At 45.5% G+C, this 72,089-nt stretch overlaps 1 protein-coding gene and 1 pseudogene across 2 annotated transcripts; both read right to left on the bottom strand.

Annotated features, from left to right (window-relative positions):
* Positions 1-46,356: 46,356 nt before the first annotated feature.
* On the bottom strand, positions 46,357-49,458 carry LOC308172818 (kelch-like protein 33; annotated as a pseudogene). Its single transcript has 4 exons — positions 48,623-49,458; positions 47,535-48,486; positions 47,118-47,288; positions 46,357-46,876 (listed from the first exon to the last, which is right to left on the bottom strand). The product of its transcript is annotated as a kelch-like protein 33 (transcript).
* A 3,409-nt stretch (positions 49,459-52,867) lies between these two features.
* On the bottom strand, positions 52,868-64,628 carry LOC308172817 (protein mono-ADP-ribosyltransferase PARP14-like; the record flags this gene model as incomplete). The annotated part of the gene is made up of 14 exons (XM_080547766.1): positions 52,868-53,154; positions 53,282-53,453; positions 53,715-53,848; positions 54,359-55,075; positions 55,197-55,249; positions 55,424-55,562; positions 56,161-56,331; positions 57,441-57,500; positions 57,586-57,732; positions 58,111-58,177; positions 58,571-58,795; positions 59,970-60,109; positions 60,530-60,644; positions 64,560-64,628. The coding sequence occupies 14 exons, from the start codon at positions 64,626-64,628 to the stop codon at positions 52,868-52,870; spliced, it is 2,496 nt and encodes an 831-aa protein (XP_080403892.1).
* Between the last annotated feature and the right edge of the window lie 7,461 nt (positions 64,629-72,089).

The raw sequence follows: 72,089 nt of genomic DNA, 5'->3' as shown, positions 1-72,089 counted from the left end.
GGTGCCGCGGATACGACCTGTAACTTAACGTTGGAACGAGAAAACCTGTGGCGTACCTAGTAAACCTACATAGATGCGAGCAAAAGCAACAACGGCGCCTGCTGTAAGGCTCAATGATGTCAGCACCCAGCACGTCTTTTGATTGGATACGCACTATTGATACGCACTATTGATACGCACTATTGATATTCACTATTGAGATGCGTAACTATGCCGGTAGATGTGAAACTTTTGAAAGTGCGCAGGGAAACGGAGCTCAACAACGAAAGCTTTCGTTGACTGATCGATAATACTGATCGATTGTGTCCTGTTTTTGGGTAAACAATAACTTTCATTTAGGGGACACGATAAAAGCGCCGAGTCCACAAACAGAGGAAACTACGTTGAGCTTCTTTCTTTTCTGGCTGAAAACAACCCAGATTTACATTACCACCTGTCCACAAACAAAGTGTTTACTGGGACGTCAGGCAAAATACAAAACGACCTGATTTTTGCTATTGCTAAAGTGATGGGAGAAGAGATCAAAATGGAGATTAAAAAGGCACCCTTTGTCGCTATTATGGTGGACGAGACGACAGACGTGGGTAATGTAGCGATCTTAAAGATGTTAGTTTAACACTCTTCATTGTAAATGCGGATTTATTGATTAAAAATGCTTCGGAAATATTAATATAACTCTGTTGTACTTGTCTGACTATGTTAAGGTGATGCAACGCCAAAATCCACTGTGCCCGCCACAACTTAAGTAGACTAAGTAGAACTTCAGTGTTCAGAGCTGATAATGTCCCCGAGGACGAATGGAATCTGCTGTATGTGGCGGTGACGCGGGCCAAGAGCTCTCTGATCATCACCAAGTCCATCACCAACCTGCTCACACTGGCCGGGGAGTACTTCCTGAGGTCAGAGGTGACCGATGACCTGCTGACGGAAGGCCAGCCGCCCCTCTGCTCCGTGCGGGGGTGTAAGAACTCCATCATGGCCGACTCGGCCATCGTCATGCGCAAGCTGCCCATCCGATACATGGAGAGTGCAGACTCTGGGGGTCCAGTGTGTGAGAGCTGTGTGTGGCAGCGCATTGGCCCCACCGCATGTCTTCTGGCCCCACCAGAGAAGCTCCAGACTTTGCCCCAAACACAGGAGCGCCTGGAACCGCCCGCCCACTTTGCCATCATCTATGCTATCTTCCTTGATATCTCTGCCAACGAGGCTATGTTTTAGGAGTGCCTTGACCCACCCTTCTAAACCCTGTCAGTCAGACTGATCAACCGTGCTGATTGGATGTTGGGATAGAAATGAAATCATTCTTATATGTGCAATATGTATGTTTTTAAAATAAAAACATTACTGTGAACTTAAAAAAAAAGAAAAAAAAGAAGAGTGCTGGTATCTTCCTACATTTGGCGTCTACCACCCACAGAAACCCAATCAAATCAGGGTGGTCTTCGATTCCAGTGCCCAGTACTTTGGTGTTTCCCTCAACGATGTGCTCCTCAATGGGCCTGACCTCAATAATACCCTCCTCGGGGTCCTGCTACGTTTCCGGAAAGAGAAGGTCGCAATCCGGGCAGACATCCAGCAGATGTTCCATTGCTTCCTGGTGAATGAAGATCATCGCAACTACCTGCGTTTTTTGTGGTACAAGGACAACGACATCAACAAAGAAGTTATTGAGTATCGGAAAAACTGAAGTGGATGAAGCTGAGGTCAGCGACACTGAAGTCAGCGACATAGAGGTCAACACAAGCTGCACAGAAATATGCGGTCCAGGACAGTGGGGCCGTTCATGCTCAAAGATTTGCTTAGCAAGGATCTATCCCAAAGGATCAAAGGATAAAGCTATAAAAGCTTATGTAATGATGGACGACCAGAGCAACCGCTCTTTAGCCAGACCAGAGCTCTTCGAACTTTTCGGCATGGAGAGTGAAACCTTCCCATACCGTCTCAGAACATGCTCTGGCATCATAGAAACATCAGGAAAGAAGGCAGAAGGACTTCAGATGGAGTCACTGGATGGAAAAGTCCACATCTCTCTCCCAACACTCACTGAGTGTCCTGACATTCCAAACAATCGGAGTGAGATTCCGACCCCAAACACAGTTCAGCACCAGCCTCATCTCCGTCATCTTACTCAACAAATTCCAGAACTGGACCCCAAAGCGGAGATACTCATCTTACTCGGCAGAGATGTTCTTCGTTTTCACAAGGTCAGGCAGCAAGTGAACGGACCACATGACTCTCCCTTTGCCCAACGTCTAGACTTAGGGTGGGTGGTAATCAGAGAGGTCTGCCTAGGGAGCATGCATAAACCTACAGTCAATGCATACAAGACACATGTGCTTGACAGCGGACGGCCTTCAATCTTCGAGCCCTGCCCAAGCTTCATGCACATCAAGGACACACATCAAGGCTTTAATAAGCCTGACAAAACTCCTGAGAGGATGCTGGGACAGACAGTGTTCAACCGAACTGAGCACGACAACAAGCCTGCTCCTTCAGTGGAAGACACCATCTTCTTAGAAATCATGGACAGACACGTCTTCAGAGACAACGAGAACAGTTGGGTTTAAACCGCCACACCCCCTCCAGATCCCTCAGATCAGCAGACCAGCTGCTGCTGGTGGTGCCCAGAACCAGGCTGAAAACCAGGGGGAACAGAGCCTTTTCGGCTGCTGCACCTAAACTCTGGAACAGCCTCCCCCTCCACGTACGGGCCGCTCAGACCCTGGAGATTTTTAAATCCCTCACCCCCTCCCAAACCTTCCCTCCCTCCGTCGTCTCCGCCAACCTTGGCCCCCGCTGCCACCCCAGTGTCACGCGGCCCTGTGTGCCGTGCCCTGCCTACCCCGGACCTCACTGTGATGAGGAGGGCAGGGGCCACCACCTACAGCCGGGGCACCATGAGCGCAGGCAAGATGGGCACTGCCATCGACTCCTGCGAGGCGGAGTCGATGCATTCAGTCTCCAAGCTCTTTGCCTCAAAATGCCTGAGTGCCAAGAGGAGGAGCAGGGTGGCAGAAACCCAGGGCGTACGCAAGAAACTGCACCTCAGCATCGGCAGTCCAGAGAAGAGGCTCAGCTGGCAGGGGCTCAGCTTGGCGGGGGGCTCAGCTAAGACCCCCAGGAAGAGACAGGCCATCCCCAGGAGGGTGCAGAGAGCTACGACCCCCTCCCGAAGGAAAGACTCCTCCAAAGCCATCAGGGAATCTGCTCTGACGGTGCTGACGGAGGAGTCTGAGAACCCACCCCTGGAAAAATTGGAAAATCGTATAACCGAGGATTTACGAGGGGTTGGTATGAGAAGAAAACATGGCTAGCGGGATGTGAAGTAACAAATGCGTTGTTCTGCTTTCCCTGCATGTTATTCCATCCGAGTGCGGACGCATGGACAAGTACAGGTGTCACAACGACCGGTAAAAGACCACGACACACCCATGTACTAGTAACCCTAACCCTGCTAGCTGTCAGTCTATGCTATGCTAGCACTAACGGTAGTATTTCAATGTTTATTCATTAATTCAAGTGGCTAACTGTTAATATGTTATCCAGCTGTACAGATCAAACTGAGAACACAATGACTTCTACGAGGGCAAAGAAAATCGTGCTGAGGAGCACTTCAGCAGTGTCCCTCAACGACCGGTAAAAGACCACGACACACCCATGTACTAGTAACCTGATACCCATGTACTAGTAAGTGGAGGCACTTTATTATTTTACTTAAGTTAAATTAGATATACAATCTTTCTTATTCTGCTAGAATTGGGCTTCATTGGTAATACCATAATGGCATATTTACAGTACATGGACAGTGGATTGAAGCATTTGAAATGTCTGTTTTGTATAGTATAGTTGGACATGTTTTTTTTTCCACGTGAGAGAGTAATGTCAAAATGACATTATCTGACTGCATTGCCCACAGCAATCCAAAATTCAATTATAATTATGTTATAAATTGATATGGATCAATTTATACCTCTTATTAGATTATAAATACTCTGGTTGTTATGTTTGCCTTTTGGTTGACAGCAAAATAGGGAGAGAGGAGGATAGAGAGGGAGAGAAGGAGAGAGAGCAGGATGGTAACGGCACACCAGAGAGAGAGAGACAGCAAGAACCAGGTGAGAAAGTGGACAGGTAGTCAAGACCACATAAGTAAGTAGCCTTGAGAACCGATGGTTTTTAAAGTTTAAATTTAATTTAAATTTAGTTTCATTCAGAGCTGTCTGAGTTCCTCTCAGAGGATGTTTGGCTAATGAGGTCAGTGGGGTTTTATTTTAGATGTCAGAAGTGTGAAACACGGCTAGTTAAAGAACCTACAGTGTCACGCAGAGAACCTACAGTGTCACACAGAGAGCAGAGCAGAGAACCTACAGTGAATTAAAACCTTAATTCTTTTATATAAAGAATATATTCTTTTATTTTTTTACTTTAAAAAAATTGCACTGAAAAATTGCACATACTGTAATGCTTGTTTGTTTTTACTTGGAGTTCGGTTGCTCCAGACTGCTGTTGCAAATTAAAAAGTTTTCTTAGATCCGGCTTGGCTTTGGTCTGTTATTTCGGCTCTGGAAAAACGCAGCTCAGTGCTGTAATATGACATTGGAACATTCGACATCCTTCCTTACATATATCCATATAAGACCAGGGTAGATGTCTCTACCCAATGTCTAATCAACCAGAAATCAGCTGAAAATGACTCGGGCTTCCTACTGAATCCAAACATTGAGGGTTGTGAAAGGGAAAGTGGGTGGCATTGTACAGCAGCATATGTATACAAGGCAGGCTATAGCTACGACAGTCTCCCATTAACACAGAAAACCTTTTTGTCTTCACATAAATAAGAGTATTGTACGTTGTTTATCAATAAAATCGATTGCAAAAAAGAGAACCCGACCAGGGTGTCATGATTGCATAACCGGAAGCATAGATTCCTTAGTTTTGAAATCTCCTGTTTCCGTAGCGTGAGGCGGCTTAATGTACAATTTAGTACACCCCCTGGACATGACGCTGGTATGTAGCACCAGCCGCCACTGGTGAACAGTGCCCCAAACAGCCTGCACTGACAGAGACAAGGCAGAGTTCCAGTTCTGGTCTGTGGAGCTAGCTAGCTACCACTATTATTGGAGGCTAGGCAGGACAGATGAGCTCATCTATCCTCTCTCCAATCCATTATCCATTATTATTTTTACTTTTTAAAGAAACACTTTTAATTTCATTTATTATTTTGAGCAAGACAAGCTGTATCGCTTTTATCTTTGCTTTCTGCTGAACATTTCTGCTGAAAATTCTAATAAATTCCATGACACCTGTAATTAAAGTGACAACAATCTCGACAATCTCCTTCTTCACGGTTCTAATAGGATGCTCTATCAAGACAAAGCAATAGTTCCCTAATAATGGGTATAGTCCATTCAGTGGCTATGTAGTGGATGGTTATCTTGGTATATTATGGTGATCTTGACCAAAAAATAAACCAGGTTGGTGCAACTGTCGTATATTTTCTACTTAAACACACACACATACCTTGGATTTGTATGATAAGGCTTTGTAACAGTTACATTTACATTTATGGCATTTAGCAGACGCCTTGTTCCAAAGCGGAGCCTTTGGGCCTACAGGCAAGCTCTCTGAGGGGGTCAGGTTACGACAGACCACATAGTCGAGCACACACACACACACACACACACACACACACACACACACACACACACTGATCATTAACAGATGGCCCCTGGACCAGCTATCAGAGACCTCTGGGGGTTGGGCAAACACACACATACACTCTGGCCCCTCCCCGCTTGAACGAAACGGGGAGAGGAGAGAGAGAGCGTCCTCTTTTCCAGCCCAGGCCACGGATCAACACATGTAATGTATATATATCTGTTTGTAACTCTGATTAAATCGTCTTAAACTCAATAACTGTTCTTTGATTCATAACCAATAAGAGAAATACACAACACTAATGGCGAGCCTAGCCCCGGAGATAAATATAGCTTAATTTACAGTATTTTGCAAACTCTTCAATCCAACGAAGAAGGTAGGTTTTCTGCAGAGACCCCTCTCTAGTCGATTGGTGTGTTCAAAATAGACTGTAAATCTCAGATAAGGTATAGTCAAAAGAATCTTGTGTAACGTTAATCTTGTTGGAATAGAAACAAACTTTTCATAATCTTTAATAAGTGGGGTTGGTGAGAGCCGGACTTTGAAGCCCGTTTTTTGTAAAATATAGTGTTTGATGGTAAGGTATGTGATTTGTTTGTATGGTATTGGAATATCGTGTGTGTCTGTGTAAAATTCGGTAAAATTGTGTTTATTTGATAAAGTGTAAGTAGACTGTGAAGTCTGTTTTGTAAGCTTCAGAACTGTAGCCAGAAGTGTGTCTTAGACGCCATTGTCCGGAGAAAAAACACGCGCAGAGACGCGGACACAAAGAAGCCTAGATATCTCTGTGAAGAGACTGTGTGGAAAACGTGAATGCATTGTAGAATATTTGAATGAGATAAATAATAGTATAAAGTTAAATCCATTCATATAAAGATTGTAGTAATTTAGAGATAGAAGGAAAGTGAATTGACCAGTGGGATAGAGTGGTTTAGAGACATTTCATTGACAGGTCTGGTGAAGGAGCTGGCGCATGCGCGTTAGCCGGAGCACAGCTCCGCCTGCTGGACAAAATACGACAAGACATTTTAAAACACTAATCCTCAGTGACATACATCTGAGGTCGATGAAACAGTCCGATACATTAATAAATGGATGGTTATAAATGATTGTAATATATTACATTACTTTAATTAATTTAATTAATTACAAATTGATTGAATTAATTATTCAGATCATTTTATTTTTCTGTTTTCACAAAACTTTGATCAATTGTTTTGTGACAATCTAATGATAACCATTCCTTTGTTTGATATGTTGATAATAGCTAATTGACTTCACAGGTTTACATCAATGAAGTGTCAATGAATAATTCTAACTAATCATTCATTCCTTTCACTAACAAGTTGATTTCTTTACAGATTGTAATTAATAATTAATCATTTTCCAAATAACAAGTCGATTTCTTTACAGGTTATAATTAATATTTGTAATTTACATCTTTTATTTCAAGTTAGGTCATGTCCACAGCTTTTGATTAGGAATAGCAGAATAGTTTGTATTGATAATTAAGCAGTAAAAGGGTTTTTGTAAATCAGTGAATACTTAGGTGTTGACCAGCCTTTGTGATTTGATAATTGTGTTGACCAGAACTGTAATTAGTATTGAATGAGTAATTAAGTGACACATATTCATAAACAATTAGGAAACACATTTAAGTATAAAGTACATACACAGATATTAGATTTAAGTTAATACTGCACTGACATACACAAGAGGCAAATCTGTTGTTCTGGGTTGTAGTGGTTTTGTGTGGACGGTTAATACAGTTAAATTGGACTAGCATTTGTTTAGCAAATAAGGCAAAATAAGGTGGGTTGTAAGAAGCGTACACCTTATCTAATATAGAATATTGTCAGCATATTGAGCAAGTAGAATGGGGTCAAATTCAACGAAGCTGTTAAAAGATATTAGTGAACATCGTGGAATGTTGGCTACGTTATCCCCTATGGCTGTAGTGGAAAAAATGAATCCTCTTGTTAGGGAAATTAGCAAAATGTCTACGAAATGGAATAGCCGTTGGGCATACATTGAACAGCCGTGGCCGAAAGAGGGCAGCCTTAATTTACAAATAATTGCAACATTGGAAATACTTATCAATGGGCACAAAGCACATCAAAGAGGAAAGATTAGATCAGAGAAACGCAAGTTAGAGTTAGCTATTTTAGATCTATTTAAGGTAGAGGGACAGAAAATAGCTCAGATGGAACCGGAAAAGAAAAAAGAATTGGCCAGAACACTGGAACAGAAATTGAACATTCCATCCCCAGACATGTGTCCTGTCTCCAGTCCCCCTCCATATGCTAAGGCACTGGAGGACCATTCCCAGAAGAAGAAGAAGGAGCCAAGGGGAAAAGGGGACGACAGGAGTGACGAGGAAGATGACAGCGAAGATGGCAGTGAAGACTCAAGTGATGACGACAATGCAGATGGAGGCTACAACGCGCAGGACAGGAAGATGATAGCCACAGCCCCAATCTCTGTCCATTTTCCTGCACATGAGTTTCATTCCTGGTTAAAGAAAACAAACTACCCTGCAAATTGTTGATGCGTCCGTTTGGATACATACAGCTGTTATTCGGGGTAACAAGATGGAATATCATCCGTGGCATCATACAGATCTGTCTGAAGTGATAGAGAAGCTCCCCGTTCTTCAAGATGGTGGATACCCGTGGACTACTGAGATGGACGTGAGACTGACAGGAACGCAGGCCGCAATGGGAGACCTGAAAAGACTCTTAGCTTTTATTGCAGGATTGGATACAATGCAGGAAATATTGATGAAGGCAGGACTTCATAGATATATCAATACATCAGTTTATGATCCAGAGCTCTTCGCAGCAAACAGAGGCAAACTGTGGAAAGCAATCAGGGAGATCTACCCTACTCACATTCACCCAGACAATATCATTGTGAAGCCACTGGGGGGAGATGAGAATCCCAGGGGTTTTGTTGCCCGTGTGCACTCTCAATGGAGAAGTGTGACAGGGAAAGACGCTGAAGATAACCCCTTAGAAAAATCCATAATCAGGGAAAAAATACAAGAAGGGCTTCCTACCCCAGTTAAGGATAAGCTAGCAGAAGTGGTGGGGCTACGACACATGAACAAAGCTGTTTATATAGACCACGTAGCTCATCAAGTTGAGTTATATCGAAAGAATATTCAGATACAGAAGGCACGAGACGAAGAATCACTCAGAATATTGACTCATGTGCAATTGACTGAAAGCGAGAGGAACATAGAGGGAGTGCAGGCTTTAGCCCCACAGCAACAGCCACCTGGAGTGCAGACTGCTACTTACCAGTCCTACTCACAGGGGCCACAAGGGGGGTATCCTGCTACTTACCAGTCCTACTCACAGGGGCCACAAGGGGGGTATCCTGCTACTTACCAGTCCTACCCACAGGGGCCACAAGGGGGGTATCCATACCCAGAAGGGCCACCAGGGGTGCAAGCGGTTCCATACCAGATGTACAACCAGCCTGGCCAAGGACCACCACCAGGGGGATGGACAGCAGCAGGGAAGAAGATGCTAGAACCGTGTTACCAATGCGACCAGAATGGACATCTAGCCTGTACCTGCTACAACAGGCCCCAGGGGGGCGCAGGGGGGAGCCAAGGAGGAGGATATTGGCCTCCTACTACACCTGCTCCAGGAGTGATGAACCCTTACGGAGGCCCAGCAGCTGGCCTATAGGGGTGCCCGGAAGATCCGAGTGGGAGGTGCCAGCTGGTGGTGACAAAGAAGCCTGAAGGCGCCACGCACCTTCCTATGTCTAGAGAATATGTGAAGACAATCGGATTTGAGGGAATTAAACAGCTGATTCCTACAACTGAGCTTGTAGACTTAGAGTACAAGGGACAGAGAGCAACTCTGTCAACACTTGTGTCAGAACACACGCCAACAGGGCTGCTAGGGAGAGATGCTCTATGCCAATTGAACTGTACAGTAAAATGCACACCTGACGGCTGTCAGGTGACGGTGCCATCCGATGTTCAGATTCCATCGACAGCCAGAGTGATTAAGCATAGAACAGACCTACAAGCTTTGCCTTTAAAGGGAGCTGATATAGAATATTGGGTTGATGGGTCTTGTTACCGGGTAGGAGAAACTTTGTGCGCTGGGTATTCCTTAGTTAAAGCACAGAATTCAAAGTTTATTGTAGAACAGGCTGAGGCAGTTCCTCAGCCCTGCTCAGCTCAGTTGGCTGAATTGATTGCCCTCACAGAAGCATGCAACTTGGGAACCGGACGGAGAGTGACAGTGTACACCGACTCTGCCTATGCACATAATGTTTGTCATTTTAATGGAGCTGTATGGAGGGGGCGGGGTTTTAAGAGAACTGATGGTACGCCTATACAGCATCACGCACAGATCATGAAGCTGTTACAAGCCATGATGAAGCCAAAGGAATTAGCCATAGTGAAGTGTGCCGCACACAGGTCTGACTCATCACATGTCACACAAGGTAACAGGGCTGCAGAAGATGCAGCCAAAGCCATTACAGGAGCAGACAAGGCAGGTAAAGGTCTTCTGGTCACACATGAAAAGCAATTACAGGGCATGGTCACACTTGAGGATTTATTGATGTTACAGAGTAGAGTAACTACGTTAGACAAGAACGTTTGGCTAGCAAGGGGGGCAAGTCAGGATGACACAGGTCTATGGAGGAATCATGAGGGGTTGGTTGTAGCACCCTCAGATTTAATAGGCATGTTAATACGGGAAGCTCATGGATTAGCACATGTGGCTAGGGGGGAGGTAAGACGCAAGATCACCAAGGAATATGGGTTTTGGAGTCCATATTTGATGGAACAGATTGACCATGCTTTAGGTCAATGTGGGGTCTGTTGGAGAAACAACATCAGAGTGGGTACACCAGTGGTGTCTGGGCATATCCCTACCCCAATAGGGCCACGGGTGGTGGACAGGGGGGTGGATGTACAGAGTAGGCAGGATGTTGTGCCAACAGGTGCCGAGGTCCCCAGAGGACCTGAGAAGGAGGAGCTACGACGAGATGCTGTGGTGTTGCCTGAGCCAGTGACAATGCCAGTGTTACAGCCAGTGACATTACCGGCAGTGCCTGAAACCGAGGGGACAGTGGAAAGCTGTCCAGATGCCAATGAACCAGAAACCAACGAAGCAGAGAGTGTTGACAGTCTGGAGGTCCAGCCTGGGGGTGTCCAAAGCCTGGACACCTGTGCTACTGGGGATGCTGGCGAGTGCCTGCATCATGCTTCAGATGATGCTGAGGGCGACTCCCCAGACCTTGATCAGCGTGGGAGGGGACCAGGCGGCTGCCTGAACCTCAATGACACTGACGGACGACGACCAGTTAGGAAAAGATTAAAGACTATGAATAGGGTAGTGAAGCAGCAGATCAAAGGGAACGACGGGAATGGACAGCAGATGATAGCATGGCTGGAAACGGTCTTAGGGGCATGGGAAACTTATTTTGCTAAGATAGGAGCACCTATTATAGCAGACATGATTTTTGACTTTCTTAGGAGACAGGGCCTCATTGACTGTTTTTGGAAAATCAGTCACTCAGTCCACGTTAATGAACTTTTCAGAAGACTAGTCCTCATCTGAGGTGAAGATCTATGCATTAATGCATTCCCTTTGTCCTGTGCTTACTGTTGGGGAATTATGTGTTATGATAACTGAATGTCATTATTTGTGTATTGTTTGTGTATTTGTGTGATTGATGTCAGTTGAGAAGTGATGTGGTGGTTATGCAAAGATAGGAAAGAGGTTCTGTTCCTAGCGCAACGAAAATGGAAGCTCCTGACTATGAAAGTGTTATCAATCTGAGACAGCGGTAAAGGCTGTTCTCCAACTGGGTTCACGTGCTAGCAACCTCTGACCCTGACGCTTCAAGGACAAAGAAAACATCGGTCGTTGGAAGTTTCTGTATTGATTTGTGCATGATGAACTGTGTTTAGTTTAATTGTGATTGTTATTTTCAAGATTCTTTTTATTATTGGTTGTTTTCTATTTTTTGTTTATGATATCTTTGGGTCCTAATACTGGTCCTGGGTTGGTCTGTGTTATTGTGCTTCTTGTGTTGTGTGTTGGTGTAGTTTTTCTGTTTGTTGTTGTTTATTTAAAAAACAAAAAAAAAACAAAATTTTTTTTTTTTTTTCTCTTTGGTTTCTTAGCTGCAGTATGTGGGGTTTTGTGTTTTTGTTTTTGTTTTGTGGTCGTTTAGTTTCGGAACACCCTCTGGGTGGTCCGAGGGGGGATGTGTCGTATATTTTCTACTTAAACACACACACATACCTTGGATTTGTATGATAAGGCTTTGTAACAGTTACATTTACATTTATGGCATTTAGCAGACGCCTTGTTCCAAAGCGGAGCCTTTGGGCCTACAGGCAAGCTCTCTGAGGGGGTCAGGTTACGACAGACCACATAGTCGAGCACACACACACACACACACACACACACACACACACTGATCATTAACAGATGGCCCCTGGACCAGCTATCAGAGACCTCTGGGGGTTGGGCAAACACACACATACACTCTGGCCCCTCCCCGCTTGAACGAAACGGGGAGAGGAGAGAGAGAGAGCGTCCTCTTTTCCAGCCCAGGCCACGGATCAACACATGTAATGTATATATATCTGTTTGTAACTCTGATTAAATCGTCTTAAACTCAATAACTGTTCTTTGATTCATAACCAATAAGAGAAATACACAACACAACCCAGCCTAAATTAGTTTGGTCTTTACTCTAGCTAAATCTAATGACAACTGAACAAAAAAAGAGAAGCAGAGCAAATATTAGTAAGAAGACACACCCCCTTCCACTCACTGTCCCACAGTTGGTGAACTTTTACGCTAGTGACTAGATTGTACGCTAATCAGGAGGACAATGTGATATACTTCCAGTAACTAACGTTTACGTTAGTAACTACAGGCACCTAGTGACTAGATTTTACGCTAATCAGGAGGACAATGTGATATACTTCCAACTACAGGCACCTAGTGACTAGATTTTACGCTAATCAGGAGGACAATTTGATATACTGCCAGTGTCTAACGTTTACGTTAGTAACTGTGCTTCAATCCACACATTTCTTTTTCTAATTATTGTTCATTTGCTCATTGTTTGTTTCTTTGTTGGTCTTGGTAGGTTTCATTGTTAATTCTTGTAATATATAAATTATTTTGTGCAAATTCTGGTTGTGCGCCGACCATCAAGTGTAATTTTTGTTGATGATGAATAGGGGGCAGGTAATTATAAGATTTTTCTTCTTCCTGCTCCTTTTTTGCCCATGTGGAAATTAATTAATTGTATAGGGCACATAAAAATGTATGACAATCTCATGTGCAAAAATAAATAAATGAAATGAAATGAAAACATAAGGAGACACCACACATCCACTCTGAGCAAATCACACACACTCCAGTTAGTGCGGCAGCTTAGCAAAATGAGGTCGACACGCCGGACAAAAGCACCAAATATTTTCTATGTGCTCTACATCACCATAGCTTTACATGACTTTTATGTTCAGTGAGGTGGGAGTCTTGGCTGGGATACTGGGTCCACAGGCAGCTACACTCACCAACTAAAGTGCTCATGCACACCGCTGAACAAGTGAAGTGGTCTCTGGTCCACTCAAGGTAACTTTATGTCTTATCATGTGTTAATCATGTGAACCTTTTCAGAACAAGACTCAGCTGGCCATATTGTCAGAGCTGTCCTCAAAATATGAAGAGTTTGGGACCCTCATACCAACCATAAGCAAGCTGGCTGCCATTGCCCTGACGGTCCCAGCCAGCAGTGTAAACTGTGAAAGGGACTTCTCCACCTTGAACAGGGTAAGACATATCTCACATAATGGCATTTACTGTTTTAAGATATATTTTTAAGCCATCACATTTAAAATGTGTAAATGTATTTGCAGGTCAAGACAAAACAGGGGGAACATCTGTATGCGGATATCAATAAATAAATGGGCCAGAGGTCTCTGACTTCACCATACCAGGAGGCACTAGAAATGTTCTTCCAGAAACCCAGAAAAATTCACTGCAGCAATGCATGTGCATTATGTAGGTAAAGGAGTTGGTCTTATCTGATCATAATAATAATAATAATAATAATAATAATAATAATAATAATAATAATAATAATAATAATAATGGGTATAGTCCATTCAGTGGCTATGTAGTGGATGGTTATCTGGTGATCTTGGTAGATCAGATAGTTTGGTAGATGTCGGGCAAGCATCTCCCAGTGCCACCCCAAAACCTTTTGATGTCAGTAAGCATATTTCTTTGGTGCCTCCTTTTAAAGAGACTGAGGTGGATTCCTATTTTATTGCGTTTGAACGCACCGCTGCCGCATTACACTGGCCCCAAACTGTTTGGGCATTACTGCTACAGTGCAAGTTGCAGGAAAAGCTCGGGAGGCAGTAACTGCGCTTCCCGTTGCTGATAGTTTAGATTACTCTCAGGTTAAACCGCCATTTTTCGCGCCTATGAGTTGGTTCCTGAGGCATATAGACAGAAGTTCAGAAATCTTAAAAAGACCCCCACCCAAACGTTTGCGGAGTTCGCTAGGGAGAAGGGGATTTTATTTGATAAATGGAGCAAAGCGTGTAAAGCAAATTATTACCAAACCTTGAGAGAGTTAATTCTTCTAGAAGAATTTAAGCAAAATGTGCCTGATCGCATTGTTGTGTATTTAAATGAACAAAAGATAGATTCCCTCTCCCTTGCTGCTGTGCGCGCAGACGAGTATCTGCTCACGCACAAAACACATTTCCCACTAAATTGGACCTTTTTTGATACACGCTTTCAGAGTCCAGGTCATGGATGTCAGGTCATGGAGGTTTGTGACAGTGAATGTGCACAGGAGGTGTGTAGTCTACCTGTGTTGTCATCAGTGATGCCGGTAACTCGTTACTAAGTAACGCGTTACTCTAATCTGAATACTTTTTTCTGTAACGAGTATTCTAACGCAATACTATTTCCAAATCAGTAATCGGATTAAAGTTACTTATTCAAGTGACTGTGCGTTACTATTGCGTTACTACCTCATAACTTAGGCTAAATGCAGTATTTCTTTGTAATGTTCGATAGTAAACAAACATTTGTTCGCTCAGAATCGCTCACGTGTATCACCACGCTGATTGCACAGTGTAAACAGTTCTATATCGTGGAGCTCCGCCCCATAGGGGAGCTCTGCTCCTATTGGTTTACCCGCTACCTAAAGTAGCCAATGACTGAATTTTTCAATGCCTGCGCCCGCCTGGGGTGCTATATAAAGGGGCGTACTTCGCTCCATCATTCTCCCAAAAAAGTTCAGCACGGGTTTATATCTGAAGACTGAGAAGGACGACTACTAAGACTGGAGGACCCGCCAGACTTTTCCCTTCAAGATGGATCGTCCGCCGCCTATGGAGAAGTTCCTCCGGGACGCCTGCCGCTGCGACTTCCAAGCAGCGGAGGACACTTTTCAGCGGAGGAGACTTTTCCCTTCAGCGATGGATCGTCCGCCGCCGACCACGAAGAAGTTCCTCCGGGACACCTGCCGCTGCGATTTTCTAGCAGCGGAGGACAAGCAAGAACGGCGTTCTGGGCAGGCACCTCCCCAAGTAGGGATGGTCCCGCCCGCTCAGCCGGCCCTGACATCACGCCGCCCTCACCCAGCTGAGTGGTCGGTGCCAGTGTCAGAATCAGAAAGCTCTGATGAGAGCGGGCGGCAGGTAGAGCACGTGCTCCCCGCCCTCGCCCCCCCCATCACTCCACCACGACTTCCAGGGCCTCCTGGAAGCTGCGGCAGGCGTGTTGGCAATTCCCCGTCCCGCCTCCCCTCCCCCAACGGAGTCCTTCTGGGAGAAGGACATGTTTTACGGGAAAAGGGCGAAGCGACAGGACCAACCTCCTAACGCTGTCCTCCCGGGCTTAGATAAGTTCGTGGAGGACAAGTGGGGAGAACCACTCACAGGCAGGGCGCCGGTGAAGGCGTTCTTGCCCTTTACCAGAGTGGAGGGGCTCGCGGAGGGGATGACCAACGGCTCCCCGCCGCTCGAACCAGCGCTAGCCGCCTACTTGGTACCGGGGTCCAGCGCCTGGTCGGTGCCTAAAAAAACTATGCCGCCCAACCAGCGTGACAGGTTTAACGCCACCCTGGTAGACAAGAGCTACGCTCTCGGTGCGCAGGCGGCGGCAGCGGCGAATAACATCGCCGGGTTTAACGCCGCCATTGCGAAAATCACCACAGACCGACCCAACGGTTTGTCTGCAGCGGAGGCGGTGCTTCTGAGCAAGCTCAGTGCCGCGACGATGTACCTGGCCCAGGGCGTCGCGGTTTGTGGGGGTCGCCTGATGGCAAACGCGGTGGTGCAGCAGCGACAGATGTGGCTGTCTCTCACCACCATGACCGGGGCGGACCGGATGGCCCTACTGAATACTCCAATAGAGAGACAAGGGCTATTTGGTCCCGCCATGGACACCTTGACGGTGCGCCTGGCCGCGATGGAGGAGGCTAAGAGGCACCTTGCCAGCCACCTCCCCCTCCAGCGACCCTCCACCTCTTCTTCTTCCGCCGTGGTGACGACTAGGCCGTCAACGGCTGCGAAACGGAGTTTTTGGCGTGATGCGGCACTGGCTCCACCTCTACCGACGGAGCAATGCCCCACTCGGCATCCCCAGCCCCCGCCGCTGACCACTGGGAGGGCCCGCTACGGCCCCCCATGGCAGCGTGACCCGGTTTCACTGGCGGAGGGGTCGGTAATGACCCCACCACCGGTTTCCTCTTCATGGCTGCTACCTCATAAAGAGGCAAAAGAACGCCCAGGAGATGACCTACCACAAAAAGGACATCTCCTGCCCCAAGGTGAAGAAAGACCTGAGGAGGGTGAAGAAGGCCATCTCTTTCATGGCAGAGCGCTTCTCTGGAGACATGCAGAATGACGCCCATGAGTTCCTGAGCCAGTGTCTGGACCAGCTGAAGGAGGACGTGGAGAAGGTCAACGAGACGGACACCTCCCGCATCTACACCTGCCCCGTGGTGGTCAACATGGAGTTTGAGCTGCAGCACACCATCACCTGCAAAGGCTGTGGGGAGGTGGTCACCAAGCGGGAACAGTTCAACGACCTGTCCATCGACCTGCTTCGCTGGAGGCGAGGCAGGTCCAGGGACCTCTTCTTCAGGATGGAGGAGATCGAGTACTCGTGTGAGAAGTGCAGTGGGAAAGCGGCGATGATGACGAACAAATTCAGTCGACTGCCCAGAGTCCTGATCCTCCACCTGAAGCGTTACCGTTTCAACACCAAGCTGTCCCTCAACAGCAAGCTGGATCAGCAGGTGGTGATCCCCCGCCAGTGATGCCGGTAACTCGTTACTAAGTAACGCGTTACTCTAATCTGAATACTTTTTTCTGTAACGAGTATTCTAACGCGATACTATTTCCAAATCAGTAATCGGATTAAAGTTACTTATTCAAGTGACTGTGCGTTACTATTGCGTTACTACCTCATAACTTAGGCTAAATGCAGTATTTCTTTGTAATGTTCGATAGTAAACAAACATTTGTTCGCTCAGAATCGCTCACGTGTATCACCACGCTGATTGCACAGTGTAAACAGTTCTATATCGTGGAGCTCCGCCCCATAGGGGAGCTCTGCTCCTATTGGTTTACCCGCTACCTAAAGTAGCCAATGACTGAATTTTTCAATGCCTGCGCCCGCCTGGGGTGCTATATAAAGGGGCGTACTTCGCTCCATCATTCTCCCAAAAAAGTTCAGCACGGGTTTATATCTGAAGACTGAGAAGGACGACTACTAAGACTGGAGGACCCGCCAGACTTTTCCCTTCAAGATGGATCGTCCGCCGCCTATGGAGAAGTTCCTCCGGGACGCCTGCCGCTGCGACTTCCAAGCAGCGGAGGACACTTTTCAGCGGAGGAGACTTTTCCCTTCAGCGATGGATCGTCCGCCGCCGACCACGAAGAAGTTCCTCCGGGACACCTGCCGCTGCGATTTTCTAGCAGCGGAGGACAAGCAAGAACGGCGTTCTGGGCAGGCACCTCCCCAAGTAGGGATGGTCCCGCCCGCTCAGCCGGCCCTGACATCACGCCGCCCTCACCCAGCTGAGTGGTCGGTGCCAGTGTCAGAATCAGAAAGCTCTGATGAGAGCGGGCGGCAGGTAGAGCACGTGCTCCCCGCCCTCGCCCCCCCCATCACTCCACCACGACTTCCAGGGCCTCCTGGAAGCTGCGGCAGGCGTGTTGGCAATTCCCCGTCCCGCCTCCCCTCCCCCAACGGAGTCCTTCTGGGAGAAGGACCTGTTTTACGGGAAAAGGGCGAAGCGACAGGACCAACCTCCTAACGCTGTCCTCCCGGGCTTAGATAAGTTCGTGGAGGACAAGTGGGGAGAACCACTCACAAGCAGGGTGCCGGTGAAGGCGTTCTTGCCCTTTACCAGAATGGAGGGGCTCGCGGAGGGGATGACCAACGGCTCCCCGCCGCTCGAACCAGCGCTAGCCGCCTACTTGGTACCGGGGTCCAGCGCCTGGTCGGTGCCTAAAAAAACTATGCCGCCCAACCAGCGTGACAGGTTTAACGCCACCCTGGTAGACAAGAGCTACGCTCTCGGTGCGCAGGCGGCGGCAGCGGCGAATAACATCGCCGGGTTTAACGCCGCCATTGCGAAAATCACCACAGACCGACCCAACGGTTTGTCTGCAGCGGAGGCGGTGCTTCTGAGCAAGCTCAGTGCCGCGACGATGTACCTGGCCCAGGGCGTCGCGGTTTGTGGGGGTCGCCTGATGGCAAACGCGGTGGTGCAGCAGCGACAGATGTGGCTGTCTCTCACCACCATGACCGGGGCGGACCGGATGGCCCTACTGAATACTCCAATAGAGAGACAAGGGCTATTCGGTCCCGCCATGGACACCTTGACGGTGCGCCTGGCCGCGATGGAGGAGGCTAAGAGGCACCTTGCCAGCCACCTCCCCCTCCAGCGACCCTCCACCTCTTCTTCTTCCGCCGTGGTGACGACTAGGCCGTCAACGGCTGCGAAACTGAGTTTTTGGCGTGATGCGGCACTGGCTCCACCTCTACCGACGGAGCCATGCCCCACTCGGCATCCCCAGCCCCCGCCGCTGACCACTGGGAGGGTCCGCTACGGCCCCCCACGGCAGCGTGACCCGGTTTCACTGGCGGAGGGGTCGGTAATGACCCCACTACCGGTTTCCTCTTCATGGCTGCTACCTCATAAAGAGGCAAAAGAACGCCCAGGAGATGACCTACCACAAAAAGGACATCTCCTGCCCCAAGGTGAAGAAAGACCTGAGGAGGGTGAAGAAGGCCATCTCTTCCATGGCAGAGCGCTTCTCTGGAGACATGCAGAATGACGCCCATGAGTTCCTGAGCCAGTGTCTGGACCAGCTGAAGGAGGACGTGGAGAAGGTCAACGAGACGGACACCTCCCGCATCTACACCTGCCCCGTGGTGGTCAACATGGAGTTTGAGCTGCAGCACACCATCACCTGCAAAGGCTGTGGGGAGGTGGTCACCAAGCGGGAACAGTTCAACGACCTGTCCATCGACCTGCCTCGCTGGAGGCGAGGCAGGTCCAGGGAGTCCATCCAGGACTCCCTGGACCTCTTCTTCAGGATGGAGGAGATCGAGTACTCGTGTGAGAAGTGCAGTGGGAAAGCGGCGATGATGACGAACAAATTCAGTCGACTGCCCAGAGGCCTGATCCTCCACCTGAAGCGTTACCGTTTCAACACCAAGCTGTCCCTCAACAGCAAGCTGGATCAGCAGGTGGTGATCCCCCGCCAGTGATGCCGGTAACTCGTTACTAAGTAACGCGTTACTCTAATCTGAATACTTTTTTCTGTAACGAGTATTCTAACGCGATACTATTTCCAAATCAGTAATCGGATTAAAGTTACTTATTCAAGTGACTGTGCGTTACTATTGCGTTACTACCTCATAACTTAGGCTAAATGCAGTATTTCTTTGTAATGTTCGATAGTAAACAAACATTTGTTCGCTCAGAATCGCTCACGTGTATCACCACGCTGATTGCACAGTGTAAACAGTTCTATATCGTGGAGCTCCGCCCCATAGGGGAGCTCTGCTCCTATTGGTTTACCCGCTACCTAAAGTAGCCAATGACTGAATTTTTCAATGCCTGCGCCCGCCTGGGGTGCTATATAAAGGGGCGTACTTCGCTCCATCATTCTCCCAAAAAAGTTCAGCACGGGTTTATATCTGAAGACTGAGAAGGACGACTACTAAGACTGGAGGACCCGCCAGACTTTTCCCTTCAAGATGGATCGTCCGCCGCCTATGGAGAAGTTCCTCCGGGACGCCTGCCGCTGCGACTTCCAAGCAGCGGAGGACACTTTTCAGCGGAGGAGACTTTTCCCTTCAGCGATGGATCGTCCGCCGCCGACCACGAAGAAGTTCCTCCGGGACACCTGCCGCTGCGATTTTCTAGCAGCGGAGGACAAGCAAGAACGGCGTTCTGGGCAGGCACCTCCCCAAGTAGGGATGGTCCCGCCCGCTCAGCCGGCCCTGACATCACGCCGCCCTCACCCAGCTGAGTGGTCGGTGCCAGTGTCAGAATCAGAAAGCTCTGATGAGAGCGGGCGGCAGGTAGAGCACGTGCTCCCCGCCCTCGCCCCCCCCATCACTCCACCACGACTTCCAGGGCCTCCTGGAAGCTGCGGCAGGCGTGTTGGCAGTTCCCCGTCCCGCCTCCCCTCCCCCAACGGAGTCCTTCTGGGAGAAGGACCTGTTTTACGGGAAAAGGGCGAAGCGACAGGACCAACCTCCTAACGCTGTCCTCCCGGGCTTAGATAAGTTCGCGGAGGACAAGTGGGGAGAACCACTCACAAGCAGGGCGCCGGTGAAGGCGTTCTTGCCCTTTACCAGAATGGAGGGGCTCGCGGAGGGGATGACCAACGGCTCCCCGCCGCTCGAACCAGCGCTAGCCGCCTACTTGGTACCGGGGTCCAGCGCCTGGTCGGTGCCTAAAAAAACTATGCCGCCCAACCAGCGTGACAGGTTTAACGCCACCCTGATAGACAAGAGCTACGCTCTCGGTGCGCAGGCGGCGGCAGCGGCGAATAACATCGCCGGGTTTAACGCCGCCATTGCGAAAATCACCACAGACCGACCCAACGGTTTGTCTGCAGCGGAGGCGGTGCTTCTGAGCAAGCTCAGTGCCGCGACGATGTACCTGGCCCAGGGCGTCGCGGTTTGTGGGGGTCGCCTGATGGCAAACGCGGTGGTGCAGCAGCGACAGATGTGGCTGTCTCTCACCACCATGACCGGGGCGGACCGGATGGCCCTACTGAATACTCCAATAGAGAGACAAGGGCTATTCGGCCCCGCCATGGACACCTTGACGGTGCGCCTGGCCGCGATGGAGGAGGCTAAGAGGCACCTTGCCAGCCACCTCCCCCTCCAGCGACCCTCCACCTCTTCTTCTTCCGCCGTGGTGACGACTAGGCCGTCAACGGCTGCGAAACGGAGTTTTTGGCGTGATGCGGCACTGGCTCCACCTCTACCGACGGAGCCATGCCCCACTCGGCATCCCCAGCCCCCGCCGCTGACCACTGGGAGGGCCCGCTACGGCCCCCCACGGCAGCGTGACCCGGTTTCACTGGCGGAGGGGTCGGTAATGACCCCACTACCGGTTTCCTCTTCATGGCTGCTACCTCATAAAGAGGCAAAAGAACGCCCAGGAGATGACCTACCACAAAAAGGACATCTCCTGCCCCAAGGTGAAGAAAGACCTGAGGAGGGTGAAGAAGGCCATCTCTTCCATGGCAGAGCGCTTCTCTGGAGACATGCAGAATGACGCCCATGAGTTCCTGAGCCAGTGTCTGGACCAGCTGAAGGAGGACGTGGAGAAGGTCAACGAGACGGACACCTCCCGCATCTACACCTGCCCCGTGGTGGTCAACATGGAGTTTGAGCTGCAGCACACCATCACCTGCAAAGGCTGTGGGGAGGTGGTCACCAAGCGGGAACAGTTCAACGACCTGTCCATCGACCTGCCTCTTCAGGATGGAGGAGATCGAGTACTCGTGTGAGAAGTGCAGTGGGAAAGCGGCGATGATGACGAACAAATTCAGTCGACTGCCCAGAGGCCTGATCCTCCACCTGAAGCGTTACCGTTTCAACACCAAGCTGTCCCTCAACAGCAAGCTGGATCAGCAGGTGGTGATCCCCCGCCAGTGATGCCGGTAACTCGTTACTAAGTAACGCGTTACTCTAATCTGAATACTTTTTTCTGTAACGAGTATTCTAACGCGATACTATTTCCAAATCAGTAATCGGATTAAAGTTACTTATTCAAGTGACTGTGCGTTACTATTGCGTTACTACCTCATAACTTAGGCTAAATGCAGTATTTCTTTGTAATGTTCGATAGTAAACAAACATTTGTTCGCTCAGAATCGCTCACGTGTATCACCACGCTGATTGCACAGTGTAAACAGTTCTATATCGTGGAGCTCCGCCCCATAGGGGAGCTCTGCTCCTATTGGTTTACCCGCTACCTAAAGTAGCCAATGACTGAATTTTTCAATGCCTGCGCCCGCCTGGGGTGCTATATAAAGGGGCGTACTTCGCTCCATCATTCTCCCAAAAAAGTTCAGCACGGGTTTATATCTGAAGACTGAGAAGGACGACTACTAAGACTGGAGGACCCGCCAGACTTTTCCCTTCAAGATGGATCGTCCGCCGCCTATGGAGAAGTTCCTCCGGGACGCCTGCCGCTGCGACTTCCAAGCAGCGGAGGACACTTTTCAGCGGAGGAGACTTTTCCCTTCAGCGATGGATCGTCCGCCGCCGACCACGAAGAAGTTCCTCCGGGACACCTGCCGCTGCGATTTTCTAGCAGCGGAGGACAAGCAAGAACGGCGTTCTGGGCAGGCACCTCCCCAAGTAGGGATGGTCCCGCCCGCTCAGCCGGCCCTGACATCACGCCGCCCTCACCCAGCTGAGTGGTCGGTGCCAGTGTCAGAATCAGAAAGCTCTGATGAGAGCGGGCGGCAGGTAGAGCACGTGCTCCCCGCCCTCGCCCCCCCCATCACTCCACCACGACTTCCAGGGCCTCCTGGAAGCTGCGGCAGGCGTGTTGGCAGTTCCCCGTCCCGCCTCCCCTCCCCCAACGGAGTCCTTCTGGGAGAAGGACCTGTTTTACGGGAAAAGGGCGAAGCGACAGGACCAACCTCCTAACGCTGTCCTCCCGGGCTTAGATAAGTTCGCGGAGGACAAGTGGGGAGAACCACTCACAAGCAGGGCGCCGGTGAAGGCGTTCTTGCCCTTTACCAGAATGGAGGGGCTCGCGGAGGGGATGACCAACGGCTCCCCGCCGCTCGAACCAGCGCTAGCCGCCTACTTGGTACCGGGGTCCAGCGCCTGGTCGGTGCCTAAAAAAACTATGCCGCCCAACCAGCGTGACAGGTTTAACGCCACCCTGATAGACAAGAGCTACGCTCTCGGTGCGCAGGCGGCGGCAGCGGCGAATAACATCGCCGGGTTTAACGCCGCCATTGCGAAAATCACCACAGACCGACCCAACGGTTTGTCTGCAGCGGAGGCGGTGCTTCTGAGCAAGCTCAGTGCCGCGACGATGTACCTGGCCCAGGGCGTCGCGGTTTGTGGGGGTCGCCTGATGGCAAACGCGGTGGTGCAGCAGCGACAGATGTGGCTGTCTCTCACCACCATGACCGGGGCGGACCGGATGGCCCTACTGAATACTCCAATAGAGAGACAAGGGCTATTCGGCCCCGCCATGGACACCTTGACGGTGCGCCTGGCCGCGATGGAGGAGGCTAAGAGGCACCTTGCCAGCCACCTCCCCCTCCAGCGACCCTCCACCTCTTCTTCTTCCGCCGTGGTGACGACTAGGCCGTCAACGGCTGCGAAACTGAGTTTTTGGCGTGATGCGGCACTGGCTCCACCTCTACCGACGGAGCCATGCCCCACTCGGCATCCCCAGCCCCCGCCGCTGACCACTGGGAGGGCCCGCTACGGCCCCCCACGGCAGCGTGACCCGGTTTCACTGGCGGAGGGGTCGGTAATGACCCCACTACCGGTTTCCTCTTCATGGCTGCTACCTCATAAAGAGGCAAAAGAACGCCCAGGAGATGACCTACCACAAAAAGGACATCTCCTGCCCCAAGGTGAAGAAAGACCTGAGGAGGGTGAAGAAGGCCATCTCTTCCATGGCAGAGCGCTTCTCTGGAGACATGCAGAATGACGCCCATGAGTTCCTGAGCCAGTGTCTGGACCAGCTGAAGGAGGACGTGGAGAAGGTCAACGAGACGGACACCTCCCGCATCTACACCTGCCCCGTGGTGGTCAACATGGAGTTTGAGCTGCAGCACACCATCACCTGCAAAGGCTGTGGGGAGGTGGTCACCAAGCGGGAACAGTTCAACGACCTGTCCATCGACCTGCCTCGCTGGAGGGAAAGCGGCGATGATGACGAACAAATTCAGTCGACTGCCCAGAGTCCTGATCCTCCACCTGAAGCGTTACCGTTTCAACACCAAGCTGTCCCTCAACAGCAAGCTGGATCAGCAGGTGGTGATCCCCCGCCAGTGATGCCGGTAACTCGTTACTAAGTAACGCGTTACTCTAATCTGAATACTTTTTTCTGTAACGAGTATTCTAACGCGATACTATTTCCAAATCAGTAATCGGATTAAAGTTACTTATTCAAGTGACTGTGCGTTACTATTGCGTTACTACCTCATAACTTAGGCTAAATGCAGTATTTCTTTGTAATGTTCGATAGTAAACAAACATTTGTTCGCTCAGAATCGCTCACGTGTATCACCACGCTGATTGCACAGTGTAAACAGTTCTATATCGTGGAGCTCCGCCCCATAGGGGAGCTCTGCTCCTATTGGTTTACCCGCTACCTAAAGTAGCCAATGACTGAATTTTTCAATGCCTGCGCCCGCCTGGGGTGCTATATAAAGGGGCGTACTTCGCTCCATCATTCTCCCAAAAAAGTTCAGCACGGGTTTATATCTGAAGACTGAGAAGGACGACTACTAAGACTGGAGGACCCGCCAGACTTTTCCCTTCAAGATGGATCGTCCGCCGCCTATGGAGAAGTTCCTCCGGGACGCCTGCCGCTGCGACTTCCAAGCAGCGGAGGACACTTTTCAGCGGAGGAGACTTTTCCCTTCAGCGATGGATCGTCCGCCGCCGACCACGAAGAAGTTCCTCCGGGACACCTGCCGCTGCGATTTTCTAGCAGCGGAGGACAAGCAAGAACGGCGTTCTGGGCAGGCACCTCCCCAAGTAGGGATGGTCCCGCCCGCTCAGCCGGCCCTGACATCACGCCGCCCTCACCCAGCTGAGTGGTCGGTGCCAGTGTCAGAATCAGAAAGCTCTGATGAGAGCGGGCGGCAGGTAGAGCACGTGCTCCCCGCCCTCGCCCCCCCCATCACTCCACCACGACTTCCAGGGCCTCCTGGAAGCTGCGGCAGGCGTGTTGGCAATTCCCCGTCCCGCCTCCCCTCCCCCAACGGAGTCCTTCTGGGAGAAGGACCTGTTTTACGGGAAAAGGGCGAAGCGACAGGACCAACCTCCTAACGCTGTCCTCCCGGGCTTAGATAAGTTCGTGGAGGACAAGTGGGGAGAACCACTCACAAGCAGGGTGCCGGTGAAGGCGTTCTTGCCCTTTACCAGAATGGAGGGGCTCGCGGAGGGGATGACCAACGGCTCCCCGCCGCTCGAACCAGCGCTAGCCGCCTACTTGGTACCGGGGTCCAGCGCCTGGTCGGTGCCTAAAAAAACTATGCCGCCCAACCAGCGTGACAGGTTTAACGCCACCCTGGTAGACAAGAGCTACGCTCTCGGTGCGCAGGCGGCGGCAGCGGCGAATAACATCGCCGGGTTTAACGCCGCCATTGCGAAAATCACCACAGACCGACCCAACGGTTTGTCTGCAGCGGAGGCGGTGCTTCTGAGCAAGCTCAGTGCCGCGACGATGTACCTGGCCCAGGGCGTCGCGGTTTGTGGGGGTCGCCTGATGGCAAACGCGGTGGTGCAGCAGCGACAGATGTGGCTGTCTCTCACCACCATGACCGGGGCGGACCGGATGGCCCTACTGAATACTCCAATAGAGAGACAAGGGCTATTCGGTCCCGCCATGGACACCTTGACGGTGCGCCTGGCCGCGATGGAGGAGGCTAAGAGGCACCTTGCCAGCCACCTCCCCCTCCAGCGACCCTCCACCTCTTCTTCTTCCGCCGTGGTGACGACTAGGCCGTCAACGGCTGCGAAACGGAGTTTTTGGCGTGATGCGGCACTGGCTCCACCTCTACCGACGGAGCCATGCCCCACTCGGCATCCCCAGCCCCCGCCGCTGACCACTGGGAGGGTCCGCTACGGCCCCCCACGGCAGCGTGACCCGGTTTCACTGGCGGAGGGGTCGGTAATGACCCCACTACCGGTTTCCTCTTCATGGCTGCTACCTCATAAAGAGGCAAAAGAACGCCCAGGAGATGACCTACCACAAAAAGGACATCTCCTGCCCCAAGGTGAAGAAAGACCTGAGGAGGGTGAAGAAGGCCATCTCTTCCATGGCAGAGCGCTTCTCTGGAGACATGCAGAATGACGCCCATGAGTTCCTGAGCCAGTGTCTGGACCAGCTGAAGGAGGACGTGGAGAAGGTCAACGAGACGGACACCTCCCGCATCTACACCTGCCCCGTGGTGGTCAACATGGAGTTTGAGCTGCAGCACACCATCACCTGCAAAGGCTGTGGGGAGGTGGTCACCAAGCGGGAACAGTTCAACGACCTGTCCATCGACCTGCCTCGCTGGAGGCGAGGCAGGTCCAGGGAGTCCATCCAGGACTCCCTGGACCTCTTCTTCAGGATGGAGGAGATCGAGTACTCGTGTGAGAAGTGCAGTGGGAAAGCGGCGATGATGACGAACAAATTCAGTCGACTGCCCAGAGGCCTGATCCTCCACCTGAAGCGTTACCGTTTCAACACCAAGCTGTCCCTCAACAGCAAGCTGGATCAGCAGGTGGTGATCCCCCGCCAGTGATGCCGGTAACTCGTTACTAAGTAACGCGTTACTCTAATCTGAATACTTTTTTCTGTAACGAGTATTCTAACGCGATACTATTTCCAAATCAGTAATCGGATTAAAGTTACTTATTCAAGTGACTGTGCGTTACTATTGCGTTACTACCTCATAACTTAGGCTAAATGCAGTATTTCTTTGTAATGTTCGATAGTAAACAAACATTTGTTCGCTCAGAATCGCTCACGTGTATCACCACGCTGATTGCACAGTGTAAACAGTTCTATATCGTGGAGCTCCGCCCCATAGGGGAGCTCTGCTCCTATTGGTTTACCCGCTACCTAAAGTAGCCAATGACTGAATTTTTCAATGCCTGCGCCCGCCTGGGGTGCTATATAAAGGGGCGTACTTCGCTCCATCATTCTCCCAAAAAAGTTCAGCACGGGTTTATATCTGAAGACTGAGAAGGACGACTACTAAGACTGGAGGACCCGCCAGACTTTTCCCTTCAAGATGGATCGTCCGCCGCCTATGGAGAAGTTCCTCCGGGACGCCTGCCGCTGCGACTTCCAAGCAGCGGAGGACACTTTTCAGCGGAGGAGACTTTTCCCTTCAGCGATGGATCGTCCGCCGCCGACCACGAAGAAGTTCCTCCGGGACACCTGCCGCTGCGATTTTCTAGCAGCGGAGGACAAGCAAGAACGGCGTTCTGGGCAGGCACCTCCCCAAGTAGGGATGGTCCCGCCCGCTCAGCCGGCCCTGACATCACGCCGCCCTCACCCAGCTGAGTGGTCGGTGCCAGTGTCAGAATCAGAAAGCTCTGATGAGAGCGGGCGGCAGGTAGAGCACGTGCTCCCCGCCCTCGCCCCCCCCATCACTCCACCACGACTTCCAGGGCCTCCTGGAAGCTGCGGCAGGCGTGTTGGCAGTTCCCCGTCCCGCCTCCCCTCCCCCAACGGAGTCCTTCTGGGAGAAGGACCTGTTTTACGGGAAAAGGGCGAAGCGACAGGACCAACCTCCTAACGCTGTCCTCCCGGGCTTAGATAAGTTCGCGGAGGACAAGTGGGGAGAACCACTCACAAGCAGGGCGCCGGTGAAGGCGTTCTTGCCCTTTACCAGAATGGAGGGGCTCGCGGAGGGGATGACCAACGGCTCCCCGCCGCTCGAACCAGCGCTAGCCGCCTACTTGGTACCGGGGTCCAGCGCCTGGTCGGTGCCTAAAAAAACTATGCCGCCCAACCAGCGTGACAGGTTTAACGCCACCCTGATAGACAAGAGCTACGCTCTCGGTGCGCAGGCGGCGGCAGCGGCGAATAACATCGCCGGGTTTAACGCCGCCATTGCGAAAATCACCACAGACCGACCCAACGGTTTGTCTGCAGCGGAGGCGGTGCTTCTGAGCAAGCTCAGTGCCGCGACGATGTACCTGGCCCAGGGCGTCGCGGTTTGTGGGGGTCGCCTGATGGCAAACGCGGTGGTGCAGCAGCGACAGATGTGGCTGTCTCTCACCACCATGACCGGGGCGGACCGGATGGCCCTACTGAATACTCCAATAGAGAGACAAGGGCTATTCGGCCCCGCCATGGACACCTTGACGGTGCGCCTGGCCGCGATGGAGGAGGCTAAGAGGCACCTTGCCAGCCACCTCCCCCTCCAGCGACCCTCCACCTCTTCTTCTTCCGCCGTGGTGACGACTAGGCCGTCAACGGCTGCGAAACGGAGTTTTTGGCGTGATGCGGCACTGGCTCCACCTCTACCGACGGAGCCATGCCCCACTCGGCATCCCCAGCCCCCGCCGCTGACCACTGGGAGGGCCCGCTACGGCCCCCCACGGCAGCGTGACCCGGTTTCACTGGCGGAGGGGTCGGTAATGACCCCACTACCGGTTTCCTCTTCATGGCTGCTACCTCATAAAGAGGCAAAAGAACGCCCAGGAGATGACCTACCACAAAAAGGACATCTCCTGCCCCAAGGTGAAGAAAGACCTGAGGAGGGTGAAGAAGGCCATCTCTTCCATGGCAGAGCGCTTCTCTGGAGACATGCAGAATGACGCCCATGAGTTCCTGAGCCAGTGTCTGGACCAGCTGAAGGAGGACGTGGAGAAGGTCAACGAGACGGACACCTCCCGCATCTACACCTGCCCCGTGGTGGTCAACATGGAGTTTGAGCTGCAGCACACCATCACCTGCAAAGGCTGTGGGGAGGTGGTCACCAAGCGGGAACAGTTCAACGACCTGTCCATCGACCTGCCTCGCTGGAGGGAAAGCGGCGATGATGACGAACAAATTCAGTCGACTGCCCAGAGTCCTGATCCTCCACCTGAAGCGTTACCGTTTCAACACCAAGCTGTCCCTCAACAGCAAGCTGGATCAGCAGGTGGTGATCCCCCGCCAGTGATGCCGGTAACTCGTTACTAAGTAACGCGTTACTCTAATCTGAATACTTTTTTCTGTAACGAGTATTCTAACGCGATACTATTTCCAAATCAGTAATCGGATTAAAGTTACTTATTCAAGTGACTGTGCGTTACTATTGCGTTACTACCTCATAACTTAGGCTAAATGCAGTATTTCTTTGTAATGTTCGATAGTAAACAAACATTTGTTCGCTCAGAATCGCTCACGTGTATCACCACGCTGATTGCACAGTGTAAACAGTTCTATATCGTGGAGCTCCGCCCCATAGGGGAGCTCTGCTCCTATTGGTTTACCCGCTACCTAAAGTAGCCAATGACTGAATTTTTCAATGCCTGCGCCCGCCTGGGGTGCTATATAAAGGGGCGTACTTCGCTCCATCATTCTCCCAAAAAAGTATGTAGCACCAGCCGCCACTGGTGAACAGTGCCCCAAACAGCCTGCACTGACAGAGACAAGGCAGAGTTCCAGTTCTGGTCTGTGGAGCTAGCTAGCTACCACTATTATTGGAGGCTAGGCAGGACAGATGAGCTCATCTATCCTCTCTCCAATCCATTATCCATTATTATTTTTACTTTTTAAAGAAACACTTTTAATTTCATTTATTATTTTGAGCAAGACAAGCTGTATCGCTTTTATCTTTGCTTTCTGCTGAACATTTCTGCTGAAAATTCTAATAAATTCCATGACACCTGTAATTAAAGTGACAACAATCTCGACAATCTCCTTCTTCACGGTTCTAATAGGATGCTCTATCAAGACAAAGCAATAGTTCCCTAATAATGGGTATAGCCCATTCAGTGGCTATGTAGTGGATTGTTATCTTGGTATATTATGGTGATCTTGACCAAAAAATAAACCAGGTTGGTGCAACCCAGCCTAAATTAGTTTGGTCTTTACTCTAGCTAAATCTAATGACAACTGAGCAAAAAAAGAGAAGCAGAGCAAATATAAGTATGAAGACACACCCCCTTCCACGCACTGTCCCACAGTTGGTGAACTTTTACGCTAGTGACTAGATTGTACGCTAATCAGGAGGACAATGTGATATACTTCCAGTAACTAACGTTTACGTTAGTAACTACAGGCACCTAGTGACTAGATTTTACGCTAATCAGGAGGACAATGTGATATACTGCCAGTGTCTAACGTTTACGTTAGTAACTGTGCTTCAATCCACACATTTTTTAAAAAAAAAATGTGTTCATTTGCTCATTGTTTGTTTCTATGTTGGTCTTGGTAGGTTTCATTGTTAATTCTTGTAATATATAAATTATTTTGTGCAAATTCTGGTTGTGCGCCGACCATCAAGTGTAATTTTTGTTGATGATGAATAGGGGGCAGGTAATTATAAGATTTTCTTCTTCCTGCTCCTTTTTTGCCCATGGGGAAATTAATTAATTGTATAGGGCACATAAACATGTATGACAATCTCATGTGCAAAAATAAATAAATGAAATGAAATGAAAACATAAGGAGACACCACACATCCAATCTGCTCGTTACGGAAACAGTCAGTTACGTGTTCTCCGCCTTCGGAACAATCCCAAGTGAAAAGGTGGCGACGGAGGGTGGACACAGCCAGGGCCAGGGCCACGGCTCCGGGCTCTTCTCCTCCCCTGAGGCGGTGGCCACCATGGCCGTGGCTGACATGAACATGAGCCGCTGTTTGTGGGCCTGCGCAAGCTCTGGAGAGAGCCATGGTTAAACGGGTTAGGTCTAAGATCACCTCCACCTGCAGGGATTTATCAGAGACCCAGGTGCGGGGCCCCAGCCTCCGCTGCCTACTGCCTCACCATGGCGTCTCAGCCTGACCCTTCTCTGAGCAACATCGTCTTTGTTGAGAACGGAGACAAGTCTATCGACAGCAACGCTCTCTACCGCACCTTCTCTGCCTTTGGGAACGTTCCTATCAATAAATAAATGGGCCAGAGGTCTCTGACTTCACCATACCAGGAGGCACTAGAAATGTTCTTCTAGAAACCCAGAAAAATTCACTGCAGCAACAAAAGTTGCACACTATGTGGGTAAAGGAGTTGGTCTTATCTGATCATTATAATAATAATAATAATAATAATAATAATAATAATAATAATAATGGGTATAGTCCATTCAGTGGCTATGTAGTGGATGGTTATCTGGTGATCTTGACCAAAAAATAAACCAGGTTGGTGCAACCCAGCCTAAATTAGTTTGGTCTTTACTCTAGCTAAATCTAATGACAACTGAACAAAAAAAGAGAAGCAGAGCAAATATAAGTAAGAAGACACACCCCCTTCCACTCACTGTCCCACAGTTGGTGAACTTTTACGCTAGTGACTAGATTTTACGCTAATCAGGAGGACAATGTGATATACTGCCAGTGTCTAACGTTTACGTTAGTAACTGTGCTTCAATCCACACATTATTTTTTCAAATTGTTCATTTGCTAATTGTTTTGTTTCTTTGTTGGTCTTGGTAGGTTTCATTGTTAATTCTTGTAATATATAAATTATTTTGTGCAAATTCTGGTTGTGCACCGACCATCAAGTGTAATTTTTGTTGATGATGAATAGGGGGCAGGTAATTATAAGATTTTCTTCTTCCTGCTCCTTTTTTGCCCATGGGGAAATTAATTAATTGTATAGGGCACATACAAATGTATGACAATCTCATGTGCAAAAATAAATAAATGAAATGAAATGAAAACATAAGGAGACACCACACATCCACTCTGAGCAAATCACACACACTCCAGTTAGTGCGGCAGCTTAGCAAAATGAGGTCGACACGCCGGACAAAAGCACCAAATATTTTCTATGTGCTCTACATCACCATAGCTTTACATGAATTTTATGTTCAGTGAGGTGGGAGTCTTGGCTGGGATACTGGGTCCACAGGCAGCTACACTCACCAACTAACGTGCTCATGCACACCGCTGAACAAGTGAAGTGGTCTCTGGTCCACTCAAGGTAACTTTATGTCTTATCATGTGACATTATCATGTGTTAATCATGTGAACCTTTTCAGAACAAGACTCAGCTGGCCATATTGTCAGAGCTGTCCTCAAAATATGAAGAGTTTGGGACCCTCATACCAACCATAAGCAAGCTGGCTGCCATTGCCCTGACGGTCCCAGCCAGCAGTGTAAACTGTGAAAGGGACTTCTCCACCTTGAACAGGGTAAGACATATCTCACATAATGGCATTTACTGTTTTAAGATATATTTTTAAGCCATCACATTTAAAATGTGTAAATGTATTTGCAGGTCAAGACAAAACAGGGGGAACATCTGTATGCGGATATCAATAAATAAATGGGCCAGAGGTCTCTGACTTCACCATACCAGGAGGCACTAGAAATTTTCTTCCAGAAACCCAGAAAAATTCACTGCAGCAATGCATGTGCATTATGTAGGTAAAGGAGTTGGTCTTATCTGATAATAATAATAATAATAATAATAATAATAATAATAATAATAATAATAATAATAATGGGTATAGTCCATTCAGTGGCTATGTAGTGGATTGTTATCTTGGTATATTATGGTGATCTTGACCAAAAAATAAACCAGGTTGGTGCAACCCAGCCTAAATTAGTTTGGTCTTTACTCTAGCTAAATCTAATGACAACTGAACAAAAAAAGAGAAGCAGAGCAAATATAAGTAAGAAGACACACCCCCTTCCACTCACTGTCCCACAGTTGGTGAACTTTTACGCTAGTGACTAGATTTTACGCTAATCAGGAGGACAATGTGATATACTTCCAGTAACTAACGTTTACGTTAGTAACTACAGGCACCTAGTGACTAGATTTTACGCTAATCAGGAGGACAATGTGATATACTGCCAGTGTCTAACGTTTACGTTAGTAACTGTGCTTCAATCCACACATTTTTTTTTCAAATGATTGTTCATTTGCTCATTGTTTGTTTCTTTGTTGGTCTTGGTAGGTTTCATTGTTAATTCTTGTAATATATAAATTATGTTGTGCAAATTATGGTTGTGCGCCGACCATCAAGTGTAATTTTTGTTGATGATGAATAGGGGGCAGGTAATTATAAGATTTTCTTCTTCCTGCTCCTTTTTTGCCCATGGGGAAATTAATTAATTGTATAGGGCACATACAAATGTATGACATGTATGACAATCTCATGTGCAAAAATAAATAAATGAAATGAAATGAAAACATAAGGAGACACCACACATCCATTCTTCAGGATTCTTCTTGGATTCTAGTGACAACCAATCATTTGAAAAGAAGTTGAAATATTGCACGTTACTGCATGCTGCTGCTACCGCCATTTCAGCTGTGTGAGCCGACTCAGTCGAGCAAAGTCAGTGCTTTTTGTAGTAACGTTAGGCCAGCCTAGATCTTGGATTTAACAGCCTTGTTCGTATTGTGTGTGGTGTGCTCCGATATTCCCATTTCAGCACCCCACATACATAAAGATTATCATTACGACAGTCTTTAGTTTCATCAACGAAAACAGTTGTTCACACACGTATGTGCTGCCAAACATAGACGGCGTGCGAGCAACTTGGGTGCGCAGCTCAGGCATTGTGTCGGGGATGAAACGAGCAAACTCAGCAGCGCCACGGACGCCATTATTTTGCCTTCAGTGTGTCATTACAGCTCCATTTGGAGATTTGCTGATGCACTTTCCACGTCAACTGCAAATGGATTGCTGAGCAGTTGAAGCCTGCTTTTTTGGGCTTCAAAGTCGGAAAATCTCCGCCTGAATTCGGCGGTTTGTCAGCAAACTGTGTACTCGGGAACACTGTGACTGCTGCTGCTGCTCATGACGAGTACTGAAGTGAAGAGAAGACGCGGGGTCGCGCGCACTCGCTCGCGGGCACTCGGTACGCGCCAATGCACTCGCAGTGCATCTTGGGACTTGTAGTATTATGGTGCTGCGGGCACATAATACTGCGGGCCGGTTTTAATAGTAATTAAATATCATCCCGCGGGCGAGAGAGTAAGTAAGTAAAGCTTTATTTATATAGCACCTTTCATACAAGAAATGCAGCTCAAAGTGCTTTACAACAGGAATAAGAAAATAAAGTGAATATAAAAACATATATAAAAACATATACATGCATAGAATGAATATAAAAGCAGGGGAAAACACTAAAAAGAGTGTTTGCGCTCTCTAGCGCAACCTTCTCCACCTCGGAGAGACTGATTGTTTCCCATCTTCACACCAACTTAAATCCTTTGCCTATGAAAATATTTACTACCACTTGCCTAATGGCAAGACTGGGCTTTATTTTATTTCCACACCAATTTAAGTCTTTCGCCTATGAAAATATTTACTACCACTTGCCGAATGGCAAGACTGGGCTTTATTGTATTTCCACACCAACTTAAATATTTGCCTATGAAAATATTTACTACCACTTGCCTAATGGCAAGACTGGGCTTTATTTTATTTCCACACCAATTTAAGTCTTTCGCCTATGAAAATATTTACTACCACTTGCCTAATGGCAAGACTGGGCTTTATTTTATTTCCACACCAATTTAAGTCTTTCGCCTATGAAAATATTTACTACCACTTGCCGAATGGCAAGACTGGGCTTTATTTTATTTCCACACCAACTTAAATCTTTGCCTATGAAAATATTTACTACCACTTGCCTAATGGCAAGACTGGGCTTTATTTTATTTCCACACCAATTTAAGTCTTTCGCCTGTGAAAATATTTACTACCACTTGCCTAATGGCAAGACTGGGCTTTATTTTATTTCCACACCAACTTAAATCCTTTGCCTATGAAAATATTTACTACCACTTGTTGTTATTACCAAGTCCAGGGTGTTGCCATGTTGATGCGTAGCATGGTGTATGTGTTGTGTAAGTCCAAAACTGTCCAGTAGGTTCAAGAGCTCTATGCTTTTGTGGTCATCCTTCTTATTAATATGAATGTTCAAATCTCCATTCAAGATTAATCTATCAAATCTAGTGACGACAATTGAGATAAGTTCTGAAAATTCTTGCAGGAATACTGATAATGAGCATCTTGGTGGTCGATATACTGTAATGATAAGGACTGGTATTTCTGCTTTGAGCTCAAGAGCATAATATTCGAATGATGTGACTTCACCCAGGTCAATGTCCTTGAAAACAAGATTAGCTGAATAAATAGCTGCAATGCCTCCTCCTTTCTTGTTTTGTCTAATTGACTGCTGATAATTATAGTTTGGGGGGCACGTTTCTACAGTGGTGTGCCGTCAGGGCCAGCAAGGCCTTCTCTGCTGGCCTAAACATCATCAGAATATACATTTTATTTTAATATATTTTTTCCACAAATATGTATTAATGATTCCCCATAGTCTATTCTCTTCATTTCATAGCTTTCCTCTTGGTTGCGCTGCTTCCAGTCTCCGATTGAGATTTGGAGGGCTGGCCTTTATGTTAGAGCTTTTATCCAATCAAAATGTGTTGCCAGGGGGCTCCAAAATCTGCCCGCCTGCACATTAAACCGTGCCGCGGATACGACCTGTAACTTAACGTTGAACGAGAACACCTGTGGCGTTCCTAGTGGAAACCTACGTAGATTTCGAGTTGGTGAGCAATAGCAACAACGGCGCCTGCTGTAAGGCTCAATGATGTCAGCACCCAGCATGTCTTTTGATTGGATACGCACTATTGATATTCACTATTGAGATGCGTAACTATGCCGGTAGATGTGGGATTTTTGAACACCTTTGGGGACACGCGAGTGGATTTACAGCTCAACGAACAAGTGTCACCCTTTCGTTGACTGATCGATAATACTGATCGATTGTGTCCTGTTTTTGGGTAAACAATAACTTTCATTTAGGGGACAGGATGAAAGCGCAGAGTCCACAAACAGAGGAAACTACGTTGAGCTTTTCTTGCTGAAAACAACCCAGATTTACATTACCACCTGTCCACAAACAAAGTGTTTACTGGGACGTCAGGCAAAATACAAAACGACCTGATTTTTGCTATTGCTGAAGTGATGGGAGAAGAGATCAAAATGGAGATTAAAAAGGCACCCTTTGTCGCTATTATGGTGGACGAGACGACAGACGTGGGTAATGTAGCGATCTTAAATATGTTAGTTTAACACTCTTCATTGTAAATGCGGATTTATTGATTAAAAATGCTTCGGAAATATTAATATAACTCTGTTGTACTTGTCTGACTATGTTAAGGTGATGCAACGCCCGGTTATACTGTGTTTCTGTCTAGTTTCTAGAGCCATGGCGTCATAACGATGGTATTAAGAGGTAGAATAATTCAGGTAGGAATGTGTCGGACATCACTGAAGGCCTAGGTGTGAAATGCACCGCCCGCCACTGCGTTTCTATTATGGTCCCTAAACCTTCGGTATTGGTTAACCATGTCTCGACTAAGAATATACAATCTAGCTTATTCTTGGTTATCAGGTCATTAATCAAGAATTATTTCTTTTTCAAAGCCCTGACATTAAAAAGAGCTAATTTCAGCTGGATGAACTTTGCATCACAGTTTGGATACACAGTTGTCTCACGGGTAACAGTTATTAGCCTTGATTTACGTACAGGATGTCCATTCAGTGGCTATGTAGTGGATGGTTATCTGGTGATCTTGACCAAAAAATAAACCAGGTTGATGCAACCCAGCCTAAATTAGTTTGGTCTTTACTCTAGCTAAATCTAATGACAACTGAACAAAAAAAGAGAAGCAGAGCAAATATAAGTAAGAAGACACACCCCCTTCCACTCACTGTCCCACAGTTGGTGAACTTTTACGCTAGTGACTAGATTTTACGCTAATCAGGAGGACAATGTGATATACTGCCAGTGTCTAACGTTTACGTTAGTAACTACAGGCACCTAGTGACTAGATTTTACGCTAATCAGGAGGACAATGTGATATACTTCCAGTAACTAACGTTTACGTTAGTAACTAAAGGCACCTAGTGACTAGATTTTACGCTAATCAGGAGGACAATGTGATATACTGCCAGTGTCTAACGTTTACGTTAGTAACTGTGCTTCAATCCACACATTTTTTTTTAAAATTATTGTTCATTTGCTCATTGTTTGTTTCTTTGTTGGTCTTGGTAGGTTTCATTGTTAATTCTTGTAATATATAAATTATTTTGTGCAAATTCTGGTTGTGCGCCGACCATCAAATTTTGGTTGATGATGAAGGTAATTATAAGATTTTCTTCTTCCTGCTCCTTTTTTGCCCATGGGGAAATTAATTAATTGTATAGGGCACATAAAAATGTATGACAATCTCATGTGCAAAAATAAATAAATGAAATGAAATGAAAACATAAGGAGACACCACACATCCACTCTGCTCGTTACGGAAACAGTCAGTTACGTGTTCTCCGCCTTCGGAACAATCCCAAGTGCAAAGGTGGCGACAGCCAGGGCCAGGGCCACGGCTCCGGGCTCTTCTCCTCCCCTGAGGCGGTGGCCACCAAGGCCGTGGCTGACATGAACATGAGCCGCTGTTTGTGGGCCTGCGCAAGCTCTGGAGAGAGCCATGGTTAAACGGGTTAAATAAAAAATAAAAAAGATTGTAGGTCACCTATTTTGGATTCAAAACTTCGAATTTCGCCGAAAGGTGAGCGATTATCATGCCTGTTGACAGCAAACCAGCCAGCCAGCAAACCAGCCAACCCCTCAGCTTGACAGCAAGCCAGCTAGCCAGCCCAACAGCAAACCAGACAGACACCCCTACTATGTCGATGGAAGGCGAGCCAGCTAGCCACCTTCAGCTGTCCTCACGCGCCCCTCATCAGTGAAGCAGAAGAGAGGCTCAATAGGTTCAAAGGATGAGGAGGATATGGAGGTCTTGCAGGCTAAAGCCTGGTACACACATACGGATTTTCTAAATCTTAACCAATGTTTTTATCTGAGAGAGACCCCACACATGAAGATAACAAATCTTGGATTTAACAGCCTTGATCGTATTGTGTGTGGTGTGCTCCGATATTCCCATTTCAGCACCCCACATACATAAAGATTATCGTTACGACAGTCTATGCTCTACAGGGTCTACAGTAAATCAGAGTACCTTCTACAGACATAGTTGAAACGTTGGGTAAGCCTCTCTATACTGATTCTATGATCATTCTATCATGATCATAGAATGAGAACAATGAGAAAAACTAATTTGTGGGGGGAAAAAATGTTCTTTTTTTTCCACTTTCTTTTTTTCCCCTTAGAATGATAATAATATATCATATTATACTATAATGTTAGAATGATCATAGAATGATAAAAATAATGAAAAATAATAAAATGAAAAACAATGAACAGAATTTCTATTTTCTTTTTTTTCCCCACTGTATTTATTTTTTCCTTAGAATGATAATAATATATCATATTACACTATAGAATTATAGAATGATAAAAATGATTAAAAATAATAATAAAGTGATTTATTTAGTGATTTTCTTTTTTTCCCCTCTCATGGTAAATTGCTTCCATGTTCTAAAAATGTTGCATCCATTCTAAATATTCCATTTGATGTCATAATGCACTCAAGCAGACATTATACATTGCAGTTAATGGAAGTTCTAGATTGCACAGTAACATTCTAGAATGATTTGCAGAAATATTGTGGTTCCACATCTAAAAATGAAGTTTGCTGTCTATAGAAACACTGTAGAAAGTTTCTTAGTTTTTAACAATGAGCACATTTGCTTGTTAACTATTGATTTGGGATGGACTTTAACACAGGACTGTTAGATGGAATCAACTCTCTTGAGTGTGGAGATGGGTGGCTCTTAAAAGAGCCTTTGGATTCAGATGTGGTGGTTGGGGTTCCGAAGGTTTAACCGTCGAAGCCGTACAGGGTGCGTCCCTGGCGCTTCAGAGCGTAGACAACATGGCGGTGACGGTCTTCCTCTTGGCGTGCTCGGTGTAGGTGGATCACGGATCACAGATCACGTTTTCCAGGAACACCGCGGGTCTCTTCGTAGATCAGGCCAGAGATGCGCTTCACACCCCCACGACGAGCCAGGCGGCGGATAGCGGGCTTGGAGATTCCCTGGATGTTATCACGGAGAACTTTGCGATGGCGCTTGGCGCTTCCTTTGCCGAGTCCCTTTCCACCTTTTCCTCTGCCGGACATGATCACAGATCATGAGTACAAGTTAATGTGTGACTTGTTAGACAAGCGTGGAGCTCATTTATCTCCGCTGTGAGGACGTGATTGAGACCACCCTCCACACAGGAAAGCGTGTTGTAGAGGGCGGAGCTTCTGCTAATAGTCTAGCAGCAAGTCCTCAAAAAAGGCTTTAGTTTTCGAGATACCCCTACCCGAGGTAGAACAAATGACAACAATGATTTTTCTTATCTTTAGGGTCTCCCATTAATGAAATTGATTGTTGTCACATTTTATTTTTGGGGAAAATGTGTTTTTTTTGGTTGTTCTTTAGAGCTACCCCAATCCCTGAAAAAGAGCCAAATTAGAATAAACTATCTAACTGGCCAAGTGGTAGACAACTACCAGACATCAAATACAAATAAGACTAAAGTGACACAAACATAAGATTAACAAACACAACCTACAAAGCTACACAATACAAAACTACAGCTGTACTAACTAAACCAACACAAAACAACTCTCAAGTTGTAGTCTGGCCCACTGGCACCAAGTGTGTGTGAGTGTCTCTCCCAGGCTTTTCTCCTCCCCCCACCCTTGATTGAGGATTGAGCACAGGTGTGCCCAATCAGGCCGTCACCATGATGGTTCACGGCAGGATTTGTTTGAAAGCAGTGAGTGAGGTGAGGGCGGTGAGTTTGAGGGTGTTCTGTAACTAACGAAATATAACAATTTAGCTACAGTATAATTGTGTGTGCTAAATTAATTTATGAACCAGCATTTCTAAGGACAGTTCCAAGCTCGACTTCAGTCAACCCATTTTGAATTGTTCTTTTGGGTTTTACTGTCCGGTTTGTCATCTATTATCAGTCGTCTAGTCGTATGTTTGTCAGAGTCCATTTCTGAATTTGACTCTCTAAAACCTCGCTGACTGGTGGACTTCGGTAAAGGTGAGATAGATTATGTTATTAACACATTGCTGATTTATAGATGTATGGTACAGTATAAACTGCAAAAACGGAGAGTTCGCTAACGCACTGACTCAATGTATTTCAACGTTTGCCACGTGGATGCATGGAGCTGAGAGTGACGCAGTAGAAGGAGAAACGCAGAACGCAGATATACTTTTATATATACCTGATATAGCTATATATATTGATATACTTTGTTGAAAACTATCAGCGTAACCATAACCAATGTCAGTTTGGATGCACATTCCAAACAATAGTATTTGAATGCTGCTGCATGAATGCCAGTGATCGTTTTAGGATAAAAGTACGTGTTGTATTTGATCCTAGGCCTAGCTTGCTAGCATAGCTCTTTCATTTGATGTCTTTTTTCTTTTTTCAACTAACGAATTCATCACTAATTTCTGCTCATTTCATTTTCTTCTCTTATTGGGAGCGGGCTGGTGATAGAAGCTGAATTTGGCGAGGCCGAGGCCACAAAAGAAAGGCATAGCTAACAGAATGGCCTTCACATCAACTTGCACTCCCACGAAGACCACTGCTGCGAACGGGGAGCTGCAACGCTTCGAAGACACTGGTAGGCTAAACACGAGCTTTAAGAAACCATTGTGAAATATTCCTGCACTCATCTCTTGAAAGTCCTTAAGATCTTACAGTGTGAAAAAATTAGGACACTACATCAATATTTGATCTTTCAAACAATATCTATAGATAAAGGTGATGTAATTTAACCAAAAACAATGAAAATGTAACTTATCATGTATAACAAACTATGAACAAAGATGCCAATTCCTATACTGAGGAAAAAGTTAGGACACCCTATGTAGGGTGTCCACACAAATCATTTTGCTTTCACTTTAGATAAAAAATAAATATGTCCATCACATAGAGAATTGCATGAGAAAATCATGTATGGTTCAAAAGTTATCAAGGTTTACCTCTTTACATATACATGCTAATTACTGGAATTTATATCAATAGAATCTAGAACTAACAAGGTGTCACTGCTATGCAGAAATGGAACACACATGATGAAATTCAACTTTATCTTTTAAACTATTCATTTTTATTACATAAAACTATAGCCTATCTGAATTTTAAGACTGAAGATTTTTCAAGTTTTATTTGTTTAGTTATATTGCCACCATCTCTCAATATTGTTAAAATTAAAATCAAATGTCCATATGTTAAAATATTGAAAAAGACAGATTTTCTTAGGATGTCCTTCCTATCTTTTTCACATATTCCTATCTTATATACTATATGTATATTTAAAAAGAACCACACTTTACCCAACGTTTGAATTGAGTGATGTTGATTTCTCATTCACATTTCTCTTACCATTGCTCATAGAAATAACAGATGCCAGTGACCCAAACAAACTCCTTCAGTGTCCATATGACAAGAACCACCAGATCCGTGGCAGCCGCTTCCCATACCATCTGATCAAGTGCAGTAAGGTAAGAACTGTAGTGCTTGTCGTGGAATAACTGTTGTAGGAGTAGTCTGCCGTTGCAGACATTGAAATCTCAAATGAGATGTTCTCAAATATGCTCTTTTTCGTAAAGCATCTTTTTCGTCTTTTTAGAATCACCCAGAACTGGCCAATACATTGGAAACCTGCCCTTTCAATGCCCGCCACCTGATGCCCAAAAATGAGCTATCACACCACATCATGAACTGTGAGGACAGGAGATCTGTGAATAGCGAAGACCGTAAGATTTAAATGTTGTTGTATCTTCAATGATACTATCTTTGTCAATAAAACCCATTTGCTCCTTGTAGTGAGTAACCAGGTTCTTTGGTTAACAGTGGACAGTGCTGAGGTGAAGAGCAAGTGGCACGTCCCTGTCAGCACCTGGACAGTACCAAACACCAATTGTGAGGAGGACTGGGATGCAGGTCGGTACTCTAGTGAGCTGGGCCTGTGATTAATTCAAGCCCAAAGATGCTTTTATGACTTTAAATGTGAGTGACTAAATATCCCAGTGTGAAGTTGATGCACACTTGAGCCAATGCAAATTTCAGATGTACAGATGCCGTGCTAATTAAGTGACATACTGATCATTTCTATGCATAACTGAATGCATTGGGGAGCTGTCCCTAATTCGGGCAACCATTTAATTTTCAAAGCATGCCCAGCAGGGTGTGGAACAAGGAAAGTTTATTGTATGATGTTGTAATAATAATGCTGTTTCTGTTGTTGCAGAGGCAGATGACGTTGCGTCTCCTTTCGTGTGGGGCGTGTCCACACACCTGATCAATCAGAACAGGTGTGTAACTCATCTTTAATTTTCCACCACACAATACAATGTCTTATTCTCCTCCACAGGATGCTTACTTCATAGGGTATTTATCATGTGAACTGTTCAAACTGGAGCAGTTGATTTAATGTCAAACCGGAGAACACCTTCCTTCTATCCTCCTTTACAGGGCTGAGAACACCTTCCTTCTATCCTCCTTTACAGGGCTGAGAACACCTTCCTTCTATCCTAACAAACTGATCCTCCTTTACAGGCCCGAGTTGAGCACTACTAACAACCTTATCCCTGGACTACGTGCTCCAAAGACCCTTCCCTGGGAAATGTGTAAGTAATATTTTACTGTCAGCCAGTTTGGTTACTGAAGCAAAATGTAAAGTGCTAAAAAAAATAAAATGTTTTGCTGTACTTCTTTGATTTAAACCCTGTGCCCTTTAAACCCTGTGCCCTTGATTTAAACCCTGTGCCCGTTGGATTGGGTTTTATTTTCAAAAGTACACATGAATGAACCCTTGCCAGGGGAAACTTGGAACACATCCTTAAAACATTTAACACCCTGAGCAGCCCTTCCTTCCCTTTTCCCTAGGAGAAAATGACAGTTAGACAAATACATTAAAAAAGGAATCCTACGAAAAACATTTAAAACCGATAGGACAGGAATAAACTCTGTTTGTGATAATTATTCTAGGGGTAGGACAGGAGTAAACTCACACACACACACACACACACGGCTAGTTTGCTTACTGTTTTATTTTTTTACTCTAGATCATGGGCCTCGTATTTGACTGCATGCTGATGAGAGGCATTCGCAGTGGCTATGAAGTCATGTGATCATTCTGCCAACAACTTGCTGGGGAGTGACTAAGTCATCTTCACTCACAGGTTTAGTTAAGTAGATAGACATTCATTAGGGAGAGCTTCATACAGTATGTAACTTTTATTTACACATTTCGTATTCTCAGTGTAAACACATTAAAATGTGTCCCTTTGTATTGATGAGGAAAGTTGTCATTGCCAGGATATGAATGTCTAGCTGTTATTGGTTTTTTTGTTTAAAAAAAAAAAAGTAATCTTTAATTTAAATAGAGAAGCATTCTCAATTTAGCATTTGCACTATACTCTCCTTAGTTCTGTTATGGCATGTTCTTTTAACATTGATCTTCTGAATATATTCTATATTTTTCAGAAAAGTTTTTTGAGTCTGCATTTTTTTGTCTTGCTGGTTCCCCAATTCCTATATATGTATTAAAGACTCTTTAAAATACACTCTTGAATGTGTCTCTTTCCAATCATGATTTATTCACAAGCTCTTAGAAGACTTTCACATAGACAATAAATATATGTATTTATCTGGCATCCCATCCCTGCTGTCTTTATAATAATAATGTTATTATATATTTGAATGCTTTATATGATATTATTGAATGCTTACATTGCAGACTGATGATCAGAAACCTGACCATGTGACTTGAACTGAACCAGTCTATAGCCTATGAATCAGCCCTGGAGTTTGTCTGGGTCAGGAAACACTCCTGGCCCTGCATAGTGGCCTACCTTTAGATATACCATACTGTTCAAATGATTGTGTCGAGACTGAATCTAATGCCACCTAGTGTCTCAAAAAAGAAAGTGTTGAAGTGACCCATTTGTCAAACTGTACATTTGTGGGGTCAGGGAATCCAATGAAATAGGGTTCAAGGATGAAAACCCAATAGTTTTCTTCTTAGCATGACAATCTGGGGTAAAATATGCAAATTCCATTAGAAATTAAGTGTCATCAAGGTGATTTTCCAAATCTTTTATTTTAAATTGTTTTAAGAGGTCCAGTTACTTGCATAATGTTACATGTGTCCTTTAGTAGCATTATATTTAGACCAATCAGGTGCAACCTAAGCAAACCATGAGGTGCAAACACATCTGTAAAGTAGTGTCCAATGGTCACGGCACTTCCAGGACGAAGCATTTGAACAAGTACAGCACCATCCAGCACAGCTGCAGTTTTCACTGGTCTGTGGTTTTGGAGATCTCTGGGAACATAAGGTACTTGCATGCCAAAGGGGACATTTGTTGCATGAACTGAAGTCAAAAGTTGTTAACAGCCTCTAGTCTAGCAGGAAGGGCCCTCAGATTTCGAGATACCCCTACCCGAGGTAGAACAAATGACAACAATGATTTTTCTTATCTTTAGGGTCTCCCATTAATGAAATTGATTGTTGTCCCAAAAAAATTTGTGGGGAAAATATGTTTTTTGGGTTGTTCTTTAGAGCTACCCCAATCCCTGAAAAAGAGCCAAATTAGACCAGGCCGAATATGGGGAAGGTGACAAAAAAGCCCATAACTTGAGAATGATCACTCTTTTCCTCTTCAGATTTGCTGAGGTATGAACCAGGTGGTTGTCCTACATCACCAAATAGTCAGACAACTATTTACCTAAATAAATACTGAAAGAAAGCGTTTCAATTGAGAATTGACCAAGGTCTCAAGTACGTTAGACAGGCATGGGAGAGTGGAGATCGGTCGATAGTTATCCGGATCAGCCCTATCACCCCCTTTGTGTGAAAGAATGACTCGTGCAGACTTCCAGACCAACGGAAATACACCAGAGGAAATGGAAATAATTGAAAAAATGTAAGTTAGAGGCACGCTGATAATTGGCACAGCCAATTTTATGAAAAATTGTTTAGTCAATAGTTTCTAAAAAAACCTTGAGGACCTCCGCGGAAGTGAATGGTTGAAAGGTGAAAAGGGGGACACGGTCCACAAGGGCAGTATCATCAGAAACCACCATAGAGGGGTGTCCAGGGTACAACCTATCAAATAGGTGACCAGCTTCAGAGAAGTGTTTATTAAAAGCAAGGCGAATGTCGCTAGGATCAGAGATCACAGTCATTTACATTAATACTAAGGGGCAGAGCACTGGAAGGACGATTTTTAGTCAAATTAATTGCATTCCAGAATTTGGCATGGTTAGAGTATGAGGTGGTTATCAGATTCAGGAAATATTCGGATTTAGCCTTCCTTACAGCTGAAGTGCACTTGTTTCTGAGCTGCCTGAAGTACAGCCAGTGTTGGGGGACACCAGTACGTCTGGCACGGGACCAGGCACTATTTCTGTTATTAAAGAGGGTAGATAGCTCATGAGTAAACCAAGGCACTACTCTATTTTTTATCCTAGTGGTTTTAAAAGGGGCGTGCCTATCCACAACGCAATTAAATGTACATATAAAGGATTCGAGAGCGTCCTCAATGACATCGAAAGAGCCCACGCAACCCTAGTCGCAGCCATCCAGCTCCCTCAGGAACAACTCTGCATCAAAGCGTTTGAAGTTCCTCTTGGTTATCACCTGAGATGTAGTCTTCTTTAACCTCACATCTCTCACACAGGCAACAGGACAATGATCACTGACTCCCAGGTCAAAGACACCACTAGTATATTTGCTGGCCTTATTTGTTAAAATTAAGTCTAATAATGTAGATTTCGAGTCATCGTTGAGGTTTGGTCTAGTTGGTTCTAAAATCAATTGTGAAAGGTTTATGCTGCAAGCAAGATCTTTAAGCTGTGAACCGTCTTGTGTTTAAATAGAGCTGTTTTGTGTTTAAATAGATCATAACACAATCTTAGTAAATATCTAAGGTCTGAATTCTTAATTGTTTTGCTAAATAGTTTTTTTTTGTGTGGGACAGCAGATTCAGTAGAATGGCCCATATATAACAAAAGCTTTAAGATAATGATATTAAATAACAAAGTACAATGCTGAAAAGGTTTCAGGAAGACAAGTTGATTCCCGACAATAATCTTTAAAGCTGACATTACCCAGAAATGTACCGTTTCACACTTCATAAAAAACCAACTTTACCGTAATGTAATAGCTCTCTATCCCACCCTGCAAACTCGCTCTCAGGTCACCGTCTGATAAAACTTGGCATTGGGTTAGGGGGTGGATTGAGTTCTCACTGTCTTACGTGGGCGGGCAGGTGTAACAGACAGGCACGTATATCAGTGTTAGGTCCAGGAATCTTGCCCATGCTCATCCAGCACTGGCTGGTGGGATCATAGCGATGCACCAGCCTGGACTCACTGTACGCCTCCTGGCAGTATCCACCCAGCACATAGAGCTTCTCCTCCAGGACCACAGAGGCTGCGCCAACGTGGGGGATGGAGAGGGACGTGAGGGCACTCCAGGAGTCAGCCACAGGGTCGTAGACCTCACAAGCTAGTTGGTTTGTGTAGAACTTGCGCAGGTTACACATTCCTCCAACCACACAGAGATGGCCGCCCAGATTTTCCATGCAGTGCTGGGCCCTGTCCTGGTTCATGTCAGACAGGTAGGTGGTTCCTCTCTCGGGGTGGTACAGGAACATGGACACCAGACACTGGTACTCACAGTTAAACCCCCCTGAGATGAAGATCTCCCCGTCCCACACTGTAGCAGCGTGGCCACTCAATGCCTGGTCCAGAGGATGGGCGAAGCTGAAAAAAGAGAGTAATAAGCTGATGGTAGAAAGAGACATTCATGAACTGAGAAACCCCTCTCTTGATGTTTAGTTTTCAGCTTTTTAATAATAGCGAAAATGCATTTTTATTTAAAACAAAAAACAGCACTTTTCATCATGTCAAACAGCACTTAATTTATTGATTGAGAACGAACTTGTGTTACACGTTTCATTTAATTAATTCCATCTCTCAGCTCTGTTATTCTCTTCTATCTTACCTCCAGGAGTCTGAGTCAGGGTCATAGACCTCCACACTGTCTAGGTTGATGTTGATGACTTTGTCTCCTCCGATTGCGTAGAGGCGATCTCTCCGCACTACCACCGTTAAGTTACTTCTGTTCTCCTGCATGTCAGCCAGCCTCTGCCAGCTGTCCTGCATGGGGTCATATCTAATTGTATGTTGTGTGTGTGTGTGTGTGTGTGTGTGTGTGTGTGTGTGTGTGTGTGTGTGTGTGTGTGTGTGTGGTGGGGGGAGAGGTGGTGGGTGTGGGGGTTGACACACAGAAAGAGAGAGACAGAGAGAGAGAAAGAGAATGAGGAAAAAAGAGAGAAAAAATAGTTCAGTTTCAGTTCAGTTCAATAAAAAACCTTTATTTATTTATATTTATTTGTGACTGGTCTTTCGCTTCCTTCACCTGTAGGCAGATTTCATTGTGTCAGTATTGGCGTAGAAGTCACATCCTCCGACCATATACAGCCTCCCCTCAATCACCCCCACGCCGTGCCTAAACCTTGGTTTCTCCGGCATCTCTCCCAGCATCCTCCACTCCATCTGCTTCAGCAGCCCTGTGCTACTGCGCAGAGTGTTAGCAAACCACAGCTGCCTGCTGGGAAGACGGTAGCCCTCGTCAGGGTTGAGCTGGTCCCCCCCAACCAGAACCAGGGCATCTTTGGGGAATCTGATCCGGCACTGGTCCTGGGTCTCAGGCAGACTGAAGCCAAACTCTCTCAGGGCAGATCCATACAGGTCCAATTCCATGTCTCCTCCGCTGCACTCCATGCGTAGGTTAACGGCCCGGACCTCCCTAAACTCTCTGAAGGTCATGAGTGGGAAACGGACCCCCTTCATCAGCTCCCCTGCCTGGCTACGCCTCTCCTCTGGGGCAGCCTCCACCCAGTCAACCACAGCTCGGAACACAGCCAACTCGGAGGGAGCACAGAGGGCGTCACAACGGAGGATATCGAGCAGTTTATCTGCTGGTATATCCTTGAACTTAGCGGTGGCTGCCACCTCTTGGAAGTGCCTCAAGACAAAGTCGTCGGCCGACTCAAGGAGCTCCGCCAACCCGTAAGCCTCGGCGAAAGACGCCACATCCAGGCAGGATTCGGCATCCATTTCCTGTTGCAGGAAGTTGAGGCAGAGCGAGAGGGCGGGCTGGAACTGGAGCTGGAGGGCGGTGCAGGTGATCTCAAAGACACACCCCCAGCTGAGGTGGAGGGCCCCACTGTAGGAGCATCCAATCAGAGCCTCCAGCTCAGAGGCAGCCAGGAAGGGGAGGGCCACACAGGGCTGCTGGGATTCCCTCATCCCGCTGGTGAACATGCCCCGGAAGTAGTCACTGCTGGCAGCCAGGACAACTCTGTGGACTTGGAAAGAGAAAGCAGGATCTTTTAGAATATGTGACAGCAGCTGGTGAAAGCGAGAACAACTCAGCAACCAATCATGTTCAGACTTTTATTTAGAAAATAATTAATTAATGTAAACGTTGTTTAGTCTACCCACCATGGAATGATGTCCCATCAGCCTCCAGCTCCACATCACAGCCCACTCTCTCTGTCCACAGCTGTCTGATAACCTGAAGGCTGACCTTCATCTGTTCCGCAACAGAGATCTTCCTCTCTTTCTTTCCCCCTCCTCCATTCTTCATTCTCTCCTCCTCCTCACTGCAGAGATCCAGAACTCTGGCGACCCCTAGTGCGTGAGCTGCAGCCTGTATCTGGGCCAGTGTGTCTCTGCTCAGAGCTCCTATGGCCCCAGTATATGCAAACTCCAGCACCCCTGTCAGACCCACACACCCCACCTCAGGACCCAGGCCAATGGACATCTGTCTCTGGGAGGTTGTGCTATCACTTTCGCTCTCTCTTCTTCTCCTCTCCCTCTCTCCATCCCTCTCCTGCAGTTTGTGGTGGATAAGGGAGCTAACAGCAGCCAGGACAGGGGAGTGTGCGTTGATGCTCGGCCCATTTTCAGTGGTCAAAATCAGTGAGGAGAGAGCAGTCCCTGAGTTCCACCAGGGCCTGGAACACCTCTCTAGGATAGGTGTCTCTGTTGTATGTAAGGATCTTCTCTTCCTTAACTAAACCTTCACCCATCTCGGCATCCTCCTCTTCCGTCTGGCTTATCGCGCTGTAATTCCTCCTCGTTACCTTTGCTCCCTCTTTCTCCTCATCCTCTCTCACTCCCATTCTCCTGTTGTTGTAGGCCATGATCCATTTTAAGTTCCTGTCGTCTTCCTCTATCCTCTCCCCTCCCTCTTTGATCATTATTCTCCTCCTCTCTTTGTCTCTCCTCCATCGTTCCTCACATTCCATGGGCACACATCGCGGAGTCATCTCCATGGCTGTTCAGACCTCAAACACTTCTTTATGCCTCTCTAGTGTGTGTGTCTGTCTGTCTGTCTGTCTATCACACTCTATTTACCATTGGTCTGAAAGCATAATACAGAGTAACAACCCACAGTTTCTGTCTTTCTAGGTTTGTCCAGTTCTTACTCAACAACAACAACAACAACTCAATTCAGAGCTCTCTCTCTCTCTCTATCTCTCTCTCTCCTTTATAGGCAGGCTTCAAACGTAAACAAGCTGCTATTCATAGCTACTAGGTCAGGAGGATTCAGTTGCAATACACTCTGGGTCCTCCTGCATATCACTGCATATAATAGACCAGAGAGGAAATCATTATACATTTAGTGGGTCACCAAAAAGACACAAGATAACATAAGATACTTTGAAAAGACTGAACAGTTGGTCGATAACAATGCAAAAAAATGTTTGTTCAGGTGACAAGGTAAGTTAGGCTCCATTAATACAATACTGAATTACTCTTTGGTTTATTAATAATTTCTGTTAGTAATTACACTCTCTCCTAATCAGTGAGTTGCATGTGAGAAGTGATTGCCTTACCTAATAAAACACTGTAGATGACGGTATATGTTACTGCTCTACTTCCTCAATAACCTTGTCTGTACGTGGAATCATAAAATATGTTTTTTCTTGTTTAAATGCCTTACACAGCCAACATATACTGCAATGGGTCAAATAACATTGTGGATGCATTTATATTTTCGCAAGCGCCAGGCCAACTGTGGCATTTAAAGCCTCCACACTAGAGCATGGAAAAAACACCTTGAAGTACAGATCATTTTGACATGTGTGCCCTGACATGTTGCGCTGTCAGGGCATAAGTTAGTTGGAAATCTGGCAGCACTGGCCAGTGCTGTGAAAATTCAGTTAAATTTCACGAGTTGAAATCAAAGACCAAAGACCTTTTCTATGTACACAAAAGGCCTATTTCTCACCATTTGTTTAACTCTGTGTTAGTGAGCACTTCTCCTTTGCCGAGATAATCCATCCACCTGACAGGTGTGGCATATCCAGATGCTGATTAGACAGCATGATTATTGCACAGGTGTGCCTTAGGCTGGTCACAATAAGGCCACCCTCCCTCAAAACTTGCGACATGTGGCATTGTGCTGTGAGATAAAACTGCACATTTTAGAGTGGCCTTTTATTGTGACTAGCCTAAGGCATTATTATTGTATAATGTGTTTTTCATTAACTTTGTAATCTACTGTGTGTTATTATTTTAGCTTTATAAACTACAGTTCATCAAGCAATTCAGAGGTCAAATAACAAATAACATGTCATGTGAATGAAATAAATTCATTATTATTATTATTATGACTGGACTTTTTAAATAGGCACTACATTTTAGAAACACTGCTTTGTCTGTCTGTTTTTATTGTATGTATTAATGTATGTGACCTATGTGTGTTTTAAATGTGGAAATGTATTCTTGAGCTGCACTTTATGGAGCCTGTCGAAGGAGTATTTCTGTCACTACTGTATGTGACAGACAATAAAGCTATCTTGAATCTTGAATCTTTATCAATTCACACATGAACTTGAATGACGTGGGCAACAGAAGTATGCAGTAGTTCTTTCTACTTTATTGAAACAACACTTTCACAGAACCACCACTTCTCTGGACAATAATCTGCTCATGTCATTACAGCAAGGAATATGACTTATTGTATATTATGTAAAGTATTATCAAATAAATGATGATTAATCATACTTAATTTATCTTAATCTTACCCATATTTGAACAAACAAGAAACCAACACACAGGCATAATGTACGTTTAAGGCAATTAAGTAAACAATATCAACTCTCCGCAGAGTAGCCAAAGCAATCAAGGTTATTATATCCTCATACATATTAACATAATTATCATTATATCAGCTAATATTAAAAGATCAGGGCATAAATTAGTTGGAAATGTGGCAGCACTGGCCAGTGCTGTGAAAATTCAGTTTGAAGTTCCAAACAACTCCTGAAATGGACTTGCATAGTGTCTGACATTAACTGTGATTCTGCACGCACACACAATTCGAAGAGGCAACTACCAGAGACAGAAAGGCAAAAATCTGTGAGTCCATTTCGCAAGAACAACCCTGACAGTAACAAGATGTTTGTATTGAAACCGAGTGTCGGGTAGGAACCTCCATTTCATAAAGTGCTTTATACAACAGTTAGTTCCGACCAAGTAATTTGATTGGACAAGAGGCATTCCATGAGTGCCGATATACAGTATAACAGCACTGGGACTTTTAACTATATGTATCACTCCGCCACACAGGTGTTCTATTAAATGACTATTAATTAGACTACATTAACGGTCGTTATCTATCAGATTATCCATCAGTGTGTTGGTTTCAAACAAAGATGGATATGTTTCCAAATATAACATTTGTACAGAAACTGTCCGATGCGGGACTCGAGGCGAGGGAGATCATGGCAGTGAGCGGGCATAGGTGAGATTACGATCTGAATTGTGATTTATAATGAATGAGTGAACATAACAATCTAAACAAAACGTATGTGTTTTGCAGGTCTGAAAGCTCGCAAAAAAGTTACTGGAGACCATCCACAGAGAACAGGAAACGATGGAGCAAAGTACTATCTGATCTGATCGCATTCACACATACCACCAAAGCGACTGTCAACCGAGTCATATTTCACTGGTTGCACAATGGAAACGTACAGATTAAATGTACACGATACAAAGTAGCTAGTCTGCGGATGTTTGTGTTAAGGTTACTAGGCAACAGTCCAGTTGAAGTTCAGTTGCGGAACTATTTTTTGTTGGCGGAACCAAAATAAATGATTAAATAAACAAACAAATTATAATCTGTTGTCCTTTGTCCCATTTATTGTTGTTACCTAATAAATGGCGCTGTAGAACTGTTGTATAAAAGCAATATCACACTCGAGGTCGTGCTGTTATACTGAATATCAGCACGGCTGTGATTCGGTCGTAGGTACGAGGCCGCAGGCCTTGATATTCAATTATGGGCCCATCCGGCTTAAGAGGGGGAGGTTTAAAGTCTCTTCAGGAAAGGATTCAAAAAAATCATTACATGACGTACCGTATAAATGGCACTATTCAACTGATAATTTTGGTTAGTGGAACTACTAAATCATAGTCAATGGATACACTGTTCTGTGTAGGGTAAGAAATAGGATTTTCTCTTACAGTATTTCTATCATTTAAAATGTCTGTGTTGAAGTAGGATTTTCATTTGGCTTTTGCCACTGGTTTGGGGGTGCAGCTCAACACATATATTCTGATAATCATTGTGTCAGTTAGCAATACAGTTAACCAAGGATTGTGACAATAATCCCATTGATAAATATTTGTATGTAGACTGTTCACTTGAGTGAAATAATTGAAGACGTCCCATTATTAGCTGAAGGTGATGAGGTACTCTGGGTAGGCCTGGTCGTCGTGGAAGACGACAAACATGCTGGGCGTCTGTTGGTTGTCCACCAGGCTGTCATAGCAGTCGGTGCTATCATTAGAGGATCGAGGGGGGGGGAACCTCATGGTGGGATTACCCAGGGTGTAGCGCCCCACCAAAACACGAGCCACGTAGATGCGCTGGTGCCCTGAACTGTCAGGAGGAGAATACCTGTGATTGGCTGAATAGCTGGCCTTCACTGCGAAATACACGCCTACTCCATATGCTGCCGCTGTAAAGAGAGGAAAAAAGAGTGTGTGAGAGAGAGAGAGAGAGAGAGAGAGAGAGAGAGAGAGAGAGAGTGACCTCTAGAGGGAATGATCTATAATTAGAATTGATTGTGATAAATCAAGCCTTACTATGAGAATAGGACCTGTTGAAGCCATTGTTTTCGATGGGGTTACAGTTGGCCACTGCGGTCCCGTGGTAGAGGTTCTTCTCTCCCACCTCTCCTGGTCCGTTCTTGGTCAGCATGCGTCGCTCCAACACTGCGTACGCCTGCCACAGGTATATGTTCTGCAGGCGTTCAATCTGATAAAGAGACAATGGGTAAATGACACTAAACAATTAAACAATAGTCATCAGCTTGACCTCCTGTATATACTAGTATCCAGAGACAAAATGAGGTGTTCAATTTACTAAGCATTTGTACATTATGCGAATGTGAATGACAATAATGTCTGTTGTCTGTTGTATGCAGGGGAGGATGGTGGAGGTAGAAATCGGAGGACAGGCTTTCTGCCTCCACCAGCCTCCCCTGGTTGTAATACGTCTTGGATGTCTGTTTTGTACTTTGCGGATGGTGAATTGTCCTGTGGTGCTCTGGAATCCCTGTGCCACTGTCTGGTACTCTTGTGAGCCAGCTGCCAGCTGCACTTTCTTCAGTGTTTCCCCTGGGGCCATAGGATCCCAGTAGGATGGCAGCTCTGAAACCAAGACAAGGAAACCTCATGACGTTAGAATTATAAGGTTCTATCTCCATTTTGGTCAAAATTGAGTTTTTTACATAATCTGATCCATTAGGTGTTTATTAATGCCTGTGTGGTGTTATTTTTTTAAATGTTGCCATTTTTGAGTTAGTAATTAATAAAATACAAAGGTTCCATCTCACAGAACATAATGGAATGTAAAAACTGACGCTCAATATCTCTGAACTACCCTAAACGGAGATAGAACCTTATAATTCTAAGCTCACGATACTTGCAGAGTTACTGTACAGTAGGTTCATGAACAGAACTAAAATGTTATGTTTTGAACTGTGGTACTGTAGAGAGAAATGATGTTCTGAAGATTGAAGATACTGTAAAAAAGAGATCATTATATTTTATCAGATTAAATCTCCAACGTAAAAAGTGGGTTACTTCAAGACAAAACAAATCTATAAAAAATATAATTAATGCTGCTAAAGGTATCTAATCCTGTGAAATAGGACATACTTGCACCACCCTCCTCTCTCTTGACCCCGTAGGTGCGTCCCGTTGTGTAGTCTGTTGCTGTGTTGTTCCTGAGGTTCACCGTAAACCTGTTCCCATCCGGGCCCTCCACATCTGCTGACACATCTCCCCTCAGATGAGCCTGCTCGAGGAGATAGTTGGCATGGAGCCCCGTCTCCCCCCAGTCGCCACTGTGGCCCTCCATGGACCACTGGACGCTGACAGCCAACAAAGCCTCGTCCCCCTCCCGGAGGTCCCTGCGGAGGGCTCCACTGATCGCTCTGTCTAGAACCTCACGGACACTCAGCACGTCCTCCTTCAGACCTTTCAGCACGTAGAACCCATCCTCACCCGGTCCGACTCCGCCACTGGCCGCTCCTGCCCCCTGAGCCCCCCGAGCTCTCCCAGGCTCCAGGCTCACTCCCAGGGTTCTGGCTTTCTCCTGGACAGCGTTCAGCTCCGTCACCCCCAGCATCCACAGATCCTTAGCTTCTACTTTTCTCTCTGTCAGCTGGTTCTGCAGGATGGACTGCAGCTCTCGCTTGGCCCCACTCACAGCACCGGTCCCAAGCCCCACCACACACAGCACCGCTGGGGGTGGCCTCACGGGGGTGACTGTGCAGCCAGGGGGGGCTGTAGGGGGGAGGTGAGACCCAGGTGAGTGGGGGGAGGTGTTGGAACCCTTTTCTAGGGTCTTCTTGAGCACCTGTAGGGCTCTCTCTGATGAAAGGAAAGGAAGAGAGGATGAGAGAGGAGGGAGTAGGGAACAGCAAGGCAAAACATCTATATATTTTTAAATAAACCATACCTCTCTCAACCATAACCATAACCACAACCATACCTGTCAGTGTGAGAGTTGGGGCTATTGTTCCTAATCGACTCTCAAGCTCTGACCTGCAAACAGTGACAAACAATTATTCACAAAATTAACTACTTTGCTGTCAAACACCAAAATACCATGACTGAAACTGGTTAAAAAACAAGCACATTTTGTAAACAAATGTAACAACAAAGAAAAGCGCAAAATCCAAGGCCCCCCCTGTTAGAGAGGATACATTAAGCACTGACCTAAATATATGGAAGATGGGTTTCTGTAGGATGACGATGCGGATGAGACAGAGGACATTTGGAATAAGATCCCTCACAGCAGATGCCATGCCATCCAACATCGCCTTAGAGGCAGAACCAGAGTCCATACCACCTGCACCTAGAGAGCAACAATATAGGAACAATATTTTACAGCCATTTTTATCTATCCAGTATTACATAATCACCAGTGTGACAATTTATTTCTGGTTAGTTACACAGATATCGACGTGTGTCTAAATTGTGTATACTTTAATATCTTCATCTCATCTTCTAATACTGCGCACTAACAAATTAAAAAAGAGTCATATGGCAATAGAAATGTGCAATAACTCTATTCTAAGTGCCTATTTATACATTTATATATTTTTACAGTTTTATTATAGTATTATAACGCCACTGACCTCATGTCTGTTATAGTTGTCTTTATTTGCACTTGACACCACGGACCTCATTGTCTCTTAGCTTGTTTTATAGCATTTTCGCTTTTTAATTTGTCTAGTGTGTAATATTTGTAATATGTTATGTTATATGTGTATATGTTTGTGAATATGTGAATATGTTTTTCTGTTTTTGCACCTTCAGAAGAACCACTACAATTTCATTGTATAGGCAACTGTACAAGGACAATAAAGTCTATTCTATTCTATTCTATTCTATAGGAATGGGGGAAGAATTTCACCAGTGCACATAATGGAGGACATACTGTATATACACACCAGTGTTTATTGCAGGGAAGGCTGCTGAGCGGTGGCCCTTGGTCTCACACTGTTTCAAGATCTTCCCACAGACCTTGCTGATCCTCTGTGGGTCGCATTTGAAGGCGGCATGGATGATTTCCTTGCAGCCCAGGGCGCCAGGCCCTGTGGTGAGCATCAGGTCTGGTCCCACTGAAGAGACAGGTGGAGAGGAAGAGGATATACTGTAAATAGGGAAAAGACGTGCTCAACGATATATAATCAAACTTTGTTTGAAGGTGTCAGTGGTGTCAGAAGGTGAAGGTGACAGTGAATGTCTTGTACTATGTACCACATCAATGGATTGGTCAATCTGTACCTTAATGTCAAAGATGTGTGTGACTATGAAAGTTGAGAACATTCGTTATGTGCAGTGGCGTGCAGTCAGGTGAGGCAGGGTAGGCAGTGCCTCACCCAGGCATTTAAGAAAGAAAAAGAATATCAGTCTTTTTAAAATATTTTTTTATTATTTTTTTATCTCAAAAATATATTTTTATTTTATTTATTCTTAACTTTAATGTGTTAAAATGTTGTTAAAATAAAAATAAATGATGTAAAATGTGTTGTTTTAAAAATATAATGCATGCCCTGGCACCAGGAGAGTTTGCTCCCAAAGCTAGCTGATTGCTGGCGAGAGGCTGAGGCAGTGCCTCTGTGCTATGCGAAGTGATAGACCAACAGTTTCGTAGGTTTGCGCATGCGTAGTCTGTTCTCACATTGTCTTCATTGATGGACGCTGAGGCACCGTGCAGGCTGCCTCTGACAGCATGATTGACAGTTTGCGTTTGGCTTGCCGTAGCGGCATTCCTCTGCTGTTCGCGCCGCGGTTCTAAATTTCCCCAGCTAACTTGAGATCAGCATCATGGATATCCAACAGTTAAAAAGATTTTCAACCTTCAGTTTTGAGCAAAAAACGAAATGTGATTGAAAATGGGAGGGCAACACCTGACCTCAATTAACCCAAAGGAAGGGACAGAAGATTGTAAGAACATTTCAAACGGAATGGTACAAAAAAAAGGACTGGCTGTGTGGATGTAGCCAGGCTAACAAGCTGTTCTGCTTCCCTTGCCTACTGTTCTGGTCTTAAAAGATATAAGGGCTATTGATTGCCTTTATAGTATGCACTATGCCATTTGAAGTCTGGCTGCTGCGTTAATCGCATGATTTTTTTTAAATAGCTCACTGCCTACCCAGCCAATGACCTCACTGCACGTTAATGGTTATGTGTTATTATAACACCCATTGATAAGATAACACATTACCTTGTGCTAAAGCCGCCTGCACATTGGGCCCGGCAGCAGTCAGAATGGCTTTAGAGACACCTGCAGCAGAGAGAAGAAGGAGTTAAGAGGGCAGAGAGTAGACAGTGAGTTGATAGGCTGATGGGTGATCATTGTCAAAGCCTACCTGAGGGGTCGGCAGAGAACGTCGTGGTGTTCACGATGATGTCAGTGGTTTCACTGATGATGTCACCAAACACCAGCTGCAGCTTGACTCCGCCCAACATAGCTGTGACCTCATCCTGAGAGGAGGAGACATAGCGATAGAAGGAAGCTGGAGAGGGGATAAAAAAGGGGAGACCATGGGGTTTAGAGCCTTCAGCCACTCCGCCCCTCGCCTCTGGAACTCCCTCCCCCCCCCGACATCAGGAACATTGATTCAATCTCCTCATTCAAAACCCACCTCAAAACTCACCTGTTTACGCAGGCGTATCCCTGTTGATTTACTGTTCCCGTGCTGCTCTGCTGCTAGCTATGTTTATACTGTATATTTCTATGTATTTTGTATTTTGAATTTTGTAACAGTTTTTACATTTGTTGTACGGCGACCTTGAGTGCCATGAAAGGCGCCTTATAAAATAAAAATGTATTACTTAAAAAAATCATATTTAAAATGGAGAGTAGATGCATGAAAAAGGATCTCTTAACTCACCTTGCATTGGGTGAGCGTCATTTGTGAACCCCTTGAGATGCAAAGCACGCTGGGATGCCTGGAAAGCCTGTACATTAGAAGAACGGAAAAAAAGGCAATACACAAAAGGGAGTCAACATTACGTAACGTTAGAATTATAAGGTTCTATCTCCATTTTTGTTAAAATTGAGTTTTTTACATAATCTGATCCATTAGGTGTTTATTAATGCCTGTGTGATGTTATTTTTAAAATGTTGACATTTTTTAGTTAGTAACTCATAAAATACAAAGGTTCCATCTCACAAAACATAATGGAATGTAAAAACTTTGACGCTCAATATCTCTGAACTGCCCTAAACGGAGATAGAACCTTATCATTCTAAGCTCACGATTATGCATAGAAATGGCAGTGATGTCAATAGAAAAGGAGGTTTAAGTGAACAGTTCCATGCACCCTTTATGATGAGGCTTCTTTTCTCACCTTGGTAGACTGTCTGTCACTGGGATGGATGACGACACGGACGAGGAAGGGGGTTCTGCTGGCTCGGTTCTGCTCGTGCGTGCGAATCTCCTCCAACATAACCTGCACGGCCACGTTGTGAGGAAAGCCCAGAACAACGCCGGTTCCGAGCACAGGAAAGGCGACTGAACCAAAGCCCCGGTTCTCACAAGAGTCCAGGACCCTCCTCACACCCTGCCTCAGAGCCTAGGAGGGAGTTAGGTATCAAATGGTAAATGGTAAATGGACTGCACCTATATAGCGCCTTCATCCAAAGCGCTTTACAAAGGCGCTCTCATTCACCCATTCACACACCAATGGCGGCCAAGCTACCGTGCAAGGCGCCGGCCCGCTCACTGGGAGCAATTTAGGGTTCAGTGTCTTCAGCCCAAGAACACTTCGACATGTGGCCAGCCGGGACTCGAACCGCCGATCTGCCAACCTTGCGATCATTAGACGGTGGCTCTACCTCCTGAGCCACAGCCGCCCCCCCCCACTGTCAGCTCAGGTTGAAAGGTCAAAGATGAAAGCCCGAAAACCACTGAGGTGAGCCGGCAGGCCCCTCTGCACCAGGCTCCTCCCACTTACGACGGAGCCAACCTGTCTGCCGTCCTACCTACCCCCGGCCTACGACGAGCCAGAGCCCTCACTCGGAGTGTATAGTCCCGACCGGGAGACCTTAAAGGACTGACTGGGCCTAAGTTGGACTCAAACCTTCATTAAGAACGCCCAGAGAGCAGTGAAACTTACCAGATGCACCAAGAGGGTGAGAGCCAGTCTCTCCGGCAGTGCAATTCTCTGGCCAAGAGTACTTATGTGTTTTGTCTTCCGCCAGTCCAATCAAGGGCATAGCCCGACGAGACCCGAGGAGAGATCCCGACAGCCAATGAGGGGAGCCGGCAGGCCCCTCCAACCTATGACAGAGCCCCCTCCCACCCCCCACCCCCCCACCCTGCACGCTGCCCCAGCACTGGAGCCTCTAGTGGAGCCATAACGCCCCCTGGACACTTTAGGCGCCAGACGGCCATTTGAATTAACTTTATCCCCTGTACCAATTATTCTTTATTAAATACGCCGGTGAGGCTGAACTGCTCCCTGTTGCCGGTGTCTGTTCCTACCTTGCTTGTTATACCCGGGTCCTAAGTAGTGGTTACTACAGAATCCATTTCATTGCAGTATTTTGGGCTTGACTAGCGACTAGTTTGTGTTGTTGTGATTCTCAACAACATTGAAACGTACCGGTAGTTCCGTGGTTTTAAAAGAAAAGTCTGAACATTTTGATTGGTTGTCGGTGGTTCATGCCGACCAAAAGACTAGAACGTGTCACATGGCATGTTCGCAAAAAACATCATAAACACACACAGGCAGGCAGCCTTTTCACCTGTACTGCTGGTCCCTGGGGGTTATTGTCCCAGCGAGTGCAGTGGAGGAAGAACACACGGCCACTGCTCAGCCCAGACAGACCCTCCACCAGGACCTTGTCACCAGGCACGGTCGGTCCTCCAGACTCTCTCTGGGTCTCTGCAATCAACCAGTACAGTCAGTCAGTCAGTCAGTCAGTCAGTCAGTCAGTCAGTCAGTCAGTCAGTCAGTCAGTCAGTCAGTCAGTCAGTCAGTCAGTCAGTCACAGTCGGTCAGTCAGTCAGTCAGTCAGTCAATCAGTCAGCCAGCCAGTCAGTCAGTGAGTCAGTCAGTCAGTCAGTGAGTCAGTCAGTCAGTCAGTCAGTCAATCAGTCAGCCAGTCAGTCAGTCAGTCAGTCAGTCACAGTCGGTCAGTCAGTCAGTCAGTCAATCAGTCAGTCAGTCAGTCACACAGTTAGTCAGCCAGTCAGCCAGTCAGCCAGTCAGTCAGTCAGTCAGTCAGTCAGTCAGTTAATCTGTTAGTCAGTCTGTCTGTCAGTCAAAATGATTGACACATTTGACATTTGACTTATAGGGCACCAGACTCCCTGGCAAACATCGCCTTCAGCCCTGGACCTGCTGCATCTGATATGACGTTGCCTACACGTGAGGAGAGAGGATCATGGCCAAGCATGGGAGAGACCAAGACATCCACCTGCAGAGAGCAGGGGGAAGGGAGAGAGAAAGACAGAGAGAGGGGGGAGAGTGAGAGTGAGAGTGAGAGAGAAGATAAGATATAATAAAGTTTAAAGAATAAAATAGTTGACAGTGGATGCATATAGAAAATAAAGAGAAAACTGCATCAGTGTGTGTTACCATACGGTTTGTGTTTGTGTTACCATGTGGTGTGTGTGTCTGTCTGTGTGTGTGCGTGTGTGTGTGTGTGTGTTACCATGCGGTTTGTGTTTGTGTTACCATGTGGTGTGTGTGTCTGTCTGTGTGTGTGCGTGTGTGTGTTACCATGTGGTTTATGTGTGTGTTACCATGAAGTGTGTGTGTGTGTTACTATGTGGTTTGTGTGTGTGTCTGTGTCTGTGTGTGTGTGTGTGTGTTTATTAATCTTTTTTATTGGGTATACAAACATAAATAGAGAAGAATAAAAGTACAAATGTATACAAAGATACACATGCACAGACAAAACACACACCAAAAACACACACATGCACACACACACACACACGCATACACACACACACACACACACGCACACAAACATACACACACACACAGTGGGAAATTATTTTTATGTTTAATTACTCCTTCGATTCACTTACAAGTGTTTCTAGCCTTTGCTAGTTGCTATGGTGATAGAGGGCTGTGTGTCTCTCTATTTTTCTCTCCTATTTTTTTTTTAGGGAGTCCTGGAAAATTGGGAATTTATAAGGAGATCTTTGAGATTTTTATTGCGTCGAAATGCTGAAATTATTCTATAGGGTTGAAGAGGGGGATAGGGCTGTTGGGTACCAGTGAAATGACGTCTTAAGGTAAAGTGCAGGTTCCTGGTGCTGTGGGGAAAGGTGCTGACTGTAGGGATGATGTCTTTGGAGTGTGACTGTGAATGAGGGTTAGGACTGGAAGCAGGGTTAGCATTGGGGATAGGAAGAGGGTTGGAAGTAGTGTTGGGGCTAGGGTTAGGGTTAAGGTTGGGGCCCGGGTCAAGGATAGGGCCGGGGTTGGGGCTAGGGTTGGGGTTAGGCTTAAGGTTGGTGGCAGGGTCAGGGCTAGGGTTAGGGTTAGGGCCCAGGCCTGGGTTGCACCAATTTGGCGTAAGTCATTACTAAGTGTAGGCATTTAGTAGTTACTAAACCCCTAGTAGTTACTAGCTAGTTTCAAACTAGTTGTTTACTAATTTCGGTTGCACCACGCCAATCATTTGTCAATCTTAGCTAGTAAATACTTAGTAATGCGCAAGTTGTTACTAAAAAGACATTGTCACATAAAACGTAGAAGAAGAACATTATAGCCAATCAGCGAGCAAAGCAAAACCCTCCGTTTTTTTTTTTTTCCCTTGCTATTGCACACATTCATTCATTCACATTCAAACTAAACACTACAGTCAGATAACAATCCTCTTAAACAAGGCAGTGAGTAGATTAAATTGTTTAACTTAAAAACACATTTTACGTTATAAATAAAAATATAGAAAATAAGTAACTCACCATAGGAGCAGTAAAAAAACAGTTACTCACAAATAGGAGGATGACTGAAAACGGTAGTGTCCTTAAGAGCGTCCAGCTTAACTTAAATTTAAACTCCAGCGAGAGACTGTAGGCGGCAGGCCTACTGGTTCTTGTTCAGAAAGATGATCATGTTAACATGTTCAGGGGTGAGAGACGAACGCAATCTGGTGACACGTGGACAAACTAATTTCCATTATTATTACATTTTTTATAAAAAAAAAAATATATATATATATTAACGATTATCGAGCAAAATATTTTGTGATCGACCAAGATCCTTATCGATCAATTATCGATCGTCGATCATTGATGCCCACCCCTACTCCCGGGAGCTTTTTCCCTTGCCCGGCCCCAGGACCAACCATCCGCTCAACGTCTCCTGTGGGGGAAAGGGATGAGATTATGTCGTTAATATGTAATACCATGTTACTATTGAGGTGTTGTGGGAAATGGATGGGGGGGTGGTAGGGCTTACGGTTGTTGGTTGGCTAGATTGTTTGAGATGAACCTGTGGAGTATGTATGACTCTTCTGACAGGTCTCTGGGGAAGTGGCTGGCTGTGGATGGGGGTCGAGCTTCGGTTCCCCGTTCTGCTTGGTAGAGAAGGAAGCAGGTCAGGGAGCGTGTTGGTGTTGAGTGATGTCATGTCTCTTTGAAGAGGAGGGGAATGTTCTTGTGTGTGTATATATGTCTGGGTTATGGGTGATGTGACTGTAGCTTGCTGTAGTTCTGGGGTGAGGGTTGTGAGTGATGGATTTGGATGTTCCAAAAAAGGTTTTAGAAGAAGGTGGTAGAAGAAGGTTTCTCCTTCTATCAGTGGCCCCGGGCCTGAGCTAGATTACTCTTCCTGCCAAGAATGGTGGATTGATGATTCACATGCTTAGTATTCAAATGTATTGATTGTAAGTCGCTTTGGAATAGGGCGTCTGCTAAATGCCAAAAATGTAAATGTAAAAATGTTTCCCTGGAGCAGACTTCTGTGGTTGTGTTAGGGGGGGGGGGGGGAATCAATAAGACTGAGGGGTGGTGCAATGGAAACCCTCATGGTTGGGGAAGTGTTGTGACCGGAAGAGGTGTTTGCTGAAGGGGAATTCTGTGATGGAATGGGATCTAGGTGCATGGCAGGATCCTTTTCTAGGTGGGGTTGGTGTGGGCGCCGGCTATCTCTCATCTGGTCTGGGTGGAGGGACTCTGTAGAAGATGGGTTGGATGGAGTGGGGGTTACACTGGAGGGGGGAAGTGTGTCTGGGGTCAATAATGTGCTTGCTGTGTGAATAGTGCTAGGTTTTAATCTATTCATGTACCGCTTGTGGGCCCAGCCTATGGCTATTTCTAGTGCAGTTGTGTTGAATGGTAGTGCTGAGTGTAAAGTCGATTGAATGACTGTCTGATAATGTGTCTGTAAGATGATCATGTTGTTTTTCATCCATACATTTGTGTTGTTTGTAATGTGTGCCTTGGTATCTGTAGAGGGGGAAGTAGGTTTGATGAAGTCTGTTAATTTGTTAACTTGTCTCATCATACCTGGAGGAAATGTATCTGTAGAGAGGGCTATGTCTGTGATGTCTTTGTGGTGGATGGCTTGCAACAATTTAAAATATAGTTTAGCCTTCTGACGGGTGGCCTCATCAGGTGGTTGGCGGCTGTGTGTGTTACTGAGAAGGGGGAGTGAGGAAGGGGGACGCTGTCTAGTGAGGTGAGGACAGGTTCGAGTAGCTGCCAGTGGTGGCTGTTGACTAGGTCGTGCAGTGTGTGTATTTCTAGAGGGAAGGAGGGAGAAGGGGTCTAATGGGTTGAGGATAAGGGGGTCTAATGGGTTGATGATAGTGTTGGGTGGCTGCATGTGCTGGCCCATATCCATGTCTAGCATCTCTGGAGGACAGGAGGGAGGGAGGAAAATGGGGTCTGATAGTGCTAGGACAGTGTTGGGCAGCCATATGTGGTACCTGTTGATTATCTGTGTATATACAGTATGGTTAGTGCAGTGAATTTGTTATGGCATTCATACATGGTTAAATTCAACAGGTGGGCCCCGAGCAGTTGAGGTGTAACTGCCCAGAGTGGGTTCTTACCGCCTTGTTGTTCAGTGAAGACTTGTCTTGATAGTCTCTCTCCTTTTTTCAGGGAGTCCGGGCGTCGGCTGTATATTCCAGTCTGTGGGTGAGGCTCAGGAAGAGTTTAAAATCCAAGGAAAGGCTTCCTTTTCCTCTTGAAAGGCCTCCTCCAACCCTCCACCCGTTGAATTAAAACCAAATCTTTATTTTTATCAAAACTTTAAAATCAACATATGAATCCGTAGCAGAAACACTGCAACTAAAATTAAGTAAATTGGTAAAACATTCAAATAAAAACATTCATTCTCGACGGATATCTTCCATCTTCTCTCTGACGGCAGCGGCCACCTTGTCAGCAATGGTGTCCTCCAAACCTTTGATGTTGTTGGAGATCCTTGTTTCCATACTCTGAATTGCACTTAAGATGTCCTGGTTCCTATTAGGTTCCTCACCTTCAACCAAAGTGTCAGTGTCCATTTTAGACTTCATTCCGTCGTCTTGTTTCTTTGCATCTGAGCGCAGACCCGACTTATTGCTTTTGCCTGACGCCATCAAGTGCAACGATATAACAAATGTTTCGATCGACTAGTATGATATAGTATGATCAGGTGGTTATCTCTCTGTGTACAATAAAGGTGCGTTCAAACTTAATTCTCCGGTGTTCAAACTTAATTCTCCGGCGTCTGTTGGATGACGTACGTGACACGGCAATTTTAGCTGGTGAACACTGCATTAATGAATGTGCCAATAGTCTAGCAGCAAGTCCTCAAAAAAGGCTTTAGTTTTCGAGATACCCCTACCCGAGGTAGAGCAAATGACAACAATGATTTTTCTTATCTTTAGGGTCTCCCATTAATGAAATTGATTGTTGTCAAAAAAAAAATTTGGGGAAAAGATGTTTTTTGGGTTGTTCTTTAGAGCTACCCCAATCCCTGAAAAAGAGCCAAATTAGACCAGGCCGAATATGGGGAAGGTGACAAAAAAGCCCATAACTTGAGAATGATCACTCCTTTCCTCTTCAGATTTGCTGAGGTATGAACCAGGTGGTTGTCCTACATCACCAAATAGTCAGACAACTATTTACCTAAATAAATACTGAATTATAGTCCTGTAAACTTAGCTTTAGTTTAGACAGAAATTGTACTTTTTGGTGACAGGAACATAGGACTCCATCACTTTTCCCTCATTTATCAGAAAAACAGAAATCCCTGAAAAATATATCATTACTGAATTGTCTAGGGTGCTATTGAACAATAACCAGTAGTTGTATGGAAATATCTCATACAGTTCTATTGCAAATGAGATTTCTTTAGACATAGGCCTACCTCTTCTCTGATACAGTCAAATTCCGAATGGGGGATAAGTGGCATAATAGCCTATAAGTTAAGAATGCTCACTCTGATGGTCATCATATTTGGAGAGGGAAATACCAGGTGGCTGAACTACATCACCAAATAGTCAGAATAAGAGTAACCCAATAAAATAAAGTTTATTAGTTCTAAATTGCAAGCCTCTAAAACATAGGTATAAATAGTACAGGTTTTATTAAAACTGGAACCTTAATTCAAAGTACAGTATAGAAATAATTTTGAAGCTTGACAGTGGAACACTCTCTGCCACTCTGGTTTGAGTGACAGCTGCATGTTTCAAAACTGTGTAGCCAACTGGGCAGCAGCAGCCATAACAATCTCCATCTCAGAGGGAGAGGGGCTGTGGATTGACAGTTCTGTTCAGATTATCACCAATCTAATGACAGATAACAGGTAACACATATGTCCAACTATGATATTAATATGTTGTTGAATATGTTGTTAGATTTGTGAGCTTTTAAACCATAGTGCAGGCATTCTGATCTAGGCAGAGGCTAGCAGAGCCCAGCTTACAAGGACTCAGAACCATACTGAACGTTGCTCAAGGACAAGATGATGAAGTTCATAAGAGACTATCGCCCCACTCAGATGACATACTGACCTTCAAGGTCAAGGTTTCATATCACAGGTCATGTCGGGCCAGTTATTCAAGCACACATAACTATACGCCTACAACCAGTGATCAAGAACCACCCCAGGATCAGTAAAAGACTTAGACTGTTAGGCCTGCCACCTCATCCTACAAAGAAGAGTAGCCTTCATGAGCACCGCAAAATAAACTGCCCCCTCCTTTTTTATATACATGTTTCATTGCCTTTACATATTGTATTTTATTGTAATGCCAATGGTATTTATTGTGTAATAGTTCAAGTGTAATAGTACTTGAATGTACGTTTTAAATTTATATTGCTATGAATTGTATTGTGTCTCACAACTCCATGTGAGTGGTCCTCAACTCTTTAATGCACCTTTTGTTGCTGTTCTTTATACCATACCTGTTTGTTGAGGAGTGACACATAAATAAAGATATATCTATCTATCTATCTATCTATCTATCTATCTATCTATCTATCTATCTATCTATCTTCAAATAAAAGAGACCACTAAAAAGAGGTGAAAATATTCAACTAAAATGAATAATATCATGTTGTAATTTAAACAGATACAAATTCAAATATTCAGAAAAAAATTAATGGATGTTCTACTTGATGTTTTCAAATGACAGAACATGTATTAACTGAATATTAATCTATAATAATAATGAAAAATTAAGTGTCCATGACTGATGTTCTCATCCTCCGCAACATTGACTGTTTACACACACACACACACACACACACACACACACACACACTTTTAAATGCAGTTTGATTTTGACTGAAGCAACACCTCTGCCAGTATCTTCAAGATGGCTACCAAGTAGGCTAAGCAGATTTCTTTATATTTCTCCAGTTAAAAGTTAAACATTCTCTTGTCAGACTGGGTACACAACTTTTTGATTCTCATTACCGAAACACATCGTTATTCACATTTCTAAAAATGTTAGATTTAAAATGTTCTATGACAATATACATCATTAATGTCTAATTATGTACAGTGAGTAACAATTAATTTAGTCATCATGGTTTCTCTACATTTGGCAAAACATGCTAAGTTTCCTCATCCTCCGCAACACAATTCTCATCCTCCGCAACACAATTCTCATCCTCCGCAACACAATTCTCACTTACTGCAACAATTTAATGCCAGTTGCGGTAGAGAGAACTTCTGTTTCAGTGGGGGCATACTATATTTTATATATAATCAGACTATATTTTAAATATATATGATGTTATATGTTATATATTATTACATGCTACATTGCTATTCACTTAAAATATCATTTACTAACTGTTTGTATTTTGCTTTATGTCCTGTTTCATTGCAGACAGTCAGACAAGACTAAGCTGACAAAATGGCTCTGGTTTTAAATACAATTTCACCTGGGTTTATGAATAATATAATTCTTATTATATCACTTCACCATTTTTCCCCCACAAATTGTTCATTCCCCCCAAAAATGTGGTACTGCTTTAATGACATAAAAGCCATCATCCCAGAGCCACAACCTGCCACATCCTCAGCTCGCCATTTCTGTGTGTTGCCTGAGATCTGGGCAAAGCACACAAACAAACGTGTGTAAAACACTGGAATTAGCCCTGCTCTAATGTTTTTGTATGTTTTTTTTTTAATGTGTTCTCTGTTTCTCTGTCGTAGTATACTTATTATCATTACCGAAGTCATCAACCTCATTACCGAAACCTTTATCATTACCGCAACAGGCGTTCATTTAATGTCAATTTAATGAATGGAAAAATAACAGTTTTGCTTTTAAATGCATGTAAAGAATCTATATTATGTTATGTTCTTTCATGTTTTCCACATAATTATGAAAATATATGAGGTTTCAATGAAATATGAAAAACATTAGGTTGTAGATTGCGGAAGGTGTTGCGGTAATGAGAAAAATCAGATAAAAATGATAATTAAAAAATGTATATTATTTCAGAGTTTCAAGTAACTGTGCATTAGGGGTGTAACGAAACGTCATTATCTGTATCTGTATCTGTTAGTTTTTTTAAGTCGTTTTTTCTGAGTGGGGCAGTACAGGACTGTATTGTATTGTGGATATAGATACTTTTGTACCTGTTTTCCTCCAGCATTTTCACAAGGTCCTTTGCTGTTCTTCTGGGACCGATTTGCACTTTTTGAATGAATGGTCTTTATTGTCATTAATACAGTACAGGTACCATACAACGACATTTAGGAGGGGGGGCTCCCCTGGTGCTAGGAAAAAAATACTAAAAGCAAGAAGGGAAAAGAGCTGGTTTACATAAATAAAGGCTATATATACACTATCCACTATACTATACTACTATACTATACAAATAAAACACTGTGCTGTACTCTATGCTATAATATCCTAACATTCATTTAAAGTGTCGCAGTTTGCAGGTTTGAAATGTTCACAGTTGTATTTCAGTATTGCACTTGATTACAATCTAGTAGCTGCCATCAAATTGTTTTTGCACCAAAAGTATCTCTAGGGATTACGTATAATCCTACGTGTATCTCGTTAGGAGAGAAGGAGGGATGGAGAGATGGAGGGATGCAGTTCAAGAGTATGATCAAGAGCGGTGAGCGATGGGAGGTGTGTTTTGGTTTTCCCTGCGTCGCTCCAGACATGGACTAGACATCCTGCCAAGGAAGTGATTGAAGTGCCTCATTTGGGATGTGGGAGGGTTGCTACACACTACTAATGAAAGCCAAGGCCACACACACACACACACACACATGCAAACTTCAAAGTGGTTATATCACTCTCTCTTCCTCCAGACTCCAGACAGGGCACCAAATGTACTTCAGAAAGAGCACATGTTCTTATTCATTAGTCCATACATACTCCAGCTCATAACCAGCAGGACAAGTCTGTCTGCGCAAGTAAGAGGGGAAGGAATAGAAAACAAGTGGGCTCTCTCACTAGGGTGTGTATTTCTACTCAAACCACCATAGATCTCATTCTAACATCGGATGAGTCCAAAATCTCCAAGAGTGGGGTTATTGTATGTGGGCTAAGTGATCATTACATGATCTTTTGCACTCGTAAAAAACATAAACCCAAGGCTGGCGGTCATAAAACTGTAACCACTAGATCCCTTAAATCCTATTCTAGTGAGGCCTTAAACCATAAACTGGAGAATCAAGACTGGTTTGATGAACTAAAATGCACACAGGTTGAAGAGGCATGGCTAGGTTTCAAAACCAAATTCCTAAATATTATTGACAGTATAGCCCCCATGAGAACCACCAGGGTTAAAACCCGATCGGAACCATGGATGAATTCGGACATTCTAAATGCTATGAAAGTCAGAGACCTAAAATGCTCTGAAGTTCAAAAATGCAAATCAAAATTAGTGAAACACTTAAACGAAGATCACAAAACCCACTTTGAGAAAATTAAAAAACAATGCAACAAACTATGCAATCAGGTAATTACCATGACCAAATCTGCTAAGAAAGAATACCTCGATAACAAAATCGAAGAAAACTTAAACAAACCACGTGACCTTTGGAAGCTACTTAATAGCCAACTAGGTTGCAGTCAAAAACTCAAAACCAGGTCTACAAACATCAGCATAAAATCTGGTGATTCTCTCCTTACCGACAAGCTGGATGTGGCTAAGTGCTTAAACACTTTCTTTACAACCATAGCCACTAAATTAGTTAACAATCTACCACCCCACTCAGGGCGTTATGGTGTAGAGCACATCCGTGAGTTCTACAATAAACTGGGTGTACGCAATGATGATTTTAAACTCTCCATGGTGTCAAACGATGAGGTGTTTAAAAAGCTAGGCGCTCTACACTCAGAAAAGGCCACGGGCCATGACAATATTCCAGCCAGATTTCTAAAAGACTCAGCTGCCTCCATTACCCCAATCATCACCCACATAATAAACCTCTCCATCAAACAGGGACACGTCCCCCTTGACTTTAAAATAGCAAGGGTAACCCCACTGTATAAAAAAGGAAGCAAATTAGACCCAGGCAACTACCGACCTGTTTCTATTCTTAATTCCATCTCGAAACTTATGGAAAAAATAGTTTATGAACAGGTCGATAGGTACCTTACCGAAAAAAAGCTGATGTATGAATTTCAATCAGGATTCAGAACATCCCATTCCACTGACACATGCCTTCTCTATTTGAACGACCACATCAACCATGAGGTGGACTCGGGCAAGTACTGCGGCATGGTCATGCTGGACCTCCAGAAGGCCTTCGACACAGTAGATCACCACATATTGTTAGATAAACTGAAAGCAATTGGGTTCGATAGAACATCGGTGAGCTGGATGCAATCCTACTTAGAGGGGAGGGAACAGGTGGTTAGTGTGAACGGAACACTGTCCCCCCCCCTCCCAGTGACCTGCGGCGTTCCACAAGGAAGCATTTTGGGACCTTTACTGTTCCTAATATATGTGAATGACATGTCATCAGCATGCAATTGCAATTTGTTCCTGTTCGCGGATGACTCGGCTCTGCTGGTCTCTGACAGGGACATATTGCAGGTGGAAAAAGCGCTAAGCACTGAACTGAGTAGAATCTGCATCTGGCTAGCTGACAATAAACTATCAATACACCTAGGTAAAACTGAAACCATCCTATACGGATCCCCATCTAAACTCAGAAAGGCTGAAAATTTTAAAATAAAAGTGGGTAACATTAATATCACAAGAAAAGAGGATATTACATACCTGGGCTCCATCTTAGAGGCAAATCTTTCCGGAGATAAAATGGCAGCAAAAGTAATCAAAAAAGTGAACCATAAAACTAGATTCTTGTACAGGATATCCTCACTTGTCAGTAAAAACACACTGAGGACCCTATCAGGAGCTCTCATTCAATGTCACTTCGACTATGCCGTAACATCATGGTACTATAGAACCACAAAGGCCCATAAAACAAGACTCCAGACAGCCCAAAATAAACTGGTTAGGCTTCTACTAGGCCTCAACCCTAGGACACATCTAACCGCTGCTCATTTTTTGAGCCTTGATTGGCTACGAGTAGTTGACAGAGTGCAGCAGCTTGCACTGGGCCTAGTCTTCAAGATACGCTACACCACAAAGACACCCAAGTACCTGTCAACATACTTCCAAAAAGTGAACAACGTCCACACTTACAACACCAGAGGAAGCTCCACGAACCACGTTCAACCGCGTTGCACCACAAACAAGGGTTTAAACTCGTTTGCAAACTATGCAGTAAAGATGTGGAACGCCCTTCCTATAATCTTAAAGGAGTGCAAAACACTGCCCACCTTCAAAACCACTCTCAAAAAACATTTACAGGAGGCTGCAATCCGTAACTGGACCCTCTAAAACAAAAATCAGATTAAAAGACCTGAACTACCCACTGTACATACTTTGTGTTTTGTCCCCCGCCCCCACCTGTGGTGTATGTCCCCACCTGTCCTACCCGCTGTACATACCTTATGTTTTGTTGTATTGTTCTTCCCATGATGGATGTACGTTTATCTTGTAGATAGTAATAGTTATTTGTCTGTATTATCATGTAGATAGTACTAGTTCTTTTCTTATGTCTGTCTTACATGTAACGATGAATTGAAAATCAAGGACCCCAATTGAAATAAGCCAGTGGCTTTCTTGGGTTTTTATCCTCTTAGTTTGACCTTGCATGTAATATGTACTTTCATGTACCTACTTCTGCAAACATTCTAATAAAGTTTTCAATCAATCAATCAATCAAACCTCGGTTTCTGCTCATGTTCAGCAGGGAGCCTGGAGGCTTTCTTGTTTGTGTAATTGTTTGTGTAATTGTTTGTGTAATTGTAATTGTTTGTGTAATTGTAATTGTTTGTGTAATTGTAATTGTTTGTGTAATTGTAATTGTTTGTGTAATTGTAATTGTTTGTGTAATTGTTTGTGTAATT

The sequence above is a fragment of the Nansenia antarctica genome (genome assembly GCF_963989245.1).
Source record: "Nansenia antarctica genome assembly, chromosome: 17".
NCBI lineage: Eukaryota > Metazoa > Chordata > Actinopteri > Argentiniformes > Microstomatidae > Nansenia > Nansenia antarctica.
Note: the sequence above shows the minus strand (reverse complement) of the source record. Positions and strands in the feature narration are given on the sequence as shown.